Genomic DNA, 72,089 nt, shown 5'->3' with positions numbered 1-72,089 from the left:
TGGCCTGTATGGATAGGGCTAAATTAGCCTGTATGGATAGGGGGCTAAATTGGCCTGTATGGATAGGGGCTAAATTGGCCTGTATGGATAGGGGGCTAAATTGGCCTGTATGGATAGGGGGCTAAATTGGCCTGTATTGATAGGGCTAAATTGGCCTGTATGGTTAGGGCTAAATTGGCCTGTATGGATAGGGCTAAATTAGCCTGTATGGATAGGGGGCTAAATTGGCCTGTATGGATAGGGTGCTAAATTGGCCTGTATGGATAGGGGGCTAAATTGGCCTGTATTGATAGGGCTAAATTGGCCTGTATGGATAGGGCTAAATTGGCCTGTATGGATAGGGGGCTAAATTGGCCTGTATGGATAGGGGGCTAAATTGGCCTGTATGGACTATAATCCTCAACGTCTCATCATTCAAAAAGCACAGAGCTCTTAATTTTCAGCATTTCCCTCACTCAGACAATATTTATCTTTTTTTTGCAAAAGTGGCCAAATTACCGGGAGGGATGGGGGCAGTGTTTAAGACTCACCGTCCCCCCCATCTCCCAACCCTCCCTCCCTCCCTCCAATGAGAAAAGGGGACAGTCTTCCAGCTGATGGCCAGTCTGAGGGGAGGGGGGGGGCAGCGGTGAGACTGCCTCTCATCTGACTCACCGTCCCCCCCATCTCCCAACCCTCCCTCCCTCCCTCCGATGAGAAAAGGGGACCATCTTCCAGCTGATGGCCAGTCTGAGGGGAGGGGGGGGGGGGGGGGGCAGCGGTGAGACTGCCTCTCATCTGACTCACCGTCCCCCCCATCTCCCAACCCTCCCTCCCTCCCTCCGATGAGAAAAGGGGACCATCTTCCAGCTGATGGCCAGTCTGAGGGGAGGGGGGGGGGGGGGGCAGCGGTGAGACTGCCTCTCATCTGACTCACCGTCCCCCCCATCTCCCAACCCTCCCTCCCTCCCTCCCTCCGCTGAGAAAAGGGGACCGTCTTCCAGCTGATGGCGAAACTCAAGTAGCACTGCATTATTTCTGCCTCATGCATCAATTCATGCTGTTACTCCTGTAACCAGAGAAGGTGAAATATTCCTCAATATTAAAAAATAATAGCAAGCTTATTGTAAACCCTGTCCTATTCTCATTAATTTCTACTGCAGTGCTGGTTGTAGTGTCAGTGGAAGTAGGGAGAATGTGCATTTTATGGCTTATTAAAGTGTTGACAGTGCAGAATAACAACTTAAACATGACCTCACTCAGAAAAACAACAGCTCTGTCCTGTATTCGTTGAGTCTCTCTCTAGTCACGGTTTAAAAAGTTTTGGAATCTCACAGTTTCAACTTTGCTGTGTGCTAGAGGCTTCTTATTACAGCCTATGGTTCGAGGAAACTGTGCAGACACGATGATTTGAGCTATCTGATTGACCAGCGTTAGGCCAATAGGTGCACTTGATTTTCTCTCTGGGCAGAATTCTACACTCAGACACATGAAATGGTTAATGTGTCTGTCCCGGCACTAGGGATGCTAAATCAAGTGCATCTACCACTAACAGTACTAAAATGTGATCGACTACTAATGCCTTGGAGATCGACTACTAATACCCTGCAGATCGACTACTAATGCCTTGGAGATTGACTACTAATACCTTGCAGATCGACTACTAATGCCTTGCAGATTGACCACTAATGCCTTGCAGATTGACCACTAATGCCTTGCAGATCGACTACTAATGCCTTGCAGATCGACTACTAATACCTTGCAGATCGACTACTAATACCTTGCAGATCGACTACTAATGCCTTGCAGATCGACCACTAATGCCTTGCAGATCGACTACTAATGCCTTGCAGATCGACTACTAATACCTTGCAGATCGACTACTAATACCTTGCAGATCGACTACTAATGCCTTGCAGATCGACTACTAATGCCTTGCAGATCGACTACTAATGCCTTGCAGATCGACCACTAATGCCTTGCAGATTGACCACTAATGCCTTGCAGATCGACTACTAATACCTTGCAGATCAACTACTAATGCCTTGCAGATCGACTACTAATGCCTTGCAGATTGACCACTAATGCCTTGCAGATCGACCACTAATGCCTTGCAGATCGACTACTAATGCCTTGCAGATCGACTACTAATGCCTTGCAGATCGACTACTAATGCCTTGCAGATCGACTACTAATGCCTTGCAGATCGACTACTAATGCCTTGCAGATTGACCACTAATGCCTTGCAGATCGACTACTAATGCCTTGCAGATCGACTACTAATGCCTTGGAGATTGACCAGTCAAGCGGTTGGTGACCACTGAGGTAGAGCTTCAAGTTCCTTGGTGTCCACAACAACAAACTAACATGGTCCAAACACACCAACACAGTCATGAAGAGGGCACGACAAAGCTGACAACAGAGGGTAGTGTGTACAGCCCAGTACATCACTGTGGCTAAGCTGCCTGCCATCCAGGACCTCTATACCAGGCGGTGTCAGAGGAAGGCCCTAAAAATGGTCAAAGACCTCCAGCCACCCCAGTCATAGACTGTTCTCTCTACTACCGCATGGCAAGCGGTACCGGAGTACCAAGTCTAGGACAAAAAGGCTTCTCAACAGTTTTTACCCCCAAGCCATAAGACTCCTGAACAGGTAATCAAATGGCTACCCGGACTATTTGCATTGTGTTCCCCCCGCCAACCCTCCCCAAACCCTCTTTTATGCTGCTGCTACTCTCTGTTTATTATATATGCATAGTCACTTTAACTAAACATTCATGTACATACTACCTCAATTGCCCCGACCAACCAGTGCTCCCGCACATTGGCTAATCGGGCTATCTGCATTGTGTCCCACCACCCACCACCCACTAACCCCTCTTTTACGCTACTGCTACTCTCTGTTCATCATATATGCATAGTCACTTTAACCAAATCTACATGTACATACTACCTCAATCAGCCTAGCTAACCGGTGTCTGTATGTAGCCTCGCTACTTTTATAGCGTAAAATAGTTTTTTTGTTGCTACCTACCCTCACCACCTGGGGGCGACCCATCAGGAAGTCCAGGATCCAGTTGCAGAGGGAGGTGTTTTGTCCCAGGATACTTAGCTTAGTGATGAGCTTTGAGGGCACTATGGTGTTGAACGCTGAGCTGTAGTCAATGAATAGCATTCTCACATAGGTGTTCCTTTTGTCCAGGTGGGAAAGGGCAGTGTGGAGTGCAATAGAGATTGCATCATCTGTTGATCTGTTGGGGCGGTATGCGAATTGGAGTGGGTCTAGGGTATCCGGGAGGATGCCGTTGATGTGAGCCATGACCAGCCTTTCAAAGCACGTCATGGCTGGCTATTGACGTGAGTGCTACGGGGCAGTAGTCATTTAGGCAGGTTGCCTTTGTCTTGGGCACAGGGACTATGGTGGTCTGCTTGAAACATGTTGGTATTACAGACTCAATCAGGGACATGTTGAAAATGTCAGTGAAGACACCTACCAGTTGGTCAGCACATGCCCGGAGCACACGTCCTGGTAATCTGTCTGTGCTTCCCTTTGTAGTCTGTAATAGTTTGCAAGCCCTGCCACATCCGACGAGCGTCGGAGCCGGTGTAGTACGATTCAATCTTAGCCCTGTGTTGACGCTTTGCCTGTTTGATGGTTCGTCGCAGGGCATAGCAGTATTTCTTGTAAGCTTACGGGTTTGAGTTCCGCAACTTGAAAGCGGCAGCTCTACCCTTTAGCTCTGTATGAATGTTGCCTGTAATCCATGGCTTCTGGTTGGGGTATGTAAGTACAGCCACTGTGGGGATGACATCCTCAATGCACTTATTGATAAAGCCAGTGACTGATGTGGTGTATTCCTCAATGCCATCGGAAGAATCCCGGAACATGCTCCAGTCTGTGCTAGCAAAATAGTCCTGTAGTTTAGCATCTGCTTCATCTGACCACTTTTTTATAGACCGAGTCACTGGTGCTTCCTGCTTTAAGTTTTGCTTGTAAGCGGGAATCAGGAGGACAGAGTTGTGGTCGGAGCGTTTTATGCGTCTCTGTGTGGAGTACAGGTGGTCTAGAATTGTTTCCCCCTGGTTGCACATTTAACATGTTGATAGAAATGAGGATTGTGGATTGTTCTCCATCCACCCTCGATTCAGAATATACTCTTTTCACAGCCATGGCATGCTATATACAGTGCCTTGCGAAAGTATTCGGCCCCCTTTAACTTTGCGACCTTTTGCCACATTTCAGGCTTCAAACATAAAGATATAAAACTGTATTTTTTTGTGAAGAATCAACAACAAGTGGGACACAATCATGAAGTGGAACGACATTTATTGGATATTTCAAACTTTTTTAACAAATCAAAAACTTTAAAATTGGGCGTGCAAAATTATTCAGGCCCTTAAGTTAATACTTTGTAGCGCCACCTTTTGCTGCGATTACAGCTGTAAGTCGCTTGGGGTATGTCTCTATCAGTTTTGCACATCGAGAGACTGACATTTTTTCCCATTCCTCCTTGCAAAACAGCTCGAGCTCAGTGAGGTTGGATGGAGAGCATTTGTGAACAGCAGTTTTCAGTTCTTTCCACAGATTCTCGATTGGATTCAGGTCTGGACTTTGACTTGGCCATTCTAACACCTGGATATGTTTATTTGTGAACCATTCCATTGTAGATTTTGCTTTATGTTTTGGATCATTGTCTTGTTGGAAGACAAATCTCCATCCCAGTCTCAGGTCTTTTGCAGACTCCATCAGGTTTTCTTCCAGAATGGTCCTGTATTTGGCTCCATCCATCTTCCCATCAATTTTAACCATCTTCCCTGTCCCTGCTGAAGAAAAGCAGGCCCAAACCATGATGCTGCCACCACCATGTTTGACAGTGGGGATGGTGTGTTCAGCTGTGTTGCTTTTACGCCAAACATAACGTCTTGCATTGTTGCCAAAAAGTTCAATTTTGGTTTCATCTGACCAGAGCACCTTCTTCCACATGTTTGGTGTGTCTCCCAGGTGGCTTGTGGCAAACTTTAAACAACACTTTTTATGGATATCTTTAAGAAATGGCTTTCTTCTTGCACTCTTCCATAAAGGCCAGATTTGTGCAATATACGACTGATTGTTGTCCTATGGACAGAGTCTCCCACCTCAGCTGTAGATCTCTGCAGTTCATCCAGAGTGATCATGGGCCTCTTGGCTGCATCTCTGATCAGTCTTCTCCTTGTATGAGCTGAAAGTTTAGAGGGACGGCCAGGTCTTGGTAGATTTGCAGTGGTCTGATACTCCTTCCATTTCAATATTATCGCTTGCACAGTGCTCCTTGGGATGTTTAAAGCTTGGGGAAATCTTTTTGTATCCAAATCCAGCTTTAAACTTCTTCACAACAGTATCTCGGACCTGCCTGGTGTGTTCCTTGTTCTTCATGATGCTCTCTGCGCTTTTAACAGACCTCTGAGACTATCACAGTGCAGGTGCATTTATACGGAGACTTGATTACACACAGGTGGATTGTATTTATCATCATTAGTCATTTAGGTCAACATTGGATCATTCAGAGATCCTCACTGAACTTCTGGAGAGAGTTTGCTGCACTGAAAGTAAAGGGGCTGAATAATTTTGCACGCCCAATTTTTAAGTTTTTGATTTGTTAAAAAAGTTTGAAATATCCAATAAATGTTGTTCCACTTCATGATTGTGTCCCACTTGTTGTTGATTCTTCACAAAAAAATACAGTTTTATATCTTTATGTTTGAAGCCTGAAATGTGGCAAAAGGTCGCAAAGTTCAAGGGGGCCGAATACTTTCGCAAGGCACTGTAGCTATATAGAAAACCAAATATCCAGCAAATATGAAATATAAAACTAATTTGACCTTGGTAGATGTTTCCATAAACGTACTGGCAAAAGATGCATATTAACTTTAGAGCAAGCTCAGGGCTCTTAACAAAACTCCCCAGGCCAGAAGATCCTCAGCAGGCAAAACTCCCCAGGACAGAAGATCCTCAGCAGGCAAAACTCCCCAGGACAGAAGATACTGTAGCGACCTGTGTTATGTGTTAGGCTAGTAGGTGGTTGTGTTGTACTTACCAGTGTTCGCCAAACAGTAGCCTGTGTAAAGTTGGTTTAATAAACCCGTCAATTCGTTACCTCAATCCTCTGTCTGGACAATTGTTCCTTTATGATCTAGTCAGGTCCTTACACTACTATCCTCAGCAGGCACTAAAGGTTGGGGTGTGAACATTTAAACGATAAAACGAAGTTGAGATCCTTAACGTCAAGACAAATTCCCTGAATTAAAAATCACAATGCAGTTATCACGAAGCATATTATTTTATGTGTAATAGTCAATAAGCTATAAAGGCCTGAGAAAGTTGTGTAATTCAAATGAAATAGGATAGGTGAACTTTAGGGCGAACTTCAGGCTACTCTGGTGAATTTGAAAGGCACGCAAGACAATACATGACGAGATGCAGATTACCGAAACATATGGGCACAGAAACCTGCCCTTCCTCTCTCTCCTTCCTATTCATGGCACCGATGTCTCCGGAATACAGAGGTACTGTATCTTCGGGCCAGTCTTGCGAGGATGGGGTAGCCTACTCTTAGTTTTTGCCTCATAATATGAAATCACAGTAGCCTTTATCGATTATCCTTTTCAGACATAAATGGAAGTTGGCCCCTTGAAAGCGCCTCGGCTATGGCATTGTTTGTTTGGCTGTCTGTTAGGGTACACTACAGATCTGTAACTACCGACACGAAACCTTCTCTGGAGATGTGAACGGGCATTTAACTTGTCTGTAAAGAAATTAGGTTTCTGAAACGGGACTAACGTCCATCACATTTAACTTGTCTGTAAAGGGTTGTGGTAGATATCACTACATTACTTTAGCTGTGTTCTGTCTGTAAAGCGTTGTGGTAGATATCACTACATTACTGTAGCTGTGTTCTGTCTGTAAAGGGTTGTGGTAGATATCACTACATTACTGTAGCTGTGTTCTGTAAAGGGTTGTGGTAGATATCACTACATTACTGTAGCTGTGTTCTGTAAAGGGTTGTGGTAGATATCACTACATTACTGTAGCTGTGTTCTGTAAAGGGTTGTGGTAGATATCACTACATTACTGTAGCTGTGTTCTGTAAAGGGTTGTGGTGATATCACTACATTACTGTAGCTGTGTTCTGTCTGTAAAGGGTTGTGGTAGATATCACAACATTACTGTAGCTGTGTTCTATCTGTTAAGGGGTGTGGTAGATATCACTACATTACTGTAGCTGTGTTCTGTAAAGGGTTGTGGTAGATATCACTACATTACTGTAGCTGTGTTCTGTCTGTAAAGGGTTGTGGTAGATATCACTACATTACTGTAGTTGTGTTCTGTAAAGGGTTGTGGTAGATATCACTACCTTACTGTAGCTGTGTTCTGTCTGTAAAGGGTTGTGGTAGATATCACTACATTACTGTAGCTGTGTTCTGTCTGTAAAGGGTTGTGGTAGATATCACTACATTACTGTAGCTGTGTTCTGTAAAGGGTTGTGGTAGATATCACTACATTACTGTAGCTGTGTTCTGTAGAGGGTTGTGGTAGATATCACTACATTACTGTAGCTGTGTTCTGTAAAGGGTTGTGGTAGATATCACTACATTACTATAGTTGTGTTCTGTAAAGGGTTGTGGTAGATATCACTATATTACTGTAGCTGTGTTCTGTCTGTAAAGGGTTGTGGTAGATATCACTACATTACTGTAGCTGTGTTCTGTAAAGGATTGTGGTAGATATCACTACATTACTGTAGCTGTGTTCTGTCTGTAAAGGGTTGTGGTAGATATCACTACATTACTGTAGTTGTGTTCTGTAAAGGGTTGTGGTAGATATCACTACATTACTGTAGCTGTGTTCTGTCTGTAAAGGGTTGTGGTAGATATCACTACATTACTGTAGCTGTGTTCTGTCTGTAAAGGGTTGTGGTAGATATCACTACATTACTGTAGCTGTGTTCTGTAAAGGGTTGTGGTAGATATCACTACATTACTGTAGCTGTGTTCTGTCTGTAAAGGGTTGTGGTAGATATCACTACATTACTGTAGCTGTGTTCTGTAAAGGGTTGTGGTAGTTATCACTACATTACTGTAGCTGTGTTCTGTAAAGGGTTGTGGTAGATATCACTACATTACTGTAGTTGTGTTCTGTAAAGGGTTGTGGTAGATATCACTACATTACTGTAGCTGTGTTCTGTCTGTAAAGGGTTGTGGTAGATATCACTACATTACTGTAGCTGTGTTCTGTAAAGGGTTGTGGTAGATATCACTACATTACTGTAGCTGTGTTCTGTAAAGGGTTGTGGTAGATATTACTGTAGCTGTGTTCTGTAAAGGGTTGTGGTAGATATCACTACATTACTGTAGCTGTGTTCTGTAAAGGGTTGTGGTAGATATCACTACATTACTGTAGTTGTGTTCTGTAAAGGGTTGTGGTAGATATCACTACATTACTGTAGTTGTGTTCTGTAAAGGGTTGTGGTAGATATCACTACATTACTGTAGCTGTGTTCTGTCTGTAAAGGGTTGTGGTAGATATCACTACATTACTGTAGCTGTGTTCTGTAAAGGGTTGTGGTAGATATCACTACATTACTGTAGCTGTGTTCTGTAAAGGGTTGTGGTGATATCACTACATTACTGTAGCTGTGTTCTGTCTGTAAAGGGTTGTGGTAGATATCACAACATTACTGTAGCTGTGTTCTATCTGTTAAGGGGTGTGGTAGATATCACTACATTACTGTAGCTGTGTTCTGTAAAGGGTTGTGGTAGATATCACTACATTACTGTAGCTGTGTTCTGTCTGTAAAGGGTTGTGGTAGATATCACTACATTACTGTAGTTGTGTTCTGTAAAGGGTTGTGGTAGATATCACTACCTTACTGTAGCTGTGTTCTGTCTGTAAAGGGTTGTGGTAGATATCACTATATTACTGTAGCTGTGTTCTGTCTGTAAAGGGTTGTGGTAGATATCACTACATTACTGTAGCTGTGTTCTGTAAAGGGTTGTGGTAGATATCACTACATTACTGTAGCTGTGTTCTGTAAAGGGTTGTGGTAGATATCACTACATTACTGTAGCTGTGTTCTGTAAAGGGTTGTGGTAGATATCACTACATTACTGTAGCTGTGTTTTGTAAAGGTTTGTGGTAGATATCACTACATTACTGTAGTTGTGTTCTGTAAAGGGTTGTGGTAGATATCACTATATTACTGTAGCTGTGTTCTATCTGTAAAGGGTTGTGGTAGATATCACTACATTACTGTAGATGTGTTCTGTAAAGGGTTGTGGTAGATATCACTACATTACTGTAGCTGTGTTCTGTAAAGGGTTGTGGTGATATCACTAAATTACTGTAGCTGTGTTCTGTCTGTAAAGGGTTGTGGTAGATATCACAACATTACTGTAACTGTGTTCTATCTGTTAAGGGGTGTGGTAGATATCACTACATTACTGTAGCTGTGTTCTGTAAAGGGTTGTGGTAGATATCACTACATTACTGTAGCTGTGTTCTGTCTGTAAAGGGTTGTGGTAGATATCACTACATTACTGTAGTTGTGTTCTGTAAAGGGTTGTGGTAGATATCACTACCTTACTGTAGCTGTGTTCTGTCTGTAAAGGGTTGTGGTAGATATCACTACATTACTGTAGCTGTGTTCTGTCTGTAAAGGGTTGTGGTAGATATCACTACATTACTGTAGCTGTGTTCTGTAAAGGGTTGTGGTAGATATCACTACATTACTTTAGCTGTGTTCTGTAGAGGGTTGTGGTAGATATCACTACATTACTGTAGCTGTGTTCTGTAAAGGGTTGTGGTAGATATCACTACATTACTATAGTTGTGTTCTGTAAAGGGTTGTGGTAGATATCACTATATTACTGTAGCTGTGTTCTGTCTGTAAAGGGTTGTGGTAGATATCACTACATTACTGTAGCTGTGTTCTGTAAAGGATTGTGGTAGATATCACTACATTACTGTAGCTGTGTTCTGTCTGTAAAGGGTTGTGGTAGATATCACTACATTACTGTAGTTGTGTTCTGTAAAGGGTTGTGGTAGATATCACTACATTACTGTAGCTGTGTTCTGTCTGTAAAGGGTTGTGGTAGATATCACTACATTACTGTAGCTGTGTTCTGTCTGTAAAAGGTTGTGGTAGATATCACTACATTACTGTAGCTGTGTTCTGTAAAGGGTTGTGGTAGATATCACTACATTACTGTAGCTGTGTTCTGTCTGTAAAGGGTTGTGGTAGATATCACTACATTACTGTAGCTGTGTTCTGTAAAGGGTTGTGGTAGTTATCACTACATTACTGTAGCTGTGTTCTGTAAAGGGTTGTGGTAGATATCACTACATTACTGTAGTTGTGTTCTGTAAAGGGTTGTGGTAGATATCACTACATTACTGTAGCTGTGTTCTGTCTGTAAAGGGTTGTGGTAGATATCACTACATTACTGTAGCTGTGTTCTGTAAAGGGTTGTGGTAGATATCACTACATTACTGTAGCTGTGTTCTGTAAAGGGTTGTGGTAGATATCACTACATTACTGTAGCTGTGTTCTGTAAAGGGTTGTGGTAGATATCACTACATTACTGTAGCTGTGTTCTGTAAAGGGTTGTGGTAGATATCACTACATTACTGTAGTTGTGTTCTGTAAAGGGTTGTGGTAGATATCACTATATTACTGTAGCTGTGTTCTGTCTGTAAAGGGTTGTGGTAGATATCACTACATTACTGTAGCTGTGTTCTGTAAAGGGTTGTGGTAGATATCACTACATTACTGTAGCTGTGTTCTGTCTGTAAAGGGTTGTGGTAGATATCACTACATTACTGTAGCTGTGTTCTGTCTGTAAAGGGTTGTGGTAGATATCACTATATTACTGTAGCTGTGTTCTGTAAAGGTTTGTGGTAGATATCACTACATTACTGTAGCTGTGTTCTGTAAAGGGTTGTGGTAGATATCACTACATTACTGTAGTTGTGTTCTGTAAAGGGTTGTGGTAGATATCACTACATTACTGTAGCTGTGTTCTGTAAAGGGTTGTGGTAGATATCACTACATTACTGTAGCTGTGTTCTGTAAAGGGTTGTGGTAGATATCACTACATTACTGTAGCTGTGTTCTGTCTGTAAAGGGTTGTGGTAGATATCACTACATTACTGTAGCTGTGTTCTGTAAAGGGTTGTGGTAGATATCACTACATTACTGTAGTTGTGTTCTGTAAAGGGTTGTGGTAGATATCACTACATTACTGTAGCTGTGTTCTGTAAAGGGTTGTGGTAGATATCACTACATTACTGTAGCTGTGTTCTGTAAAGGGTTGTGGTAGATATCACTATATTACTGTAGCTGTGTTCTGTCTGTAAAGGGTTGTGGTAGATATCACTACATTACTGTAGCTGTGTTCTGTAAAGGGTTGTTGTAGATATCACTACATTACTGTAGCTGTGTTCTGTCTGTAAAGGGTTGTGGTAGATATCACTATATTACTGTAGCTGTGTTCTGTCTGTAAAGGGTTGTGATAGATATCACTATATTACTGTAGCTGTGTTCTGTCTGTAAAGGGTTGTGGTAGATATCACTACATTACTGTAGCTGTGTTCTGTAAAGGGTTGTGGTGATATCACTACATTACTGTAGCTGTGTTCTGTAAAGGGTTGTGGTAGATATCACTACATTACTGTAGCTGTGTTCTGTAAAGGGTTGTGGTAGATATCACTACATTACTGTAGCTGTGTTCTGTCTGTAAAGGGTTGTGGTAGATATCACTACATTACTGTAGCTGTGTTCTGTCTGTAAAGGGTTGTGGTAGATATCACTACATTACTGTAGCTGTGTTCTGTCTGTAAAGGGTTGTGGTAGATATCACTACATTACTGTAGCTGTGTTCTATCTGTTAAGGGGTGTGGTAGATATCACTACATTACTGTAGCTGTGTTCTGTAAAGGGTGGTGGTAGATATCACTACATTACTGTAGATGTGTTCTGTCTGTAAAGGGTTGTGGTAGATATCACTACATTACTGTAGCTGTGTTCTGTAAAGGGTTGTGGTAGATATCACTACATTACTGTAGCTGTGTTCTGTCTGTAAAGGGTTGTGGTAGATATCACTATATTACTGTAGCTGTGTTCTGTCTGTAAAGGGTTGTGGTAGATATCACTATATTACTGTAGCTGTGTTCTGTCTGTAAAGGGTTGTGGTAGATATCACTACATTACTGTAGCTGTGTTCTGTAAAGGGTTGAGGTAGATATCACTACATTACTGTAGCTGTGTTCTGTAAAGGGTTGTGGTGATATCACTACATTACTGTAGCTGTGTTCTGTAAAGGGTTGTGGTAGATATCACTACATTACTGTAGCTGTGTTCTGTCTGTAAAGGGTTGTGGTAGATATCCCTACATTACTGTAGCTGTGTTCTGTGACCTGCTGTGACCATTATTCAGCATTGTACATTAATATGGAATTGTATGTTTGTCTGTTATTGTTTTAACAGAACACTGGATAAAAATGTCAGCTTTGCAATGTAGTCCATTTGTCACATCCCTCGCTAAAGGTAGTCAGAGTCTATGAATGGGGTACATTACTTTATCGCCCTCTTGATCAGGTCTGAGGACCACTGTCTCAATCGGATCTACGGGAGTTGGTGTTTTGATGTACCCCTCTCTGGACTTAGCCTTCGGGTCGATGCGGGACTTCCTCCCCCTGACAGACGCGACCAGTACACCTCCACGGGGGGCAAGAAGACGGATTCCCGGGGTCCTTCTGGTAATAACTTGATACGTTTGTCTAAAACATAGTAATTTCAAACATTTCTATACAATCACATTGTGTCTCTCTACCATGCGTGGGAATACTTCAGAAAATATTTCTTAAATAAAAATCACGTGGAGCTGATTTCCTGGTGATTTTTACAGTATTCTATGGCCAACAATAAAAATTTGGCACAAAAACATTGTTATATTTTGCTCAGAAAACTCGGGGGCCCAAATAAAACCACTCCCGGGCCAAATTCAGCCACCAGTTGGGGAACCCTGACTTACAGATTCATGATATTGGCTAAACTATTTTTTAAACTTATCTAGATTTTGTTTGTCCACACATATAGCGTCCGTCCCTCCCTCCCTCCCTCCCTCCCTCCCTCCCTCCCTCCCTCCCTCCCTCCCTCTCTCCCTCTCTCCCTCCCTCCCTCTCTCCCTCCCTCCCTCCCTCCCTCCCTCCCTCCCTCCCTCCCTCTCTCCCTCTCTCCCTCCCTCTCTCCCTCTCCCTCTCTCTCTCTCTCTCTCTCTCTCTCTCTCTCAATATGTATATTGCAGCAAATGTAAAAACATGCCCTTCCACATCTCCTCTGCTTCATCGTGCTGAGTGTGAGACAGAATACCAATCTCCCTGTGATCTCACTGCAGCACTTTCCTATTGGTCGTTGTGGCGCTGACATTCCTGATGCTTCACACACACAGACACTGGTGGGTGGGGGGGGGGGTCAGGGGGAAGGAGAGGGGGCTGGCTGGCTGTATATAAACGAGGGCTCTGCAGCGTCGCTGAGCTGGTGCAGTGCAAGACACTCGCTCATCCTCACCGATGGTCTGCAGAACAAGGGGGACTTTAAAAAAAAATAAACATCTGAAACAAAAAAAAACATCCTACATTAACAAAAAAAAATCTTGAAAAAAATAACAAAACAACAAAAAATCCATCATGAGCTACGATCCTTATATCTCCTACCGCCGCACTTGGGACAGCTACCGAGGCTCTTCTCGACCTTCCACCACCAAATCCTTCATGTACTCCCCTCTCTACTCCTCCTCTTCCTCCCGAGCCCTGGGCCTGGCGGCTGGGAAGCAGCGTCCACCCGCCTCTTCCTCACTGCCGGATGCGTCTGCACGGATGGACCTGGCCGAGGCCTCCAGCCTCAACACAGAGCTGCTGGGGCTCCGCAGTCAGGAGAAGGAGCAGCTGGTGGGCCTCAACGACCGCTTCGCCACCTACATCGACAAGGTGAGGCGCCTGGAGCAGCAGAACCGGGCCCTTCTGGCAGAGCTGGAGGCTCTCAGGCGGAGACAGAGGGACCCGTCTCGTCTTCAGGGGCTCTACGAGGGTGAAGCCCGGAGCCTCAGGGCTGCAATCGACCAGAAGACAGGAGATAAGATGCGCATGGAGGCAGAGAGGGACTACCTGAGGGACGTGTACGGGCAGCTGAAGGAGCGCTATGAGGAGGAGGCGCAGTGCCGTGTGGATGCGGAGGAGGCCCTGCAGAGGGCCCGGGAAGAAGTGGGGCGGGCCATGCTGTCTAACTGCGATGCAGAGGCCAGCGTTGTCTCCCTGGCCGAGGAGATGGGCTTCCTGAAGAAGGTGTTTGTGGAGGAGCAGGCGGAGCTGCAGGCCCAGGTTGTGGCGGCTAACGTGTGTGTTGACATGGAGGTGAGCAGGCCAGACCTGTCTGCGGCACTCAAGGAGATCCGGGCGCAGTACGAGCGGCTGGCCAATAAGAACATGCAGGCGGCCGAGGACTGGTACCGGGGGAAGTTTGAGTCCGTGGCGGAGATGGCATCGAAGAACAACGAGGCGGTGCGCTCCATCCGGGAGGAGACCATGGAATACCGCCGGCTGCTCCAATCACGCTCCTCTGAGATCGAGGCCCTGCGGAACGTCATCGAGTCGCTGAACAAACAGCTGGAGGAGCTGGAAGAGCACCAGGGGGGAGAGGTCACGAAGTACCAGGTACAGAACCACTCAATCAATCAGAACCAGGGGGAGAGGTCACGAAGTACCAGGTACAGAACCACTCAATCAATCAGAACCAGGGGGAAGAGGTCACGAAGTACCAGGTACAGAACCACTCAATCAATCAGAACCAGGGGGAAGAGGTATAAAACCAGGGGGGAGAGGTATAGAACCAGGGGGGAGCGGTATAGAACCAGGGGGAGAGGTATAGAACCAGGGGGGAGAGGTATAGAACCAGGGGGGAGAGGTATAGAACCAGGGGGGAGAGGTATATATAGCACCGGGCGGAAGAGGTATAGCACCAGGGGGGAGAGGTATAGCACCAGGGGGGAGAGGTACATGGTCTGAGAGGGAGATACGGTACACAGTGACAAAGGTATAGATGTCATAATGTGACCATTTCAAACTGGGGTAAGAACATAGCCAAAAACTCTTGTAGATATAGATGTGATCATGTGAAAGAGCAGTAGCAGGCTGCTAGCAGCACACGGGGTAGCTTACTCTGATGCTGCTGTGACTCTGATTTGGTCCCGACTCTATATGGAGAGTGTTTCACTGCACCAGCTTTCCCCAACCCCCTTCTCTCCTCTCCTACCCCCACCTCTCCTCTCCGACCCCCACCTCTCCTCTCCAATCCCCATCTCTCCTCTCCTACCTCCACCTCACCTCTCCAACCCCCACCTTTCCTCCCCAACCCCCACCTCACCCCACCTATACATTCCACTCCTCCCCACCTGTCCACTCCACTCCTCCCCACCTGCTCCTCTCTCTCCTCCCCTCCCCCACATCTCCTCCTCCCCCCACTTCTCCTCCTCCCCCGACCTATCCACTCCAATCCTCCCCACCTCCTCCCCATCTCCTCCTCTCTCTCCTCAGTAGTAATAGATCAGTCTGTGCAGGGAGTCGTCGTGGTCATTGTGTAGAGGTGATGGTCTCCCAGGTTTGTCAGTATTCATGGACACCTCCATAAGGAGACAAAATGACAGAGGAAGGTCATACCAAAGCTGTCATTCAGCTGAATATGTCCTTCCACTGTTTCTATATTTAGAATAATAAAGATCTGGTCTGAGACCTGGGCTGCATCTCAATACCACCAATTTCCCATATAGTGTACTACACAGGGCTCTGGTCCAGGGTAATGCATTACATAGGGAACAGTTAGGGTGTCATTTGGAACACAGGCCCTTGCTGTTTAATGGACCTGATTTTTGATATTGTGATATTGTTTCAGGTGAGGATAAATGGTCTGTTGTTTCAGGTGAGGATAAATGGTCTGTTGTTTCAGGTGAGGATAAATGGTCTGTTGTTTCAGGTGAGGTTAAATGGTCTGTTGTTTCAGGTGAGGATAAATGGTCTGTTGTTTCAGGTGAGGATAAATGGTCTGTTGTTTCAGGTGAGGATAAATGGTCTGTTTGTTTCAGGTGAGGATAAATGGTCTGTTGTTTCAGGTGAGGATAAATGGTCTGTTTGTTTCAGGATAAATGGTCTGTTGTTTCAGGTGAGGATAAATGGTCTGTTGTTTCAGGTGAGGATAAATGGTCTGTTTGTTTCAGGTGAGGATACATGGTCTGTTGTTTCAGGTGAGGATAAATGGTCTGTTTGTTTCAGGTGAGGATAAATGGTCTGTTGTTTCAGGTGAGGATAAATGGTCTGTTGTTTCAGGTGAGGATAAACGTTCTGGAGTGCGACATCAACGAGGCAAAGCAGGAGATGTCTCGGTACCTCAGAGAGTACCAGGACCTTCTCAATGTTAAAATGGCTCTGGACATTGAGATCGCGGCATACAGGTAACCTTAACCTTGGTCAGCCACTACCAGCCACTATCAGCCACTATCAGCCACTATCAGCCAGTATCAAAATACATCAAGGTTCATTTGTCATACGCACAGTATGCAGCAAGAAATACACAACACAACGAAATGCTTTACTTTCAAACATGTCAATCTGGATCTACAACAACTTGTGTTTGACACGGCCAACACATTGATACGACCAACACAATGATGTGACCAACACAATGATACGACCAACACAATGATACGACCAACACATTGATACGACCAACACATTGATACGGCCAACACAATGATGTGACCAACACAATGATACGACCAACACATTGATACGACCAACACATTGATACGACCAACACAATGATGTGACCAACACATTGATACGGCCAACACATTGATGTGACCAACACATTGATACCACCAACACAATGATGTGACCAACACATTGATACGGCCAACACATTGATACGACCAACACGACGATACGGCCAACACATTGATGTGACCAACACATTGATACGGCCAACACAATGATACGACCAACACATTGATACGACCAACACATTGATACGGCCAACACGACGATACGGCCAACACATTGATGTGACCAACACATTGATACGGCCAACACAATGATACGGCCAACACATTGATACGACCAACACATTGATATGACCAACACATTGATACGACCAACACATTGATACGACCAACACAATGAACGACCAACACATTGATACGACCAACACATTGATACGACCAACACAATGATACGACCAACACATTGATGTGACCAACACATTGATACGACCAACACATTGATACGACCAACACATTGATACGACCAACACATTGATACGACCAACACATTGATACGACCAACATGACGATACGGCCAACACATTGATACGGACAACACATTGATACGACCAACACGACGATACGGCCAACACAATGATGTGACCAACACATTGATACGGCCAACACATTGATACGACCAACACATTGATGCGGCCAACACATTGATACGGCCAACACAATGATACGACCAACACGACGATACGACCAACACATTGATACGACCAACACAATGATACGGCCAACACATTGATACGACCAACACATTGATACGACCAACACATTGATGTGACCAACACATTGATACGACCAACACATTGATACGACCAACACATTGATACGGCCAACACATTGATACGACCAACACATTGATAACACCAACACATTGATACGGCCAACACAATGATACGACCAACACATTGATACGGCCAACACAATGATACGACCAACACATTGATACCACCAACACAATGATACGGCCAACACATTGATACCACCAACACAATGATATGGCCAACACAATGATACGACCAACACATTGATACGGCCAACACATTGATACGACCAACACATTGATACCACCAACACAATGATACGGCCAACACAATGATGTGACCAACACATTGATACGGCCAACACAATGATACGGCCAACACATTGATACGACCAACACATTGATATGACCAACACATTGATACGACCAACACATTGATACGACCAACACAATGAACGACCAACACATTGATACGACCAACACATTGATACGACCAACACAATGATACGACCAACACATTGATGTGACCAACACATTGATACGACCAACACATTGATACGACCAACACATTGATACGACCAACACATTGATACGACCAACACATTGATACGACCAACACGACGATACGGCCAACACATTGATACGGACAACACATTGATACGACCAACACGACGATACGGCCAACACAATGATGTGACCAACACATTGATACGGCCAACACATTGATACGACCAACACATTGATGCGGCCAACACATTGATACGGCCAACACAATGATACGACCAACACGACGATACGACCAACACATTGATACGACCAACACAATGATACGGCCAACACATTGATACGACCAACACATTGATACGACCAACACATTGATACGGCCAACACATTGATACGACCAACACATTGATAACACCAACACATTGATACGGCCAACACATTGATACGACCAACACATTGATAACACCAACACATTGATATGGCCAACACAATGATACGACCAACACATTGATACGGCCAACACAATGATACGACCAACACATTGATACCACCAACACAATGATACGGCCAACACATTGATACCACCAACACAATGATATGGCCAACACAATGATACGACCAACACATTGATACGGCCAACACATTGATACGACCAACACATTGATACCACCAACACAATGATACGGCCAACACAATGATACGACCAACACATTGATATGACCAACACATTGATACGACCAACACATTGATACGACCAACACATTGATACGACCAACACATTGATACGACCAACACATTGATACGACCAACACATTGATACGGCCAACACATTGATACGACCAACACATTGATACGACCAACACATTGATGTGACCAACACATTGATACGACCAACTCATTGATACGACCAACACATTGATACGACCAACACATTGATACCACCAACACATTGATACGACCAACACATTGATACGACCAACACAATGATGTGACCAACACATTGATACGACCAACACATTGATACGACCAACACATTGATACGACCAACACATTGATACGACCAACACATTGATACGACCAACACATTGATACGACCAACACAATGATACGACCAACACATTGATACGACCAACACAATGATACGACCAACACATTGATACGACCAACACATTGATACGACCAACACATTGATACGACCAACACATTGATACGACCAACACAATGATACGACCAACACATTGATACGACCAACACATTGATACGACCAACACATTGATACGACCAACACATTGATACGACCAACACATTGATACGACCAACACATTGATACGACCAACACATTGATACGACCAACACATTGATACGACCAACACAATGATACGACCAACACATTGATACGGCCAACACATTGATACGACCAACACATTGATACGACCAACACATTGATACGACCAACACATTGATACGACCAACACATTGATACGACCAACACATTGATACGACCAACACATTGATACGACCAACACAATGATACGACCAACACATTGATAGGACCAACACATTGATACGACCAACACATTGATACGACCAACACATTGATACGACCAACACATTGATACGACCAACACATTGATACGACCAACACATTGATACGACCAACACATTGATACGACCAACACATTGATACGGCCAACACATTGATACGGCCAACACATTGATACGACCAACACATTGATACGACCAACACATTGATACGACCAACACATTGATACGACCAACACATTGATACGACCAACACATTGATACGACCAACACATTGATACGGCCAACACATTGATACGGCCAACACATTGATACGACCAACACATTGATACGACCAACACATTGATACGACCAACACATTGATACGACCAACACATTGATACGACCAACACATTGATACGACCAACAATTTAATATATATTTTCTTCACAGGAAACTGCTGGAGGGAGAAGAATTCAGGCTGACCTTCTCTGCCCTGAACTAAATCCTCTTCACACTGAACCCCAATAACCCCGAACCCCAATATCTCAATAGCCTATACCCTAACCTAAACCATACTCTTTAGTCTTATAGCCCTACCATTGGTCCTCCTTCCACCCTTACCTATACCCCATACTACCCCACCCTTACCTAAACCCCATACTACCCCACCCTTACCTAAACCCCATACTACCCCACCCTTACCTAAACCCCATACTACCCCACCCTTACCTAAACCCCATACTACCCCACCCTTACCTAAACCCCTTACTATCCCACCCTTACCTAAACCCCATACTACCCCACCCTTACCTAAACCCCATACTACCCCACCCTTACCTAAACCCCATACTACCCCACCCTTACCTAAACCCCATACTACCCCACCCTTACCTAAACCCCATACTACCCCACCCTTACCTAAACCCCATACTACCCCACCCTTAACTAAACCCCATACTACCCCACCCTTACCTAAACCCCATACTACCCCACCCTTACCTAAACCCCATAGTACCCCACCCTTACCTAAACCCCATAGTACCCCACACTTACCTGAACCCCATACTACCCCACCCTTACTACTCCAACCTTACCTAAACCCCATACTACCCCACCCTTACCTAAACCCCTTACTACCCCACCCTTACCTAAACCCCATACTACCCCACCCTTACCTAAACCCCATACTACCCCACCCTTACCTAAACCCCATAGTACCCCACCCTTACCTAAACCCCATACTACCCCACCCTTACCTAAACCCCATAGTACCCCACCCTTACCTAAACCCCATACTACCCCACCCCACCCTTACCTAAACCCCATACTACCCCACCCCACCCTTACCTTCCTCCCCATAACTCATCCCCACTGTACCACCCTAATCTAGTACCACCCTAATCTAGCACCACCCTAATCTAGTACCACCCTAATCTTGAACAAACCCCCCTAAGCGTCCTGAACGTCACCCTTCCGAAGACAGATGTGCCCTTGTTCTACACAAGAGGTCCACGATGAAGAGGTCCCCCTTCTTCTCCACACTGATGTTGTGACATCATACATCAACAAAATGGCCGCCAGGCAGAAGACTGCTGAGATACGCTGCACTGCATTAGCTCATACAGCTCAGCCTGTGAGCAATATCCTCCTGCTAGAGTTCCCCATCTCTGTTAGCCTGGTCCCAGATCAGTTTGTGCTGCCATGTCATCGGCTTATGGTCTCTGTCACACCAGCAGAAACAGATCTGGGCTACATCGCCATGATATCCAAGCATCAGGCTCAGTATTTCATTTGACTATCCCCTCCCCCATTGTGCAAACATTTGACCAATTGTTTGTAAAGGAGGACTTTATTAAAATGTAATTTAGCTTTGGATGCTTGGATTGTATCTGTGTGTTGTTCTCATGCTGATAGAAAGCTGTTGTGGGCGTATTGATTAGGAATATATTGATGTGGAGCTCTGTCAACAGGATATTGATCCTGAACTGATCAGCACCCCTGGTTCTGTAACCGGTGGAACAGTAACCTTTAAAGTTTATTGACCTTACCTTCTCTGTTACTCTTTCATGATATTTCCATCCTCTTATCAAATTTCCACAAGCTTCAGTCAGGCGAAGATAAGACATGTTGTTTATGAAACAAATACTAAGCCAAGCGGTCTCTTGCCGTAGGAATGACAAGCTGTGTGTCAGGAAATGTCATGTAAGACTGCATTATTAAGAGCTTAGTTTCACAGGTTTCTCCCTGTGATCTTAGAGAAATAACTCTGTTATCTTCTGTTAGCCCTTTTCTGTTCTGTAAGACCTTCCGAACCTAGCCTGGGTACCAGTCTGTTTGTGCTAACATTCCGCCCCTTGTCATACCAAACATGTTTGTCATATGACACGGAGTACAAGGGGTGGAATGGTAGCACAAAACACGTCTGGATTTCAGACTGGTCTGAACCTACAAGCTACAAGTAAATAGTTAAACAACTGAAGAACAACTTAGCCTGGTAACAGAAGTTTCCAGCCTGGTATCTCAAGCTCTTTGCTGTGCATATGTACGCCGACTGATCCTAGATCTGAAACTATCCCAAGTCTGCACCTTATACTGTATGCGTGGTATACCTGTAAGGGCCAGCAACTTGCTGAATAAAATTACATAACTGAACTGCAAATGATTGCGTAAAATTGTTTTATATTTTTATACAATGTGATTGAATTATTCTAGCGTGGGGTCAAACAAAAGCATGTCTTGTAGGCTTTGGTGACCTCTTTATTACTAAAGTAGAAGAGCTTCTTCCTGCCTTCCTCTGATATAGTGACCCATCCAGCGTGATGTTATGTGTAGACTATAGATAACAGTACAGGCGACGTTCAGGCGATGTTCTTCACCAGAATAATAATTCTCCCAGTGATCTGGGGTATATATATGTTGTTTGTGGGCATAGACCGTATGTTAATTACAGTGTATATATATATATATATATATACAGAGCACACACCTTACATATAGGTCAGACACTGAGCAGCACTGCAGCATATCCCACAAACCCCTGTTCCTGGCAGGCAGCCGTGTGAAAATGCAATGTGTTGGCGGCTTGGTGCTGCATTGTTGTATCAGCACGATTCTATCCAGCCAGTAGGATGCAGCATATCCTTAACATACTGCACCCACTGGGAGGGAGGGAGGGGGGGGGGGGACACAGAGAGAGTAAAACATACTGCACCCACAGGGGGGGGGGGGGGGGGGGGGGAGAGACACAGAGAGAGAAAATATCTCCAACTCCTAATCAGACACAACCCAGCAGGCACAGGTCGTTGTACGACGGGCAGATTGTGGTTGTTTTTTGAAAGGTTTTTTTTAAGAGTAATTTCTTTAGACATCAATACGACGTCTTCTAGACTTCTAAAGAGAAAATGTAAAAACGTCCATATTCAACAAGGAATGCGACCTGCCTAAGAGACGTCTTTTTTTCTGGCGTTTCTCGTAACTCATATCCAAACAAAAATATGACCTGTTTATTTACGACCTCCCAATATTACAAATGAAACGCTGTGCTCCTACGTCTGACAGCAGCCATGTTCACTGCAACCCATATGTATAGTATTTCACACCACTACACCCAGCTCCTATGACAACGGTGAGATCTTCTGCAAAGAGGAAATAGGCTTTTTAAAATAGCAAACACATCCTAAGGTCACAGTCACAATCACTGTTGAACATGTATTTTGTACCAGCATATAATTAAGCAATAAGGCCTGAGGGGGTGTGGTAAATGGCCAATATACCACGGCTAAGGGCTGTTCTTAGGCACGACGCAACACCGAGTGCTTGGACACAGCCCTTAGCCGTGGTAAATTGGCCATATATCACAAACCCCCCGAGGTTCCTTATTTCTATTATTTTGGTTACCAACAAAATTAGAGCAGTAAAAAATAACTGTTTTGTCATACCCGTCGTCAGCCAATCAGCATTCAGGGCTCGAACCACCCAGTTTATAATTTTGATTAGACAGATATTTATCTTGGAATAACAAAACCCCATCAGTAAGGAAAATAAATCTCTAGGTCAAACAACGTCTTTATTAACTGACATGTATAAAAGCAACAGATACCATTAATAAGAAGGGGCTAGAAGCGTATTATATGGTGAGCTACTGAGTGGCTGGGACAGGCAAGCCCCATACTATTATGGAGGACTTAATTATTCCTGCTGCCACGGATATGGCTGGGACAATGCTGGGGGAAAAAGGCAAAAAAAAAACTATACAGAAAATGCCTTGATCAAACAACACTGTTTCACGACCCATCTGTGACATGGCAGGATATGTTTTGAAACAATTACTGCTTCACATACAAGCCAGTGAATTCTATGCGTTACAGCTGGTCAACAGACGTGGGCTCCTGGTATATGTCTGTTACGTTTTTTTTTTTGGGGGGGGGGTCAATTAAGGAAGACATCCTCTTCTGCAAACCACTGGAAACAAGGACAACAGGAGAGGATATTTTTAAAGTACTGGACAGCTTTGTGACATCAAATTGACTTTGGTGGTCAAGATGTGTTGGTATCTGTACTGATGGTGCAAAAGCCATGACAGGGAGACATAGTGGAGTGGTAATACGTGTGTAAGCAGTTGCTTCCGACGCCACTTGGGTACACTGCAGCATCCACTGAGAGGCTCTTGGGTACACTGCAGCATCCACTGAGAGGCTCTTGGGTACACTGCAGCATCCACCGAGAGGCTCTTGGGTACACTGCAGCATCCACTGAGAGGCTCTTGGGTACACTGCAGCATCCACCGAGGGGCTCTTGGGTACACTGCAGCATCCACCGAGAGGCTCTTGGGTACACTGCAGCATCCACCGAGAGGCTCTTGGGTACACTGCAGCATCCACTGAGAGGCTCTTGGGTACACTGCAGCATCCACCGAGAGGCTCTTGGGTACACTGCAGCATCCACCGAGAGGCTCTTGGGTACACTGCAGCATCCACCGAGAGGCTCTTGGGTACACTGCAGCATCCACCGAGAGGCTCTTGGGTACACTGCAGCATCCACCGAGAGGCTCTTGGGTACACTGCAGCATCCACCGAGAGGCTCTTGGGTACACTGCAGCATCCACCGAGAGGCTCTTGGGTACACTGCAGCATCCACCGAGAGGCTCTTGGGTACACTGCAGCATCCACCGAGAGGCTCTTGGGTACACTGCAGCATCCACCGAGAGGCTCTTGGGTACACTGCAGCATCTACCGAGAGGCTCTTGGGTACACTGCAGCATCCACCTCGAGGCTCTTGGGTACACTGCAGCATCCACCGAGAGGCTCTTGGGTACACTGCAGCATCCACCGAGAGGCTCTTGGGTACACTGCAGCATCCACTGAGAGGCTCTTGGGTACACTGCAGCATCCACCGAGAGGCTCTTGGGTACACTACAGCATCCACCGAGAGGCTCTTGGGTACACTGCAGCATCCACCAAGAGGTTCTTGCTGCCAAGGGAAAGCCTGACAGCTTGAAAGGCGTTTTGGACACTACAGTGAAAATGGTTAACTTTGTTAAAGCAAGGCCCCTAAACTTTTGTCTATTTTCTGCATTATGTAATGATATGGACAGCGACCATGTAACGCTTTTACAACATACAGAAGTGTGCTGGTTATCAATGTGCAAAGTATTGGGGCGGCAGGTAGCCTAGTGGTTAGAGTGTTAGACTAGTAACCGAAAGGTTGCAAGATCAAGTCCCCGAGCTGACAAGGTAAAAATCTGTTGTTCTGCCCCTGAACAAGGCAGTTAACCCACTGTTCCTGGGTCGTCATTGTAAATAATAATTTGTTCTTAACTGACTAGCCTAGGTCAAAAAAAGGTCAAATTGACAGATTTTTTTTTAAATTGAGAGACAAGCTTAAATGTTCTATACTGACCATAATTTTCACTTATCTGACCGCTTGCATGATGACCAGTTTCTCACACGACTGGCCTATCTGGGTGATGTTTTTATCGCCTGAATGATCTGAATCTAGGATTACAGGGACTCTCCACAACTATATTCAATGTGCGGGACAAAATTGAGGCAATGATTAAGAAGTTGGAGCTCTTCTCTGTCTGTATTAACAAGGACAACACACAGGTCTTTCCATCAAAGTATGAGTTTGTGTGCAAATGAACTCCAGCTTACAGACAATGTCAAATGTGATATAGCGAAGCACCTGAGGGAGCTGGGTTCGCAATTATGCAGGTACTTTCCCGAAACGGATGACACAAACAACTGGATTCGTTATCCCTTTCATGCCCTGCCTCCAGTCCACTTACCGATATCTGAACAAGAGAGCCTCATCAAGATTGCAACAAGTGGTTCTGTGAAAATGTAATTTAATCAGAAGCCACTGACAGATTTCCTGATAGGGCTGCGCTCAGAGTATCCTGCCTTGGCAAATCGCGCTGTTAAGACACTGATGCCCTTTGCAACCACGTGCCTATGTGAGAGTGGATTCTCGGCCCTCACTAGCATGAAAACTAAATACAGGCACAGACTGTGTGTGGAAAATGATTAAAGACTGAGACTCTCTCCAACACAACCCAACATTGCAGAGTTACGTGCATCCTTTCAAGCACACCCTTCTCATTGACCTGTGGTGAGTTATTCACCATTTTAGATGAACAAACAAGGTTTTACATGTAAGATGACTAAACACTTTCTTATTGAATACTATTATTGTATTATTCGTGCCCTGGTCCTAGAAGAGCTCTTTGTCACTTCAAACTCATTCTTATGTTTAATAAATGTATAGTGTGTGTGTGTGGCGTGTTTACAATGTCAAAACAAAACAACATTTGAGAGTGGGCTGACCCTGGTGACCCAGGGGGTACGCAGCTGGAGGTTGAATGTTTGAAGGGGTACTGGACTACAACAAGTTTGAGAATCACTGATCTGGAGGACCCTTCATTTTTCTTCCAAGAGCGACCTCGGCCGGAGAGAAGCCTGTGCTCTCATGGTAGGACAGAACTCTACCAGCCACAGATCTCCGTTCTGGTGATTAACCTTGACGTGAGCGGCTAACATCGTCTTTAGGGTCTGGTTAACCCTCACCGTCAAGTTAGTTTGGGGATGGTAGCTGGTAGTAAGTTTCTGAACAAGCCCCAATGGTTGCAGAGCTCCTTCAGCAGCTGACTTGTGAACTGCGGCCCAAATGTATATAAGAGGAACTATGGGGTACCCCATCGAAGGAAGATCTCCTGCCTGAGTATGTTGACTATCTTGGGAGTCTTAGCATCCTGCAGTGGGAAGCGTTCAACCCACTTTGAACCGCAGTCAACAATGACGAGCAGGTAGTGGTCACCCTTTTCGCTTCTTGGGAAGGGTCCCATCAGATCCAGCATCTCATCCGGGTCCCTCACAGCAGTGAACTGGGGGAGTCTGGCTGGTTTCCAGCACATGGGCTTGTACTGCTGGCAGACAGTTTTGTGTATGACCTTGTTTCTGAATGACCTCGTTTCTGACTTTGGGACTGTAGATAACTGGCTCCGTCAAAAGTTTGGACACACCTACTCATTCAAGGGGTTTTTCTTTATTTTTACTATTTTCTACATTGTAGAATAATAGTGAAGACATCAAAACTATGATTACTACATGATTCAATATTATGGAATAATGTAGTACCCACAAAAAGGTGTTAAACAAATCAAATATGTTATATTTCTTCAAAGTAGCCACCCTTTGCCTTGATGACAGCTTTGCACACTAATGGCATTCTCTCAACCAGCTTCACCTGGAATGCTTTTCCAACAGTCTTGAAGGAGTTCTTTAGTAGTGGTTTCTTTGCAGCAATTCGAACATGAAGGCCTGATTCACACAGTCTCCACTGAACAGTTGATGTTGAGATGTGTCTGTTACTTGAACTCTGTGAAGCATTTCTTTGGGCTGCAATCAGAGGTGTAGTGAACTCTAATGAACTAATCCTCTGCAGCAGAGGTAACTCTTGATCTTCCTTTCCTGTGGCGGTCCTCATGAGAGACAGTTTCATCATAGTGCTTGATGGTTTTGGCCACTGAACTTGAAGAAACTTTCAAAGTTCTTGACATTTTCTGGATTGACTGATCTTCATTTATTAAAGTAATGATGGACTGTCATTTCTCTTTGCATATTTGAGCTGTTCTTACCCTAATGTGGACTTAGAACCTATTTGGTAATATACCATCTTCTGTATACCAAAACAACTGATTGGCTCAAACGCATTAAGAAGGAAAGCAATTACACAAATTAACTTAAGGCACACCTGTTAATTGAAATGCATTCCAGGTGACTACCTCATGAAGCTGGTTGAGAGAATGCCAAGAGTGTACAAAGCTGTCATCAAGGTAAAGTGTGGCTACTTTGAAGAAACTAAAATCTAAAATTTTAGTTGGTTGCTACCTGATTTCATATGTGTTATTTCATAGTTTTGATGTCTTCAGTATTATTCTACAACCTAGAAAATAGTAAGAAATAAAGAAAACCTTGGAATGAGTAGATGTTGCCTGGTACTGTATATACTTGATTTTGAATAGGCCCCAAGGTGTCACAAAGGCTGTCCTTCTGCTCTTCTGCAGTAGCCGTTAGATGGTCATGGAACTGAAGACCTTTGCTCCATGCAGCGACTCAAGGATTTCCTGGAGGTTAGGCATGGGATGAGAATCCGGATGTTTTTAATTCAGACCTCGGTAGTCAACAGAGAATCAACCAGCTGTATTGATGATAGGCGATAAGCCTTCTTCCTGATTGGCTGTTCATCTGTGTTAAGGATGGTGTGGGTCACCACCTGTCTACACAGACCTTTGGCCATTGGTGCAGGACATTATGCTTCCTTGGTGGATGTGTCCACAGCAGCCTTGATGTCCCTCAGATGGCCACTGAGGAGCGCTGTGCCTGTCCATCAGATGGTCACTGGGGGGCACTGCAAGATACAGCCATACCACTGACAATGCTTCACAGCTGGGCTCTTCCGATCTGACATTTTCCTGGAGAAAAGGATGGTACTCCTGCCATCCGTCATGTTGCACGCCTGTCTGGAAGTTGAGCCAGACCCAGCAAGGTAAGGAAGGCCAGACCCAGCACGGCAGGGAAGGCCAGGTGTAACTTGTGTATCACTAAGTGGAGAGCAGCTTGGCATGTCCACAGGACGTATGGCTTTGTCCATCTGCTAAGACAAATACTTGCTCAGAACATGGAGTTGGAGATTGTGATTCCTGCAACACAGTGAATGGACACCTTGGGTTTTCCTTGGTTACTCATGTGTTCAGGGCACTGTATTCAGATGGACTGTGGATCAAGTTCCATTGCCTCCATCTGGTGGCCGCTTCTCCTGGTCCTTGCTGGACCTCTGGCTTTAACTGCTCTCTGCCTGAGACGACATTCACCCAGTTCAAGTGGGTGGTCTGGCCTGCCTGAGACGGCATTCACGCAGTTCTAGTGGGTGGTCTGGCCTGCCTGAGACGGCATTCACGCAGTTCTAGTGGGTGGTCTGGCCTGCCTGAGACGCCATTTACCCAGTTCTAGTGGGTGGTCTGGCCTGCTTGACAAGTCAGCTTATATGAGGGTCCCAAGCCGCACCAGCTCATCAACTGTGTGGGCTGCCCTTCTGAGACTGCTGGACTATTTCGGGTTACAATTTCCAAGTATGAGATTGACCATTTCCTTTTTCAGCGGGACCAGGCTTCCAGAACGTACACAGAACTCTGCACTGGCAAGCAAAGTCTTGGATGCTCTCTTTTTGGCCTTGAAGCCTCTTCGCCCTGTCCCCTCAGTCTTCAGAGAGAAATGACCAGAGGAACGCAGTCTTGAATTTGCCCCAGGTATTAACCTGCGACCTTTCAACTCGCCACCAGTCTATGGCTGTGACCTATGGCAGCTCACACACACACACACCAAATAAAATTTGATTTGACACTATAGACACACTAAAGAGACACTATAGACACCTATTTCAGTTGGGAGGAGGTCTTGTCTTCTGTCAATCATACCCACTAATATTAATATTTCATAACAGAACCCCCCACCTTACAATAACACATAACCCCCCACCCAATAACACAGAACCCCCCCCCCCCCCACACAGTAACACAGAACCCCGCCACCTTACAGTAACACAGAACCCCCCACACACAGTAACACAGAACCCCCCCCACACAGTAACACAGAACCCCCCCCCACACAGTAACACAGAACCCCGCCACCTTACAGTAACACAGAACCCCCCCCACACAGTAACACAGAACCCCCCCCACACAGTAACACAGAACCCCCCCCCACACAGTAACACAGAACCCCGCCACCTTACAGTAACACAGAACCTGCGGCATTACAGCTGAGGAAATCTGTGAGCTGATATCTACATATACTATATCTACTCTAACCAGGGAACCGTGTTTAAGAAGAGGAGAGGATTAGTCGTGACTGAGTAATCAGACATGAGAGGTCTGAACTGAAATGTATATTTCTTACATGTCAGTGTGATATTACACCACTAATTAAAACACCACACACAAAATTCATCTGAAAGTATAATCTGAAAGATCATTTTAATGATTCATGGAATGTGCCTGTAACCAAAAGATTTGAAACACAGAAACAGGTCAAGTAATGACCTCATGCCATTCAGATCAAAGCAGGTAAAGTCAGGTCAACAGATAGCAAATTAAAGTGTTCAGAAAACCTATTTTGCAGGCAGCCATGGTAGAACAGGAGACCGAGGTTAAACCGCTAAACATTGCCACCTGGTGGACAATAGCAGTACTGAAATGACAGTGTCAACAGAAAAATGAAAAACAAGACATACCTGGTCTAAATCACTGTGTGTTATGGCTTTCAGCTAGTTTAGTGGTGTTCCCATCGCTCACCCAGTTCTACCTTCGGCGTATTCTCTTGATTATACATTAATACACTTCTTTAAGTCACAAAATAAAGTCTTTACAGTAAAAAGTGGTGCCACTTTGATGTGAAAACGGACACTATAAACACCAAACACAATTTAACAACGCTCCTCTCATACTCTTCAACACGTTGAAGTAATGACAAACAGAAGGAGACCATTCCTGATAACACTACATCAAGGAAACCTGTTGATTCAACCATATTTGTTTCCATCCAATCTTTTCACGAGTGTAAAGTACACGTCTTTTCTAAAAAAACAAAAACAAAACAGTCACAACAGGTCTGATGCTAACAAACATTTTTCGGTAAACTTTCCAAATGTCGACGAAACATGAAACCAGCCAGAATTTATGAAGCAAATATTGATATAATAACCATCATTTCTAAGTTAACTTGGAGTCACAGTTGTGTGGTCCTCCCACTACGACTCAATGGGAACCCGTACAGTTTATGAAAGTAATAACATACGTTATGAACTCCAGGGTGGTGAAAGTCCACGGTGATGAGCTTGATGCTTCTTTCCAATAAATATTGAGGGTCTTAATCTGCTGACATGAAGATCTATGCTTAACTGCTGTTTGACAAATACAATGATTCTCTTTTGTCCATAATAATAACATGTAGGCTATAGGTCTATAGGTGCGCTCCAGCCAGCGGCCCTGTATCTGCACACTGCCAGCTGTTGGCTAGGCTATAGGTCTATAGGTGCGCTCCAGCCAGCGGCCCTGTATCTGCACACTGCCAGCTGTTGGCTAGGCTATAGGTCTATAGGTGCGCTCCAGCCAGCGGCCCTGTATCTGCACACTGCCAGCTGTTGGCTAGGCTATAGGTCTATAGGTGCGCTCCAGCCAGCGGCCCTGTATCTGCACACTGCCAGCTGTTGGCTAGGCTATAGGTCTATAGGTGCGCTCCAGCCAGCGGCCCTGTATCTGCACACTGCCAGCTGTTGGCTAGGCTATAGGTCTATAGGTGCGCTCCAGCCAGCGGCCCTGTATCTGCACACTGCCAGCTGTTGGCTAGGCTATAGGTCTATAGGTGCGCTCCAGCCAGCGGCCCTGTATCTGCACACTGCCAGCTGTTGGCTAGGCTATAGGTCTATAGGTGCGCTCCAGCCAGCGGCCCTGTATCTGCACACTGCCAGCTGTTAGCTAGGCTATAGGTCTATAGGTGCGCTCCAGCCAGCGGCCCTGTATCTGCACACTGCCAGCTGTTGGCTAGGCTATAGGTCTATAGGTGCGCTCCAGCCAGCGGCCCTGTATCTGCACACTGCCAGCTGTTGGCTAGGCTATAGGTCTATAGGTGCGCTCCAGCCAGCGGCCCTGTATCTGCACACTGCCAGCTGTTGGCTAGGCTATAGGTCTATAGGTGCGCTCCAGCCAGCGGCCCTGTATCTGCACACTGCCAGCTGTTAGCTAGGCTATAGGTCTATAGGTGCGCTCCAGCCAGCGGCCCTGTATCTGCACACTGCCAGCTGTTAGCTAGGCTATAGGTCTATAGGTGCGCTCCAGCCAGCGGCCCTGTATCTGCACACTGCCAGCTGTTGGCTAGGCTATAGGTCTATAGGTGCGCTCCAGCCAGCGGCCCTGTATCTGCACACTGCCAGCTGTTGGCTAGAACGTATCAATACCAGAGGGGGTACACGCTTTATAACCAAAACTTTTATGAAAAAAAAAACTCCCGTCAAATCGCAAAAAAGTTTTTTGTGTTCACTATGTAATCACGCACAGCCAGTTATCTACAACTAGTCAATTTGATGGAAACACAGCCCGTTATCTACAACTAGTCAATTTGATGGAAACACAGCCCGTTATCTACAACTAGTCAATTTGATGGAAACACAGCCCGTTATCTACAACTAGTCAATTTGATGGAAACACAGCCCGTTATCTACAACTAGTCAATTTGATGGAAACACAGCCCGTTATCTACAACTAGTCAATTTGATGGAAACACATCTCCGGTAGGAAAATGCGTGTTTTGTTTTTGTCACCAACTGGATGGAAATCTAGCTTGTGGAAAAAAAATAATAAGAAAAACAAACTTCTCCATCTTCCATAATGAATCTACATAACTCCCTGTGTGGCCCTGATGAGGACTTATGTCATGTCGTTTGACAATAACATCCATACAGGCAACAGGCAATCACTATATCAAGCCTTTCTCCAATATAAAGTGAATGAGAACATAGCAGTCCAGGGAACATGTCAGTCCAGGGAACATGTCAGTCCAGGGAACATGTCAGTACAGGGAACATGTCAGTACAGGGAACATGTCAGTACAGGGAACATGTCAGTCCAGTGAACATGTCAGTCCAGGGAACATGTCAGTCCAGGGAACATGTCAGCCCAGGGAACATGTCAGCCCAGGGAACATGTCAGTCCAGGGAACATGTCAGTCCAGGGAACATGTCAGTACAGGGAACATGTCAGTCCAGGGAACATGTCAGTCCAGGGAACATGTCAGCCCAGGGAACATGTCAGTCCAGGGAACATGTCAGTCCAGGGAACATGTCAGTACAGGGAACATGTCAGTCCAGGGAACATGTCAGTCCAGGGAACATGTCAGTCCAGGGAACATGTCAGTACAGGGAACACGTCAGTAGAAGCTGTGATTCTGTCCCAGCGGTCCATTCCAAAAAACAGGATTAGCAAATTAGCTAGCTAACTTTGAAAAACAACAGCGACATATTTAACTACATTTTCTAGTTGATAAAAAAAATAATATATATTTGTTTATTGGTTGAGTCAATTATAGCTTAACGAATTTTAAGTCTACTTATATAACTTTTTAATAAAAATAAAAAAATCATTTTTGAAAGGTAAGCCTGGGAGGGGAAACCTCATTGATCCAGCTTCCAGGACCAGGTTATTGGTGTATGGTTGTCTGCTGTTCACTTGTTGACCTTGTCCCTGTCGATGCCCTTGTGTTGTGGCACGTGTCTGAAGATGCAGGTATTGTGTCGGACACAGCCTGTGGTTCTCCAGAAGTAACACTCCTGACTCTTCTCTCTGTAACACACGGACAAGAGCTTTCAGAATACACAGACTGAAATGTTACCTAGAGACAGCTGCCGATGTAAAAAAGGCTTTATAAATAAACATTGGGTTTTCAGAAACTCAGGCGGGGGGGGGGGGGGGGTCCGTTAGAATAGTAAAACACACAAGGTGCAATTTTGAAATGTCGTTGTGCATCAGCAGTTCCTCTTGTTATGTCAGTCACTGACAATCAGTCAATTAGCCATGTCAGCTAACATGGTTTCAGATTGGTAAATTAGCCTAGCCGGCTATCTAAGCATGGTCGAACTACCGACCGGAGGGCCCTCATTGATTTTGATAGTCACATCACTAAAAACTGCAAACATTTCCTCTAAAGTCAAAATGTATAGAACTGCATGACATTTGGTAAAATGCTGAATCTTCTCTCCACCCCATGGTAAAATGCTGAATCTTCTCTCCACCCCATGGTAAAATGCTGAATCTTCTCTCCACCCCATGGTAAAATGCTGAATCTTCTCTCCACCCCATGGTAAAATGCTGAATCTTCTCTCCACCCCATGGTAAAATGCTGAATCTTCTCTCCACCCCATGGTAAAATGCTGAATCTTCTCTCCACCACATGGTAAAATGCTGAATCTTCTCTACACACCATGGTAAAATGCTGAATCTTCTCTCCACCCCATGGTAAAATGCTGAATCTTCTCTCCACCCCATGGTAAAATGCTGAATCTTCTCTCCACCCCATGGTAAAATGCTGAATCTTCTCTCCACCCCATGGTAAAATGCTGAATCTTCTCTCCACCCCATGGTAAAATGCTGAATCTTCTCTCCACCCCATGGTAAAATGCTGAATCTTCTCTCCACCCCATGGTAAAATGCTGAATCTTCTCTCCACCCCATGGTAAAATGCTGAATCTTCTCTACACCCCATGGTAAAATGCTGAATCTTCTCTCCACCCCATGGTAAAATGCTGAATCTTCTCTCCACCCCATGGTAAAATGCTGAATCTTCTCTCCACCCCATGGTAAAATGCTGAATCTTCTCTCCACCCCATGGTAAAATGCTGAATCTTCTCTCCACCCCATGGTAAAATGCTGAATCTTCTCTCCACCCCATGGTAAAATGTGTAGAAATGAACTCTACAAATAAAATAATAATCTCTCCACTCCAAATGTGGTGGGGTCTGCACAACTGTGGCCCCTCATGATGAGTTCAGACTTTGTATGAGTCTCTCTATGTGAATCAGATTTCGGAGCTCTGACCGCGTCGGATGCCAATCACCCTCCCCCTCCCAGGTTGTCCTGGGGAATGTTGTCAGAAGTTTTCTCAGAAAAGCTCTCACTTGACATTTACGCGCCATGTCTGACCATTATTGCAGAGAGATTACTCTCCGGGGAAGAAGCTGAGGCGTCAGAACTGGGACTGCTGCTAGGCCTCCACAATATAAATACAGTCACGACTTTCCTTCCTGGTTGAGGATCAAACAGAGAACCCCCCCCACCAGAGAGGAAGGAGGGGGGGGTCTTATGACTAACGACCGGTCGTAAACTCTCTCTGGACCTGCGGAACAAAGGAATCTGATGTGTGTGTGTGTAGAGAAGAGAACGCGGCGCCAAAACTCCAACATCCAAAAGTGGATAATGAAACAATATTTCTAACATAAAGAATGTGGGAAATGGTTGGTGGGGATGGAAACAATAATTATGTCATATCATTTAGCATGCTGTGATGTCATAACATCGAAATGTTGTAAAACTTATATGATTAAATATGAAACTACGCTAAAAGAATGTGAATTTAGCCTTCTAGAATGAGATAATTGTTATCATATACAGTTTTACCCTGTCAGTAACCACACCCACGTGAACACAGACATTCTGCCAAAAGGATGGAACGCCCCCTTTTTAAAGAGTGCATAAAAGGACTGCTAACGATATTTACACCAGGACCGTGTGGAGCAGTGGCTACATATTGAAATGGTTTAAAACTACCAGAACAGAAAATGGTAAGACTCAAAACTCTTGAGTGAAGAAGATAGACTACATCGGAACATTCTGTCTGCAGCTGTCTAAGTACTTTAGTCTAGTAAACTCGGCTGAGAACCACCGAGTGCGTACCACTGACGAATCCAGTCTAACGAACTCAAGAGACAAAGAAGCCTACTACAACTGAGGACATTGTGAACTCTAGTGGGCAACCAGAGACTTATGTCGACCTACTCTCCAGAGACGGACAAGTGGTTTCAACAGAGAGATGACAACGGCAAAGAAGTGTAAATATATGTGGCATTTCTTTTCGAATGAGCGGTCGTTCATGTGCAAACTATTAATTTTTCATGAGCATAGCTTCCACATGTATGTACCAGCCCACTTTGTCTCTCCCTCTCTCTTTATCTTACCATTGTGTAACAAGCCATCATATCGGGTTAGTCCACTAGGGACTTTTCATTGCATTATGTTAGTAATCAATTCAACGTGTGTGTTTATGTATTTAAGCCAATTTGTGTATCGCTGAATCATCATTTAGACTAGGGTTCGTGCAGATATCCAATAATTTTGCCACGTTCAGAATGAGACTGATATGAGGTAATATTGATTAATAGATGACTGGTATGATAATGATATATTCTGATATATTCTTGGAGTTCATTCGGGAAACGGTAACTCATTAAACAAACTTTATCCGTGGTGCCCCAAGTTACTAATGAGTTAATTGTTACATGATTCATTTAATCCCGTAATAACTAAACATAGTTAGTTGATGTGATAAAATAGCCGTCATCACATGAATGATAGACACGTCACGACAACAAGAGGCTGGGTGTGTGTTTTCTACTCACGGTGCGTTGGTGAGGGTGAAAGCTAATTGGGACAAGCCCAGTTTCTTCTGCATCACTCTATCGGGGTGACGGACAGCCAGCATCACTCCGTTCAACATCTCACCCTGACAGACAAGACACAGAGACAGACTTTAAACAGCTGGAGACTCAGTGCAGGCTGATAGAACCAAGTTCTATCTCTGAAAATCTAGTGTTGACAGGCTGATATATGACAGAGAACAATATATATATTAGAGGTCGACCGATTAATCAGAATGGCCGATTTCAAGTTTTCATAACAAATCGGAAATCGGCATTTTTGGGCGCCGATTAATTTTTGTTATACCTTTATTTAACTAGGCAAGTCAGTTAAGAACACATTCTTATTTTCAATGACGGCCTAGGAACGGTGGGTTAACTGCCTTGTTCAGGGGCCGAACGACAGATTTTCACCTTGTCGGCTCGGAGGATCCAATCTTGCAACCTTACAGTTAACTAAGCCAACGCAATAATGACCTGCCTCTCATTGCACTCCGAGGAGCCTGCCTGTTACGCGAATGCAGTAGAAGCCAAGGTAAGTTGCTAGCTAGCATTAAACTTATCTTATAAAAAACAATCAATCATAAATCACTAGTTATAACTACACAGGGTTGATGATATTACTCGTTTATCTAGCGTGTCCTGCGTTGCATATAATCGATGCAACGCTGGGGGATGATTTAACAAAAGCGCATTTGCGAAAAAAGCACAATCGTTGGACGACTGTACCTAACCATAAACCTCAATGCCTTTCTTAAAATCAATACACAGAAGTATATCTTTTTAAACCTGCATATTTAGCTAAAAGAAATCCAGGTTAGCAGGCAATATTAACCAGGTGAATGTGTCATTTCTCTTGCGTTCATTACATGCAGAGTCAGTGTATATGCAACAGTTTGGGCTGCCTAACTTGCCAGAATTGTACGTAATTATGACATAACATTGAAGGTTGTACAATGTAAAAGGAATATTTAGACTGATGGATGCCACCCGTTAGATAAAATACGGAACGGTTCCGTATTTCACTGAAAGAATAAACGTCTTGTTTTCGAGATGATAGTTTCCGGATTCAACCATATTAATGACCTAAGGCTCGTATTTCTGTGTGTTATTATGTTATAATTAAGTCTATAATTTGATAGAGCAGTCTGACTGAGCGGTGGTAGGCAGCAGCAGGCTCGTAAGCATTCATTCAAACAGCACTTTTGTGCATTTTGCCAGCAGCTCTTCGCAAGCCCAGCGCTGTTTATGACTTCAAGCCTATCAGCCTAATGGCTGGTGTAACCAATGTGAAATGGCTAGCTAGTTAGCTGGGTGTGCGCTAATAGAGTTTCAAACGTCACTCGCTCTGAGACTTGGAGTAGTTATTCCCCTTGCTCTGCAAGGGCCGCGGCTTTTGTGGAGCGATGGGTAACGCTGCTTCGAGTGTGGCTGTTGTCGATGTGTTCCTGGTTCGAGACCAGGTAGGGGCGAGGAGGTGGACGGAAGCTATACTGTTACACTGGCAATACTATAGTGCCTATAAGAACATCCAATAGTCAAAGGTTTATGAAATACAAATGGTAGAGAGAGAAATAGTCCTATAATTCCTATAACTACAACCTAAAACTTCTTACCTTGGAATATTGAAGTCACATGTTAAAAAGGAACAACCAACTTTCATATGTTCTCATGTTCTGAGCAAGGAACTGAAACGTTAGCTTTTTTACATGGCACATATTGCACTTTTACTTCTCCAAGACTTTGTTTTTGCATTATTTAAACCAAATTGAACATGTTTCATTATTTATTTGAGGCTAAATAGATTTTTATTGATGTATCATATTAAGTTAAAATAAGTGTTCATTCAGTATTGGTGTAATTGTCATTATTACAAATAAATATATATATTTTTTTTAAAGAAACATCGGACGATTAATCAGTATCGGCTTTTTTGATCCTCCAATAATCGGTATCGGCGTTGAAAAATCATATTCGGTCGACCTCTAGTATATATATGACAGACCGATAGTAACAGACACTGGCAGACGTACAGCGGCAACAGACCGTAAAAGGAGTCCAGCCATAGGCAGACAGTAACAGACAGCAACAGACAGTAACCGACAGCAACAGGCAGTAGCAGGCAGCAATAGGCAGCAACAGGCGTACAGCAATAGACAGTAGCAGGCAGCAACAGACAGTAGCAACAGGCAGAAAAAGGCATCTTTGAGCAGTCTCAGATGTCCTGATATTTTCTAACAGGTTTGATTTTATCAGCATAAAATCTGCAAAGATCTTGAAGGTGGAGCTGAGCAGCGACACATTTTGAGAACGATGAACAGCAATAGCCAGAGAAAAATCCAGTATCATCGTTTAGTGGGTGACCCAGTCTCTACCACATCGTTTAGTGGGTGACCAAGTCTCCACCACATCGTTTAGTGGGTGACCCAGTCTCTACCACATCGTTTAGTGGGTGACCCAGTCTCATCGTTTGGTGGGTGACCCAGTCTCATCGTTTGGTGGGTGACCCAGTCTCCACCACATCCTTTAGTGGGTGACCCAGTCTCATCGTTTGGTGGGTGACCCAGTCTCCACCACATCGTTTAGTGGGTGACCCAGTCTCCACCACATCGTTTAGTGGGTGACCCAGTCTCCACCACATCGTTTAGTGGGTGACCCAGTCTCCACCACATCGTTTAGTGGGTGACCCAGTCTCCACCACATCGTTTAGTGGGTGACCCAGTCTCCACCACATCGTTTAGTGGGTGACCCAGTCTCCACCACATCGTTTAGTGGGTGACCCAGTCTCCACCACATCGTTTAGTGGGTGACCCAGTCTCTACTACATTGTTTATTGGGTGACCCAGTCTCCACCACATCGTTTACTGGGTGACCCAGTCTCCACCACATCGTTTAGTGGGTGACCCAGTCTCTACCAAATCGTTTAGTGGGTGACCCAGTCTCCACCACATCGTTTAGTGGGTGACCCAGTCTCATCGTTTAGTGGGTGAACCAGTCTCATCGTTTAGTGGGTGAACCAGTCTCATCGTTTTGTGGGTGACCCAGTCTCCACCACATCGTTTAGTGGGTGACCCAGTCTCCACCACATCGTTTAGTGGGTGACCCAGTCTCTACTACATCGTTTAGTGGGTGACCCAGTCTCCACCACATCATTTAGTGGGTGACCCAGTCTCCACCACATCGTTTAGTGGGTGACCCAGTCTCTACCACATCGTTTAGTGGGTGACCCAGTCTCCACCACATCGTTTAGTGGGTGACCCAGTCTCATCGTTTAGTGGGTGAACCAGTCTCATCGTTTAGTGGGTGAACCAGTCTCATCGTTTTGTGGGTGACCCAGTCTCCACCACATCGTTTAGTGGGTGACCCAGTCTCCACCACATCGTTTAGTGGGTGAACCAGTCTCTACTACATCGTTTAGTGGGTGACCCAGTCTCATCGTTTAGTGGGTGAACCAGTCTCATCGTTTAGTGGGTGACCCAGTCTCATCGTTTAGTGGGTGACCCAGTCTCTACCACATCGTTTAGTGGGTAACCCAGTCTCATCGTTTAGTGGGTGACCCAGTCTCCACCACATCGTTTAGTGGGTGACCCAGTCTCCACCACATCGTTTAGTGGGTGACCCAGTCTCATCGTTTAGTGGGTGACCCAGTCTCCACCACATCGTTTAGTGGGTGACCCAGTCTCCACCACATCGTTTAGTGGGTGACCCAGTCTCCACCACATCGTTTAGTGGGTGACCCAGTCTCCACCACATCGTTTAGTGGGTGACCCAGTCTCCACCACATCGTTTAGTGGGTGAACCAGTCTCTACCACATCGTTTAGTGGGTGACCCAGTCTCCACCACATCGTTTAGTGGGAAACCCAATCTCTACCACATTGTTTAGTGGGTGACCCAGTCTCTACCACATCGTTTATTAGGGTGTGACCCAGTCTCCACCACATCGTTTAGTGGGTGACCCAGTCTCTACCACATCGTTTACTGGGTGACCCAGTCTCCACCACATCGTTTAGTGGGTGACCCAGTCTCCACCACATCGTTTACTGGGTGACCCAGTCTCCACCACATCGTTTACTGGGTGACCCAGTCTCCACCACATCGTTTACTGGGTGACCCAGTCTCCACCACATCGTTTAGTGGGTGACCCAGTCTCCACCACATCGTTTAGTGGGTGACCCAGTATCATCGTTTAGTGGGTGACCCAGTCTCTACCACATCGTTTAGTGGGTGACCAGTCTCTACCACATCGTTTAGTGGGTGACCCAGTCTCTACCACATCGTTTAGTGGGTGACCCTGTTATTACGATTTTAAAAGTGGTGTAGTGTACAGACAGAGAGGAACAGTCAGAGAGGAACAGTCAGAGAGGTACAGGCAGAGAGGTACAGGCAGAGAGGTAGAGGCAGAGAGGTACAGGCAGAGAGGTACAGGCAGAGACTTACATTTAGAGTCCTGATGGCTCTTTCACAGTGGTCCATGTTGGTGTAGTTGATAAATGCACAGTTGGAAGAGCGCAAGATTTTGATACTGTGGATCGTCCCAGCACTGACAGAGAGACAATACAACCCATTAACAGTCTTCTAGTCATCGTACTGTCTTATGTTACAGTATATATATATATATATATATATATAGAATCCAGGGCCAAGACGTGTTGCCTCAGCTGAACAGGGTGGTTATGTGCTGCTAGAGAAGGGGAAGGAGGTGGAAGAAAGAGGAACAGGAGAAGAACAGGAGAGGAGGTGGAGACAGGACAGGACAGGAGGTGGAGACAGGAGAGGACAGGAGGTGGAGACAGGAGAGGAGGAGGAGACAGGAGAGGAGGAGGAGACAGGACAGGTGGTGGAGACAGGACAGGTGGTGGAGACAGGACAGGTGGTGGAGACAGGACAGGTGGTGGAGACAGGACAGGTGGTGGAGACAGGACAGGTGGTGGAGACAGGAGAGGACAGGAGGAGGAGACAGGAGAGGACAGGAGGAGAGGAGGAGGAGACAGGAGAGGGGGTGGAGACAGGAGAGGGGGTGGAGACAGGAGAGGAGGAGGATGTTCCTACCTGCTGAAGAGGCTGTGTAGCATTGGTTGTGTTGTGTTGGGCCCCAAACAGCCAACATATACAGGAAACAGACTGCTGTGGAGAGAGAAACATCTTCAGTGGCAGGAAGTCCAATGAAAAGTAATTCCAACAGTACCCAGCTATCAGACTCAAAGCTACAAATCAACAGTACCCAGCTATCAGACTCAAAGCTACAAATCAACAGTACCCAGCTATCAGACTCAAAGCTACAAATCAACAGTACCCAGCTATCAGACTCAATGCTACAAACCAACAGTACCCAGCTATCAGACTCAATGCTACAAACCAACAGTACCCAGCTATCAGACTCAAAGCTACAAATCAACAGTACCCAGCTATCAGACTCAATTCTACAAAACAACAGTACACATTATATTGACAACAGTGTGCTATAACAGACAGCCCTAGACTCTTACTGTATGATAGCCATGCTAGGGCTCGCCAGCGTAACCATTCAAACAGGGCTCGCCAGCGTAACCATTCAAACAGGGCTCGCCAGCGTAACCATTCAAACAGGGCTCGCCAGAGTAACCATTCAAACAGGGCTCGCCAGCGTAACCATTCAAACAGGGCTCGCCAGAGTAACGATTCAAACAGGGCTCGCCAGCGTAACCATTCAAACAGGGCTCGCCAGCGTAACCATTCAAACAGGGCTCGCCAGCGTAACCATTCAAACAGGGCTCGCCAGCGTAACCATTCAAACAGGGCTCGACAGAGTAACGATTCAAACGGGGCTCGCCAGCGTAACGATTCAAACGGGGCTCGCCAGCGTAACCATTCAAACAGGGCTCGCCAGCGTAACCATTCAAACGGGGCTCGACAGAGTAACGATTCAAACGGGGCTCGCCAGCGTAACGATTCAAACGGGGCTCGCCAGCGTAACCATTCAAACGGGGCTCGCCAGCGTAACCATTCAAACGGGGCTCGCCAGCGTAACCATTCAAACGGGGCTCGCCAGCGTAACCATTCAAACGGGGCTCGCCAGAGTAACCATTCAAACAGGGCTCGCCAGCGTAACCATTCAAACAGGGCTCGACAGAGTAACGATTCAAACGGGGCTCGCCAGCGTAACGATTCAAACGGGGCTCGCCAGCGTAACCATTCAAACAGGGCTCGCCAGCGTAACCATTCAAACAGGGCTCGACAGCGTAACGATTCAAACGGGGCTCGCCAGCGTAACGATTCAAACGGGGCTCGCCAGCGTAACCATTCAAACGGGGCTCGCCAGCGTAACCATTCAAACGGGGCTCGCCAGCGTAACCATTCAAACGGGGCTCGCCAGCGTAACCATTCAAACGGGGCTCGCCAGCGTAACCATTCAAACGGGGCTCGCCAGCGTAACCATTCAAACGGGGCTCGCCAGAGTAACCATTCAAACGGGGCTCGCCAGCGTAACCATTCAAACAGGGCTCGCCAGAGTAACCATTCAAACAGGGCTCGCGAGAGTAACCATTCAAACAGGGCTCGCCAGAGTAACCATTCAAACGGGGCTCGCGAGAGTAACCATTCAAACAGGGCTCGCCAGAGTAACCATTCAAACAGGGCTCGCCAGAGTAACCATTCAAACGGGGCTCGCCAGAGTAACCATTCAAACAGGGCTCACCAGAGTAACCATTCAAACAGGGCTCGCCAGCGTAACCATTCAAACAGGGCTCGCCAGCGTAACCATTCAAACGGGGCTCGCCAGAGTAACCATTCAAACGGGGCTCGCCAGAGTAACCATTCAAACAGGGCTCACCAGAGTAACCATTCAAACAGGGCTCGCCAGAGTAACCATTCAAACAGGGCTCGCCAGAGTAACCATTCAAACAGTGCTGTTCAAGGTCACGTCTCCAGAGCGACACACAGAAGTAACCTGGGCCAACGCCCTGCTCAAGGTCACGTCGACAGATCTCCCACCAACCCTCCCAAGATACCCCCCACATTTCCCCAAGAGTTGCCCCTCTTGGGTCTATTGATTCTGTATCCTCACAACAAAATCTGCAGAGCTTCGATGATTTTATGCCCCAAATATTCAACATTTTGTTGGTGGCAAGAATTCTATATAATAATCTTAGCTGAAAAGCACAAAACTCCCCGAATGACAACTCCACCATTCCAATTTACAATAATTTAATATCAAAATACCATTTTCAAACATCTTTCCCATAAACACAGGTATTTTATCAACCAGCACATTGAGTTAAGCCATAATATTTGTTCTCTCTTTTCAGGGGGATGAAATTCTAATTGTAACCAGCTCTGCAATGCTGGTAATAAAGAGAGATACTTTGAAAAAGGTTTCATTTTCAATTAATCTAAAATGAGACATGGCAATCTGCACAAAGGCAAAAAGGCTATTTTTAAACAATGGACGAGCTTTTCTTAGTAATCTACACGCTTTATTTTGTCTGCTTCAGCGTCCCAGATAAAGCAAAAATATTTTTTGCTCATATGATTAGAAAAACGAATCATCAGCTCCATAAGTAAGTGAGAAAACTGAGATATGACTGAGGAGTTAATCAGAACCATTTTTCCATAAATAGACAGGCATTTACCTCTCCATGGTTGCAGGATCTTCTCTATTTTCAGAAGATGATGTTTACGATGTTCTATTATTTCTAGTAGTTGTCGTGCTATGCATGTCGCTAGTATTTTTGCAACACAACATTGAAGTGTAAGGTGCCTCCAGTTTTTTAGATAGGCCGGGTCTTTATATTTGCCATCTGGGTCTTGTTTTAATATTAGAGAAAATTCAGACCTTCCTGCTGAGTACCTGACAGACTACCATTTCTATAGGAGTAGTTGTAATAATCAAACACTGGAGCTTTTAGTATATCAATATATCAATATAGTATATCAATATACCTCTAGGTATGACCTTCATGTCTTAAAGTAATGGACTGTCATTTCTCTTTGTTTATTTCAGCTGTTCTTACCATAATACAGACTTGGTATTTTACCAAATGGGACTATCTTCTGTATACCACCTCTACCTTGTCACAACACAACTGATTGGCTCAAACGCATTAACCTCTCTAGGGTAGGGGGCAGCATTCGGAATTTTGGATGAAAAGCATGCCCAAAATACACGGCCTGCTACTCGGGCCCAGAAGATATGATATGCATATATTTGATATATATTTGCACATATAGATTTGGATAGAAAACACTCTAAAGTTTCCAAAACTGTTAAAATGGTGTCTGTGAGTATAACAGAACTGATTTAGCAGGCGAAAACCTGAGAAAAATCCATCCAGGAAGTAGTTTTTTTTGGCGGGGGAGGGGGGGGGGGTTGTAGTTTTCTATTCAATGCCATTACAGTATCCATTGACTTAGGACTCCATTTGCAGTTCCTATGCCTTCCACTAGATGTCAACAGTCTTTAGAAATCGTTTCAGGCTTGTATTCTTATAAATGAGGGAGTAAGACCAGTCTGAACGAGTGGACCCTAACATGTCGAAGAGCTTTTTCAGGCGCATGTTAATTTCTTGTTTACCTTTTATATTGACGACGTTATTGTCCGGTTGAAATATTATAGATCATGTAGGCTAAAGAAAACAACCTGAGGATTGAATATAAACATCATTAGACATGTTTCCATGAACTTTACGGATACAATTTGGATTTTTTGTCTGATTGTTTTGACTGAGTTTGAGCCTGTGGATTACTGAAGAAAACGCGCTAACAAAAGGTTTTTGGATATAAAGAGACTTCATCGAACAAAAGGAACATTTATAGGTTAGGTTTTTGGATTAAGTAAATGAATGTCTTCTGATTGCCACCATATGAAGATCATCAAAGGTAAGGGATTAATTTTATCTCTATTTCTGAGGTTTTGTAACACTTCTGCTTTGCTGGTTACTGTTTGTAATAATTTGTCAACTGGGCTATGTTCTGGGCTAGGTATGCTTTCGCCGAAAAGCATTTTATAAATATGACACTGTGGTTGGTTTAACAAGAAGTTCATCTTTAAACCTATGTAAAACATGTTTTGTTTTCTGAATTTGGCGCTCTGCAACCTCACTGGATATTGGCCAGATGGGACGCTAGCTAGCGTCCTACGTACCCTAGAGAGGTTAAGGGAAAAAAATCCACAAATTAACAAGGCATACCTGATAATTGAAATGCATTCCAGGTGACTACCTCGTAAAGCTGGTTGAGAGAATGCCAAGAGTGTGTAAAGTTGCCATCAAGGTAAACGGTGGCTACTTTGAAAAATATATTTTGATTAATTTAACACTTTTTTGGTTACTACATGATTCCATATGTGTTCTTTCATAGTTTTGATGTCTTCACTATTATTCTATAATTTAGGAAATAGTAAAAAAATAAAGAAAAGCCCTTGAATGAGTAGGTGTTCTAGAACCCTTGAATGAGTAGGTGTTCTAGAACCCTTGAATGAGTAGGTGTTCTAGAACCCTTGAATGAGTAGGTGTTCTAAAACTTTTGACTGGTACTGTATCTCACCTTGTGCTCCCTCCCGGTGCAACGTGGTGTACAGGGCCTGGGGTAGTGGATCTGGGTTCAGGGCCTGGGGTAGTGGATCTGGGTTTAGGTCTGGTTTGGAGGAGAGGTTTAGGCCTGGGTCCCACTCCCTCCCACGTCGCACTGTCCTCTGCTGAGGTGGCAGCCGCAGGAAAGTCATTACTACCATATTCATCTACGGGGAGACACACACAGAGAGAGAGACAGAAGTCATAACACCACATATTCAAAACGTCTTTATGAATTGGAGGATATTAACAGTAGCCTGAGTCACAGATCTGTTTGTGCCGTTGTGACAACGCATTGTCACTTGGCATATTGGCAAGACAGCACAAACTGATGTGGGACTCAGGCTACTGTCAAGTCTAGTTGTTTACCTTCAATACCAGACAGGACATTAACCGCCTTCTCAAAGTCTCCATGGACAATCAGCGCATTAGAGCTCTGCTCACGAGTAAATCCCATTTCCTAGGATAAAAAAAACCCATCACACATTCAATCAGCACGTTAGAGAGAGAGAGAGATGTTATAACACTGGTGCGTTGGGCAGACCGCACCACCCTCTGGAGAGGCCTGTGGTTGTGGGCAGTGCAGTCATTCATTAGTCAACTAAGTAGGTACACACACACCTATGCAGGTGGAAAGAGAGAGACCGAGATATTCTATCTTACTTAATGACACCCTATGGTAGGTAATGGAAGAGATGCTGCACTACAGAAAGCATTATAAAATATCCTATAGCCTGAACATGTGGCAGGTAGACTAGTGGTGAAAGTGTGGGGTCAATAACCGAAAGGTTGCTGGATCGAATCTCCGAGATGGCAAGGTAAAAAAATCTCTCGTTCTGCACAAGGCAGTTAACCCACTGTTCCCCTGAACAAGTTAACAGTTAACCCCCTATTTTACTTTTAGGTTGTGTGTATATTGTTGTGAATTATTAGACACTACTACACTGTTGAAGCTAGAAACACATTTCTCTACACTTGCAATAACATCTGCACGTGACAAATAAAATGTGATTTTATTGCAGACAAAAAATTAGCTGCTGGCTTTGGCCCCAAATTCATTGCGTGGATAAAGATTATTTATTTTTCCCCCATGGCTTCGATACGGACTAATTACTTGTCCTCTGACTATTTTCCCTTGCACCGCGGATCCAGACAGGGTTGCCCACTCTCCCCCTTGTTGTTTACTTTGGCAATCGAGCCTCTCGCCATTGCACTACGCTCTAATGATGCCATTCAAGGCATAATCAGGGCGGGCTGGGAGCAGAGAGTCTCGCTATATGCTGACGACGACCTTTTGTTTATCTCCAACCCCGATACCTCATTGCCACGTGCCCTATCTGTTCTTAAAAAGTTTGGATCAATCTCAGGGTACAAGCTGAATCTAGGCAAGAGTGAGCTTTTTCCGGTAAACAAGGCTGCTTTAAAGTGCTCTTTTACAAGTTCTCAGTTTAGGATTGTCCGGGATCAATTCACCGACTTGGGAGTAAAAGTGACAAGGAAATATTCAAATTTGTTTCAGGAAAACTTTGTTGCTCTAGCAGACAGATTGAAACAATCTTTTACTTTTTGGAATTCGCTACCCCTTTCTCTTATCGGAAGGATTAATGTCATTAAAATGAATGTGTTGCCCAAATTTTTATATTTATTTCAATGTTTACCCATTTTTATTCCAAAATCTTTTTTTATTTCACTGGATCAAACATTCATGCATTTTATTTGGGATGGCAAGGTACCACGGATTGGTAGAAAACATTTACAGAAGCCTAGGTCATTGGGGGGTTTAGCTCTACCAAATTTTCAGACATACTACTGGGCTGCAAATTCTGTACTGGCTGCAGACTGATCCTACTGGCCCTAGACCACTCTGGGTCCAGATGGAGTCTGAATCGTGTAAACCTGCAGCACTTTCTTCTGTGCTGTGCTCGTCTCTCCCAGTGTCCCTAGGCAAAAGCTTGTAAAGCAGTCTCTTAAAATTTGGAATCAGTTTCGTTTAGCCTTTAGCCTCCGAGGCTTTTCTCTATCAGGCCCAATCAATCAGAACATTTTATTTCCTCCATCTTTGAATGATGGGGCTTTTGGCATTTGGCACTCACTAGGCCTCTCCTCGCTAACCCAATTATTCTTTGATGATACATTTGCCTCTTTTTCTCAGCTGCAGAAAAAGTTCAATCTCCCCCAATCCCACTTTTTCCGCTATCTCCAGACTAGAAACTTTGTCAGGGCTAAACCACCTGAATTTCCCAATAGGCCTGCGAATACAGCTATAGAGAGCATCTTGGAGCTGAACAAGCTTCCTAGGGGCGCAATTTCAGATGTATATGCAATCATTCATGACTTACAGAACCCTTCTTTGGTGCCTTTAAAGACTCGATGGGAAAAGGATTTGGGGGAGGAACTTGGGGAAGACGCCTGGGAATCTGTGCTGCACAGGGTGCACTCGTCCTCTTTTAGCACTAGACACAGCCTCATTCAATTCAAGGTGGTTCACCGTATCCACTGGTCGGGGGCCAAACTTGGAAGAATATTCTCTGATTTTGATCCTACCTGTGTCAGATGTAAGGTGGAACCAGCCACACTGTTGCATATGTTTTGGGGCTGTCATAAACTGTCAGGTTTCTGGGAATTAATATTTAAATGTTTCTCTGATATATATATGACACTGTTATAGATACGTCTCCCCTTACAGCCCTTTTTGGAGTACTGCCCATGGGTACCCCCCTATCAAGAATCCAGTCGGACACTGTTGCTTATACAACTCTTTTAGCTAGACGGCGAATACTACAGAACTGGAAGATGGCAGCTCCCCCATCTTATAAATATTGGGTGAGGGATGTGTTGTGCTCTCTGAAACTAGAAAAAATTAAATTAAATTCACGTGGGAACCCCAAACTGTTTGATGAGGCTTGGGCTCCATTCCGGTCTTACTTTAAACAGTCCATCCTCTGATGGCATTCCAATTAATACTAAAATAAGTCTGTGACTTAAGGGTTGGAGGAGCTTCTCTCTGTGTTTTTGCTGGGGGGGGATTAAGGTCCATGTGCTTATTGATTGTGATCCGCAGATGCCTTGTTCATCTTGCCCAGGCAGAGACTGAAGTGTGAGCTTGTTTTTCCCAGTTATTTTTACATTTCGTTCACGCCTACATGAATAATAATATTATATATATATATTTTTTAAAGCATTGTAAACTTTTTTTGTTGTCCAGTGGCTGGTCGGTCTGTGGCCATGACTCTCTGTGAGTGGTTGCATTTCTCCACCCTTATCCCTTGACTGCTTACAGGAACAATGGTGAGGTGTTTTCTCTGTCCCTGTACTATAGATTGCCCTTTAACCTCTGTAGCCTTCTGCCCGGTGTGTTTAACTTGTCTAAAGTATCTTTAAAGATATTTTTTTATTTGTATTTTTATTTGTATTTTTTTTCTAGTTGAGTATATTATTGATATTGCTTTGTCTTGTCTGTGTGTGTGTGTGTGTGTGTGTAACAGAGTTTAAAAAAAAATATTATAATAATTAGCTGCTGTAGTGAGACTTACAATACCAGTCAAAAGTTTGGACACTCCTACTCATTCAAGGGTTTCTTTATATTGTAGAATAATAGTGAAGACATCAAAACTATGAAATAACACATATGGAATCATGTAGTAACCAAAAAAAGTGTTAAACAAAATCAAAAATGATATATTTAGATTCTTCAAAATTAGCAACCCTTTGTCTTGAAAGCTTTGCACACTCTTGGCATTCTCTCAACCAGCTTCATGAGGTAGTCACCTGGAATGCATTTCAATTGATAAAAGTTAATTTGTGTAATTTCTTTCCTTCTTAATGCGTTTGAGCCAATCAGTTGTGTTGTGACAAGGTAGGGGGGGTATACAGAAGAAAGCCCTATTTGGTAAAAGACCAAGTCCATATTATGGCAAGAACAGCTCAAATGAGCAAAAAGAAACTATAGTCCATTATTACTTTAAGACATGAAGGTCAGTCAATAAGGAACATTTAGAGAACTTAAGGTTTCTTCAAGTGCAGTTGCAAAAACCATCAAGCGCTATGATGAAACTGGCTCTCATGAGGACCACCACAGGAAAGGAAGACCCAGAGTTACCTCTGCTGCAGAGGATAAGTTCATTAGAGTTAACGGCACCTCAGAATGCAGCCCAAATAAATGCTTCAGAGTTCAAGTAGCAGGCACATCTCAACATCAACTGTTTAGAGGAGACTGCGTGAATCAGGTCTTCACGGTCAAATTGCTGCAAAGAAACCACTACTAAAGGACACCAATAAGAAGAGACTTGTTTGGGCCAAGAAACACAAGCAATGGCCATTAGACTAGTGGAAATCTGTCCTTTGGTCTGAGTCCAAATTTGAAATTTTGGGATCCAAACGCCGTGTCTTTGTGAGACGCAGAGTAGGTGAATGGATGATCTCCACATGTGTGGTTCCCACCGTGAAGCATGGAGGAGGATGGTGCTTTGCTGGTGACACTGTCAGTGATTAATTTAGAATTCAAGGCACACTTAACCAGCATGGCTACCACAGCATTCTGCAGGGATACACCATCTCATCTGGTTTGTGCTTAGTGGGACTATCATTTGTTTTTCAACAGGACAATGACCCAAAACACACTTCCAGACTGTGTAAGGGCTATTTGACCAAGAAGAAGAGTGATGAGTTCTGCATCAGATGACCTGGTCTCCACAATAACAAAACCTCAACCCAATTGAGATGGTTTGGGATGAGTTGAACCGCAAAGTGAAGGAAAAGCAGCCAATAAGTGCTCAACACTTGAGCACTTCAATATTTTTGTAAAAGCCTTCCAGGTGAAGCTGGTTGAGAGAATGGGGCGGCAGGTTAGCCTAGTGGTTAGAGCGTTGGACTAGTAAGGTTGCAAGTTCAAACCCCCGAGCTGACAAGGTACAAATCTGTCATTCTGCCCCTGAACAGGCAGTTAAACCCACTGTTCCTAGGCCGTCATTGAAAATAAGAATTTGCTCTTAACTGACTTGCCTGGTTAAATAAAGGTAAAATAAAATAAATTGTAAAATGCCAAGAGTGTGCAAATCAAGGCTACTTTGAAGAACATAAAATATATTTTGATTTGTTTAATGCTTTTTTTGGTTACTACATGATTCCATATGTGTTATTTCATAGTTGTGACATCTGCACTATTACTATACAAGTAATAACAACAAATAACTTCAACGAGTAGGTGTCCAAACTTTGGACTGGTACTATATGTTATAATGTACGCTGGCCCTCTTCAAATAAACGTAATAATAGTAACGTAGGTGAAAAGACATTTAGATTTTCTTTCAACCTACGTAGAATCAAAATTATTATAATATTACTGCATGTTATGTTAAGAGAGGCGTCCGTACATACCATCAGCTGCATGATCTGAACTTTCATCAACTCCTGAGCAGCATCTGAACACAAACTGTCCTGCATTAATACCTCCTTATAGGTCTGGCATGCCTCAAAGTACCTCTGGACAGAGAGAGGGAGGGGGTGGACAGAGAGAGAGAGAGGGAGGGAGGACAGAGAGAGAGAGGGAGGACAGAGAGAGAGAGAGAGAGGGAGGACACAGAGAGGGAGGACAGAGGGAGGCAGCACATAGTGAGATCGACAAACATTACACAAAAAGATAGGAGATAAAATCCTGAAGTTGAATTGCATAAAGTATTATAATGTTGTGTACCTTGAGTCCAGACAGAGCCTTCCCCTTCCTATATAGTCCTTTAATCCAACCAGGCTCCATGGAGAGGGCCAGATCGGCATCACTCAAGGCCCGATCATACTGCTGCATCTTCTCATAACAAAAGGACCGGTTCCCAAACAGCCTACAACAGGACATCAGGGCTGTGTTCAGAAAACATCAGAGTGGCCTAGCGTCCTGTCTCCCCCCCCCCCCCCCCAACACCGGTTCCCTTCTGCTACACAGAAACCTGTTAATGATATTCACACCACTCAACATAACACATGGAATAACAGTACATCAGATGGCTGATTTGCTGTTTGTAAAGGCTGTGATCTGGCCCCAGGAATATGCATGATGATCTGAAGTCTAGTAGAATGGGGGGGACACCATGAACACACCTGGGGATGTGAGCGCCGGTAGGGCGGGGGGGGGGGGATGTGAGCGCTGGCGGGGGGGGGGGATGTGAGCGCCGGTAGGGGGGGGATGTGAGCGCTGGTCGGGGGGGGTTGTGAGCGCCGGTAGGGGGGGTGTGAGCGCTGGTAGGGGGGATGTGAGCGCTGGTGGGGGGGGTGTGAGCGCTGGTAGGGGGGGATGTGAGCGCTGGTAGGGGGGGATGTGAGCGCTGGTAGGGGGGGGGGTGTGAGCGCTGGTAGGGGGGGGGGGGTGTGAGCGCTGGTAGGGGGGGGTGTGAGCGCTGGTAGGGGGGGGATGTGAGCGCTGGTAGGGGGGGGGATGTGAGCGCTGGTAGGGGGGGATGTGAGCGCTGGTAGGGGGGGATGTGAGTGCTGGTAGGGGGGGATGTGAGCGCTGGTAGGGGGGGATGTGAGCGCTGGTAGGGGGGGATGTGAGTGCTGGTAGGGGGGGGATGTGAGCGCTGGTAGGGGGGGGATGTGAGCGCTGGTAGGGGGGGATGTGAGCGCTGGTAGGGGGGGGGGGGGGGGAGCGCTGGTAGGGGGGGGGGTGAGCGCTGGTAGGGGGGGGGGTGTGAGCGCTGGTTGGGGGGGATGTGACGAGCTGATTCATATCACATGGTAGCTGTAAAGTTGCCATTACTGGACCGGAGCATACAAGAGAAAGACTAGATGCTGTTGCTGAACAAATGTAACATGTAAGCTGTCTTTATAAACACCTTATAGCAGGCAGCAGCAGGTTTTACAACCCGGCGAGAAGAAAGGTGGTAGCATCATGTGAAACGGTATTATAAAATGTATTTATAATTATTATTACATTTTGGTACTGTGATATTATCGTGGTACCGGTGCACTACGATATAGGGAATAGGGTGCCATTTCAGAATAGAGTTGTGTACTAGACAGGGAATATGGTGCCATTCCAGAATAGAGTTGTGTACTAAACAGGGAATAGGGTGCCATTCCAGAATAGAGTTGTGCACTAAACAGGGAATAGGGTGCCATTCCAGAATAGAGTTGTGCACTAAACAGGGAATAGGGTGCCATTCCAGAATATAGTTGTGTACTAGACAGGGAATAGGGTGCCATTCCAGAATAGAGTTGTGCACTAAACAGGGAATAGGGTGCCATTCCAGAATATAGTTGTGTACTAGACAGGGAATAGGGTGCCATTTCAGAATATAGTTGTGTACTAGACAGGGAATAGGGTGCCATTCCAGAATAGAGTTGTGTACTAGACAGGGAATAGGGTGCCATTTCAGAATAAGAGTTGTGTACTAGACAGGGAATAGGGTGCCATTTCAGAATAGAGTTGTGTACTAGACAGAGAATAGGGTGCCATTCCAGAATAGAGTTGTGTACTAGACAGGGAATAGGGTGCCATTTCAGAATAAGAGTTGTGTACTAAACAGGGAATAGGGTGCCATTTCAGAATAGAGTTGTGTACTAGACAGGGAATAGGGTGCCATTTCCGAATATAGTTGTGTACTAGACAGGGAATATGGTGCCATTTCAGAATAAGAGTTGTGCACTAAACAGGGAATAGGGTGCCATTTCAGAATAAGAGTTGTGCACTAGAGAGGGAATAGGGTGCCATTCCAGAATAGAGTTGTGTACTAGAGAGGGAATAGGGTGCCATTTCAGAATATAGTTGTGCACTAGACAGGGAATAGGGTGCCATTCCAGAATAGAGTTGTGTACTAGACAGGGAATAGGGTGCCATTTCAGAATAAGAGTTGTGTACTAAACAGGGAATAGGGTGCCATTTCAGAATAAGAGTTGTGTACTAGAGAGGGAATAGGGTGCCATTCCAGAATAGAGTTGTGTACTAGAGAGGGAATAGGGTGCCATTTCAGAATATAGTTGTGCACTAGACAGGGAATAGGGTGCCATTCCAGAATAGAGTTGTGTACTAGACAGGGAATAGGGTGCCATTTCAGAATAAGAGTTGTGTACTAGAGAGGGAATAGGGTGCCATTTCAGAATAAGAGTTGTGTACTAGACAGGGAATAGGGTGCCATTTCAGAATAAGAGTTGTGTACTAGAGAGGGAATAGGGTGCCATTTCAGAATAAGAGTTGTGTACTAGACAGGGAATAGGGTGCCATTTCAGAATAAGAGTTGTGTACTAGACAGGGAATAGGGTGCCATTTCAGAATATAGTTGTGCACTAGACAGGGAATAGGGTGCCATTATGGATGCAGATCACAGTTATTTACTCATATCATACATAAGCCGAGTGCCAACCAGTGTCATTGACTTTCATACTCACTTATATTCTGTAGGATTGTGTTTAATAGCGTCAGTGAAATACTTGACTGCCATTTCCAGCTGGCCACAGGCTGCGAACTGGTTTCCTATGACTGGGAGAGGAGAGAGACTTAAAAACATGGCATTTGTAGTTTAAATACTGGAAATAAACCAGATTTTTCAGATCAGTAGGAGCTTGGATATGTCCCAAATGACCCTATTCCCTACATAGTGCATTACTTTTGAGCAAAGCTCTATGGGTCCTGGTGCACTGTATAGAGTAGAGCGTGGTATTTGGGACACACATTGGGATTGACATTACTGGTATGAATGGAGTTAGGACTTACGGGCGAGCTCTGTGCTTCTTTTAAGAATATCATCAACATTGGCCTCCACCTTTTTCTATTGGGACGCATAGTGTCATAGTTAGTACGTCACAGTGCAGGAGGTCTACGGCGTGACACTACAGACAGACCGTACTAAACAGAAATAGTACATGCTTATGTTCAACATGATCAAAAAGGTACATTTTTTTTTTCAAAATCACCTCCTTTTTCCTGACAATAACCTCCTGCTGTTCCTTCTCCTGCTTCTGTTCCTTCTCCTGCTGCTGTTCCTTCTCCTGCTGCTGTTCCTTCTCCTGCTGCTGTTCCTTCTCCTGCTGCTGTTCCTTCTCCTGCTGCTGTTCCTTCTCCTGCTGCTGTTCCTTCTCCTGCTGCTGTTCCTTCTCCTGCTTCTGTTCCTTCTCCTGCTTCTGTTCCTTCTCCTGCTTCTGTTTTTTGTCCTGCTTCTGTTCCTTCTCCTGCTTCTGTTCCTTCTCCTGCTTCTGTTCCTTCTCCTGCTTCTGTTCCTTCTCCTGTTCCACCACTGGCTTCTGAGGCTGCTGGATAATAATTTTCTTCTCTGGTTTGGGGTTCTGCTCTAGTTGTCGTTTAGCAATACAAGCAGCCGTAGAGACGAAGCAGCTACTCATATCCAACTCCTGTATAGGGACAGATCCAAGATGGAGGAGCAGTTACACACTAGAAGCAGCTACTCATATCCAACTCCTCTATGGGGACAGATCCAAGATGGAGGAACACTAACAGTTATCCACTAAACTTCACTCACTGGGTAGACAGAAGCTGTTCAAAAAAAAATTCAGTAACTTACAGCGATAAGGGGAATATGAATGGATTTGTATTTATTTGATGGAACTATTAGATGCAATTGTCTAAGTGAAATTAGTTATACAGAATTATGAAGAATTGTATTTTACAAATATACAGAATGTGCAGGTTACTTCCTTCCAGTGACATTCTCTACATGAATCATTAACTAATGTCAATAATGAATATTACAGGGCTGCCGAATGGCGCAGCGGTCTAAGGCACTTCATCTTAGTGCTGGAGGCCTCACTTACAGACCGTGGTCCGATTCCAGGCTGTATTACAACCAACCGTGATTGGGAGTCCCATAGGGCAGCGCACAATTGGCCCAGCGCCGTCCGGGTTTGGCCGGGGTAGGCCATCATTGTAAATAATAATTTTTTCTTAAATAAAAGGTTAAATTACTAGTACACATATGTACAATGACATAGCAGAGAGTTACGACATGCGTTAATGACATAGCGTTAATGACAGAGCGTTAATGACATAGCAGAGCGTTACAACATACGTTAATCACATAAGAGTTACGACATGCGCTAATGACATAGCGTTAATGACATAGCAGAGCGTTAATGACATAGCAGAGCGTTAATGACAGCAGAGCGTTACAACATGCGTTAATGACATAGCAGAGTGTTAATGACATAGCAGAGCATTAATGACATAGCAGAGCGTTAATGACATAGCAGAGCGTTACAACATGCGTTAATGACCTAGCAGAGCGTTACAACATGCGTTAATGACCTAGCAGAGCGTTACAACATGCGTTAATGACATAGCAGAGCGTTAATGACATAGCAGAGAGTTAATGACATAGCAGAGCGTTAATGACCTAGCAGAGCGTTACAACATGCGTTAATGACAAAGCAGAGCGTTAATGACATAGCAGAGCGTTAATGACAGCAGAGCGTTAATGACATAGCAGAGCGTTACAACATGCGTTAATGACATAGCAGAGCATTAATGACATAGCAGAGCGTTACAACATGCGTTAATGACATAGCAGAGCATTACGACATGCGTTAATGACATAGCAGAGCGTTACGACATGCGTTAATGACATAGCAGAGCGTTACGACATGTGTTAATGACATAGCAGAGCGTTAATGACATAGCAGAGCGTTATAACATGTGTTAATGGCATAGCAGAGCGTTATAACATGCATTAATGGAGTTTCACCAGTAATACAGTACACTCCTCTCACAGTGATCACATCCGTGGAGGACAATTGAAACACTGTAAACAGTTGATTAGGGCTTGGAACCTCTTAGCCTAGCAATTTGACTGGTAAATTCAAGAGTACACTCCATAAAGCTGTCAGTCTAACCATTATGCCACAATTGACTTGAATGGGGAGGCCTGTAAGCAGGGTGCACTGTAGAATGAAAATGACACATACGGGAGCTAAAGGAACCAAAACAAACCTCTGGCTCCCTGGCTAAGTCCTCGTCTCCCACGTCCTCCTGGTCCTCATTACTGCTACCACAGTTCTCCTCCAAAGGAGAATCCTGCGCCTCCTGCTGCCTGCTAGAGGCTGCAGTACCACCAGGTCCCGGACCAAGGCGCTCCTCTGTAAACTCCTTCTCCCCCTGCTGCTCTCGCTCAATGTTTAAATCTCCTCCCTGTTTCTCCGAGCGGCTGGGCCTCCCTGGCCCACAATTCTCCTAGGAGGCATAAAAAAGGCAATTATGTTCCGTGTACAAACTCATATCCAAGATACAAGGGAAGCGTCCCAAAAATAACCACATTTACAACATAGGGCACAGCTTTTGGCCAGGGCCCTATAGTGCACTATAAAAGGAATAGGTTGCCATTTGGAATACATGAACGTACCTATAGTCAGGGCATTCAGAAAGTATTCAGACCCATTGACTTGTTCCACATTTTGTTATATTAGTCTTATTCTATATGTATTACATCATTTTATCCCTCAATCTGCACACAATACCCCACAAAACTGTTTTTTAAAATAAATTAAATAAATATCACATTTACATTAGTATGACCTAGGCCCGTCTCCCCGATTGCTCAGTTTGGCTGGGCGACCAGCTCTAGAAATAGTCTGGATGGTTCCAAACTTCTTCCATTTAAGAATAAGGGAGACTACTGTTTTTTTGGGGACCTTCAATGCTGCAGAAATGTTTTGGTACCCTCCCCAGATCTGTGCCTCGACACAATCCTGTCTCAGACCTCTACGAACAATTCCTTCGACCTCATGGCTTGGATTTTGCTCTTGACATGCACTGTCAACTGTGGGCCCTTATATAGACAGGTGTGTGTCTTTCCAAATCATGTCCAATTAATTTAATTTACCACAGGTAGACTCCAATCAAATTGTAGAAACATCAAGGATGATCAATGGAAACAGGATGCACCTGAGCTCAATTTCGAGTCTCTTAATAAAGGGTCTGAATACTTATGCAAATAAGATATGTACGGTTGACGTGGGAAGTTTACATACACCTTAGCCAAATACATTTAAACTGAGTATTTCACAATCCTTGACATTTAATCCTGGTAAATATTCCCTGTCTCAGGTCAGTTAGGATCACCACTTTATTTAAAGAATGTGAAATGTCAGATTAATAGTAGACAGAATTATTTATTTCAGCTTTTATTTATTTCATCACATTCCCAGTGGGTCAGAAGTTTACATACACTCAATTAGTATTTGGTAGCGTTGCCTTTAAAATGTTTAACTTGGGTCAAACATTTCGGGGTAGCCTTCCACAAGCTTCCCACAATAAGTTGGCCCATTTTGGCCCATTCCTCCTGACAGAGCTGGTGTAACTGAGTCCGGTTTGTAGGCCTCCTTGCTCGCACACGCTTTTTCAGTTCTGCCCACAAATTTTCTACAGGATTGAGGTCAGGGCTTTGTGATGGCCATTCCAATACCTTGACTTTGTGGTCCTTAAGCCATTTTGCCACAACTTTGGAAGTATGCTTGGGGTCATTGTCCATTTGGAAGACCCATTTGCGACCAAGCTTTAACCTGATCTCTTGAGATGTTGCTTCAATATATCCACATAAATTCTCTTCCTCATGAAGCCACCATCCCAACCCTGTGCTTCGTGGTTGGGATGGTGTTCTTCGGCTTGCAAGCCCCCCCCTCCCTCCTCCATACATAACGGTGGTCATTATGGCCAAACAGTTCTATTTTTGTTTCATCAGAACAGAGGACATTTCTCCAAAAAGTACCATCTTCGTCCCCATGTGCAGTTGCAAACCATAGTTTTTTTTAATGGGGGTTTTGGAGCAGTGGCTTCTTCCTTGCTGAGCGGCCGTTCAGGTTATGTCGATATAGGACTCGTTTTATTGTGGATATAGATACTTTTGTACCTGTTTCCTCCAGCATCTTCACAAGGTCCGTTGCTGTTGTTCTGGGATTGATATGCACTTTTCGCACCAAAGTACGTTCATCTCTAGGAGACAGAACGCATCTCCTTCTGAGCGGTATGACGGCTGCGTTGTCACATCGTGTTTATACTTGCGTACTATTGTTTGTACATATGAACGTGGTACCTTCAGGCATTTGCTCCCAAGGATGAAACAGACTTGTGGTCTACAAATTTTTTTCTGAAGTCTTGGCTGATTTCATTTGATTTTACCATGATGTCAAGCAAAGAGACACTGAGTTTGAAGGTAGGCTTTGAAATACATCCACAGGTACATCTCCAAATGACTCAAATGTTGTCAATTAGCCTATTAGAAGCTTCTATAGCCATGACATCATTTTCTGGAATTTTCCAAGCTGTTTAAAGGCACAGTCAACTTAGTGTATGAAAACTTCTGACCCACTGGAATTGTGATACAGTGAATTACAAGTTAGGGTAGCGGCAGGGTAGCCTAGTGGTTAGAGCGTTGGACTAGTAACCGGAAGGTTGTGAGTTCAAACCCCTGAGCTGACAAGGTACAAATCTGTCGTTCTGCCCCTGAACAGGCAGTTAACCCACTGTTCCCAGGCCGTCATTGAAAATAAGAATTTGTTCTTAACTGACTTGCCTGGTTAAATAAAGGTAAAATAAAAAATAAAAAAAATAAAAAAAATAATCTGTCTGTAAAAAATGGTTGGAAAAATTACTTGTCTCATGCACCAAGTAGATGTCCTAAACAACTTGCCAAAACTAGTTTGTTAACAATACATTTGTGGAGAAGTTGAAAAAAAGAGTTTTAATGACTTCCACTGTATATATTTTTTTATTTATACATTTGCAAAAACATCTGGAGAGCTGTTTTCACTTGTCATTATGGGGCACTGTGATGTCATTATGGGCCACTGTGATGTCATTATGGGGCACTGTGATGTCATTATGGGGCACTGTGATGTCATTATGGGGCACTGTGATATCATTATGGGGCACTGTGATATCATTATGGGGCACTGTGATGTCATTATGGGGCACTGCGATGTCATTATGGGGCACTGCGATGTCATTATGGGGCACTGCGATGTCATTATGGGGCACTGTGATGTCATTATGGGGTACTGTGATGTCATTATGGGGTACTGTGATGTCATTATGGGGTACTGTGATGTCATTATGGGGCACTGCGATGTCATTATGGGGCACTGCGATGTCATTATGGGGCACTGCGATGTCATTATGGGGCACTGCGATGTCATTATGGGGCACTGCGATGTCATTATGGGGCACTGTGATGTCATTATGGGGCACTGTGATGTCATTATGGGGCACTGTGATGTCATTATGGGGCACTGCGATGTCATTATGGGGCACTGCGATGTCATTATGGGGCACTGCGATGTCATTATGGGGCACTGCGATGTCATTATGGGGCACTGTGATGTCATTATGGGGCACTGCGATGTCATTATGGGGCACTGTGATGTCATTATGGGGCACTGCGATGTCATTATGGGGCACTGCGATGTCATTATGGGGCACTGCGATGTCATTATGGGGCACTGCGATGTCATTATGGGGCACTGCGATGTCATTATGGGGCACTGCGATGTCATTATGGGGCACTGCGATGTCATTATGGGGCACTGCGATGTCATTATGGGGCACTGTGATGTCATTATGGGGCACTATGATGTCATTATGGGGTACTGTATGTAGATTGAGGAGGAAAATGTGTATTTTAATAAATTTTAGAAAAAGGTTGTAATGTAACAATATGTGCATAAAGTCAAGGAGTCCACTAGTGGGGTGCAGTATAGTGAAAGACTCTCCACTAGTGGGGTGCAGTATAGTGAAAGACTCTCCACTAGTGGGGTGCAGTATAGTGAAAGACTCTCCCCTAGTGGGGTGCAGTATAGTGAAAGACTCTCCCCTAGTGGGGTGCAGTATAGTGAAAGACTCTCCACTAGTGGGGTGCAGTATAGTGAAAGACTCTCCACTAGTGGGGTGCAGTATAGTGAAAGACTCTCCACTAGTGGGGTGCAGTATAGTGAAAGACTCTCCACTAGTGGGGTGCAGTATAGTGAAAGACTCTCCACTAGTGGGGTGCAGTATAGTGAAAGACTCTCCACTAGTGGGGTGCAGTATAGTGAAAGACTCTCCACTAGTGGGGTGCAGTATAGTGAAAGACTCTCCACTAGTGGGGTGCAGTATAGTGAAAGACTCTCCACTAGTGGGGTGCAGTATAGTGAAAGACTCTCCACTAGTGGGGTGCAGTATAGTGAAAGACTCTCCACTAGTGGGGTGCAGTATAGTGAAAGACTCTCCACTAGTGGGGTGCAGTATAGTGAAAGACTCTCCACTAGTGGGGTGCAGTATAGTGAAAGTGGAACAGAAACATACTTACAGGCTCCTTTTCTTTTCCTGCACGTCTCCTCTCCTTCTGTCGCTGTGGGAGGTGAGAACAGAGAGAAATACCTGCATGAGAACAACAGGTGGTTCTCTGGAGGGTGAAGACCACTTGCATCCCACGACTGGCGGGACAGACAGACACTACAGGCGGAACAGACAGACACTACAGGCGGGACAGACAGACACTACAGGCGGGACAGACAGACACTACAGGAAGTATTTAATTTTACTTTTAATTTTACTAGGCAAGTCAAAGTACAAATTCTTATTTACAATGACGACCTACCCCGGCCAAACCCGGACGATGCTGGGCCAATTGTGCGCCGCCCTACAGGACTCTCAATCCCGGCCGGTTGTGATACAGCCTGGATTCGAACCAGGGTGTCTGTAGTGACGCCTCTAGCACTGAGATGCAGTGCCTTAGATCGCTGCGCAACTCGGAGTATAATCAACTAGATTTAGGTAAATATAGGAGATATTCTGTAATTCGTTGGAGGTTATCTGGCAAGTTTAGCAACTTTGGTCATTTGACTTTTGTTTGACAGCCGTTACAGAGAAATTGTACAACGCTATACTCTGTGCATTGTTGGGGTTTGTTCCTTGTCAATCATTGGCTCATTGGTGAAATTAGCATTCAGACAATATCTTTAACTTCATTGGGATAAGAGGCAGTATTTTCACGTCAGGATGAAAAGCTTGCCCAAAGTAAACTGCCTGCTACTCAGGCCCAGAAACTAAGATATGCATATTATTAGTAGATTTGGATAGAAAACACTCTGAAGTTTCTAAAACTGTTTGAATGATGTCTGTGAGTATAACAGAGCTTATTTGGCAGGCGAAACCCCAATGACAAACCATTCAGAATGTTTTCTGGCTTGCAGTTCCTATCGCTTCCACTGGATGTCAACAGTCTTTAGAAATTGGTTCAGGTTTTTCCTTTGAGAAATGAAGAAGTAGCACTGATCAGAACGAGGCTTGAAGGAAGTGACCTCTTTGTTAGAGGCGCGTGACCTGAAAAGCACGCTCCACTTTGTTTTCCTCCGGTATTATATGCTGTTTATTCCGGTTTACATTTTATTGATTATTTACATTTAAAAAAAATACCTTAAGTTGTTCAAACATTTCAAACAACTTTCGTGATACGAAGATTACAGGTAACTTTTGAGATATTTTGTAGCCATGTCGCGCGTGTTAGAACCAGTGTTTTTCCTGAATCAAACGCGCCAAATAAATTGATATATATCAACGGAATTGATCAAACAAAAGGACCATTTATGATGTTTATGGGACATATTGGAGTGCCAACAGAGGAAGATCTTCAAAGGTAAGGCATGAATTATATCGTTATTTCTGAGTTTTGTGTCGCGCCTGGCGGGGCGAAGTATGATTGTCCATGTTTGTTTGCTGAGGCTACTCCGATAATAGCATCGTCTGCTTTCGCCGTAAAGCCTTTTTGAAATCTGACCTGTTGGCTGGATTCACAACAAGTGTAGCTTTAATTTGGTGTATTGCATGTGTGATTTTTATAGTCATTTATTTGAATTTGGCGTTCTGCATTTCCACTGGACGTTTGCCAGGACTCTACCATCCCACATATCCTAGAGAAGTTAAGGAAATCAAATCAAAAACCTTTATTAATGCAATTGCAGACAGTGGTTGACAACAGGAACATAGCACACATGTTTCCGAGTGAGTTCTGCAAAATAGTAAAGGGTCCAAGTTGTTTTATAATGCCTGCAGTCATATCTTAGTGTTGTCACTGCCTAAGTCATTACCTTCTACTCATGAGACCAAACCCATGCCTACACAGCTTTTCAAACAATAGTTTCAGTGTTATCTGAAGACTCAGCAGTTAATGTCCACTCCCCAAGTGGATTTACAGTAGAATGTCTAACTAGTCTCTTATCTCTTTCACTCCCCTGCAGAGTTCTGTCTCAGTCACACATCTCTCAGACCGTTTCTTTATAAGAGGCAGAGACTAGAAAACAACTGTGGAACATTATTAAACCTTATAATGCATATACACATATATAGTTAAACTGTAGTATAGAACCCTATACATGTAAGGGGGAGGGGTCTTATAACCCCTCCCCTTCTATTAATACAACATAAGCATCAATCAATTATTATAATACATCAAACATTTGGTTCAGCCCCTATCATGACCCCAAGGTGAACCTGACAGCATCCTGAGCACGCTGTGTCCAAATGTGCAGCCTATTATTACTACATATCAGTTTCATTTGCTGTGAAATCTTTACATAGTGGCACAGCCAAGCCAACAAGGTGACACAGCAACCCCTCTTATTTGGGGAGGACCCTGACATAGTGACTAGATCTGGGGGAGAACCCTGGCATAGTGACCAGATCTGGAGGGAACCCTGGCATAGTGACCAGATCAGGGGAGAACCCTGGCATAGTGACCAGATCAGGGGAGAACCCTGGCATATTGACCAGATCTGGGGAGAACCCTGGCATAAAATGTATACCAGATCTGGGGAGAACCCTGGCATAGTGACCAGATCTGGGGAGAACCCTGGCATAGTGACCAGATCTGGGGAGAACCCTGGCATAGTGACCAGATCTGGAGGGAATCCTGGCATATTGACCAGATCTGGAGGGAATCCTGGCATATTGACCAGATCTGGGGAGAACCCTGGCAGAGTGACCAGATCTGGGGAGAACCCTGGCAGAGTCAGATCTGGGGGAGAACCCTGGCATAAAATTTGATTTGATTTAGACAGACAGAGACAATAGACAGACAGACACTACAGACAGACAGACACTAGACAGACAGACACCAACAACCGTAAGGTTCTCCAGAGGGTAGTGAGGTCTGCACAACGCATCACCAGGGGCAAACTACCTGCCCTCCAGGACACCTACAGCACCCAATATCACAGGAAGTGTGATATGAAGGCCATATCACAGGCAGGCCAAAGATCATCAAGGACAACAACCACCCGAGCCACTGCCTGTTCACCCTGCCATCATCCAGAAGGCGCGGTCAGTACAGGTACATCAAAGAAGGGACCGAGACACTGAAAAACAGCTTCTATCTCAAGGCCATCAGACTGTTAAACAGTCATCACTAACATTGAGTGGCTGCTGCCAACATACTGACTGAACTCCAGCCACTTTAATAATGGAAAAATGTATGTAATAAATGTATCACTAGCCACTTTAAACAATGCCACTTTATATACTGTTTTCATACCCTACATTACTCATCTCATATGTATATACTGTACTCTACACCATCTACTGCATCTTGATGTAATACATGTATCACTAGCCACTTTATATAATGTTTACATACCCTACATTACTCATCTAATATGTATGTACTGTACTCTATACTATCTACTGCATCTTGCCATCTTAATGTAATACATGTATCCCTAGCCACTTTATATAATGTTTACATACCCTACATTACTCATCTCATTTGTCTCTACTGCATCTTGCCTACGCCGTTCGGCCATCGCTCATTTATATGTACAAATTCTCATTTATTCCTTTACACGTGTGTGTATAAGGTAGTTGTTGTGAAATTGTTAGGTTAGATTACTTGTTAAGATATTACTGCACGGTCGGAACTTGAAGCACAAGCATTTAGCTACATTCGCATTAACATCTGCTTACCATGTGTATGTGACAAATAAATGTTGATTTGATTTAGACAGACAGAGACACTAGACACTACACAGACAGACACTAGACACTACAGACAGACACTACAGACAGACACTAGACACTACAAACAGACAGACACTAGACACTACAAACAGACAGACACTAGACACTACAAACAGACACTAGACACTACACAGACACTAGACACTACACAGACACTAGACACTACAGACAGACAGATACTAGACACTACAGACAGACAGATACTAGACACTACACAGACACTACAGACAGACACTAGACACTACAAACAGACAGACACTAGACACTACACAAACACTAGACACTACAGACAGACACACTAGACACTACAGACAGACAGACACTAGACACTACAGACACTACAGACAGACAGACACTACAGACAGACAGACACTACAGACAGACAGACACTACAGACAGACACTAGACACTACAGACAGACACTAGACACTACAAACAGACACTACAGACAGACACTAGACACTACAAACAGACAGACTACAGACAGAGACACTACAGACAGACACTACAGACAGACACTACAGACAGACAGACACTACAGACAGACAGACACTACAGACAGACAGACACTACAGACAGACACTACAGACAGACAGACACTACAGACAGACAGACACTACAGACAGACAGATACTACAGACAGACAGATACTACAGACAGACAGATACTACAGACAGACAGATACTACAGACAGATACTACAGACAGATACTACAGACAGACACTACAGACAGACACTACAGACAGACAGACACTACAGACAGACAGACACTACAGACAGACAGACACTACAGACAGACAGACACTACAGACAGAGACACTACAGACAGACACTACAGACAGACAGACACTACAGACAGACAGACACTACAGACAGACAGATACTACAGACAGACAGATACTACAGACAGACAGACACTACAGACAGACAGACACTACAGACAGATACTACAGACAGATACTACAGACAGACACTACAGACAGACAGACACTAGACACTACAGACAGACACTACAGACAGACAGACACTACAGACAGACAGACACTACAGACACTACAGACAGACAGACACTACAGACAGACAGACACTACAGACAGACACTACAGACACTACAGACAGACACTACAGACAGACAGACACTACAGACAGACAGACAGACACTACAGACAGACAGACACTACAGACACTACAGACAGACACTACAGACAGACAGACAGACACTACAGACAGACAGACAGACACTACAGACAGACACTACAGACAGACAGACAGACACTACAGACAGACACTACAGACAGACAGAAACTATAGACACTACAGACAGACACTACAGACAGACACTACAGACAGACAGAAACTACAGACACTACAGACAGACAGACACTACAGACAGACACTACAGACAGACAGACACTACAGACAGACACTACAGACAGACACTACAGACAGACACTACAGACAGACACTACAGACAGACACTACAGACAGACACTACAGACAGACACTACAGACAGACACTACAGACACTACAGACAGACAGACACTACAGACAGACACTACAGACAGACACTACAGACAGACAGACACTACAGACAGACACTACAGACAGACACTACAGACAGACACTACAGACAGACACTACAGACAGACACTACAGACAGACACTACAGACAGACAGACACTACAGACAGACAGACACTACAGACAGACAGACACTACAGACAGACAGACACTACAGACAGACAGACACTACAGACAGACAGACAGACACTACAGACAGACACTACAGACAGACACTACAGACAGACACTACAGACAGACACTACAGACAGACACTACAGACAGACACTACAGACAGACACTACAGACAGACACTACAGACAGACACTACAGACAGACAGACACTACAGACAGACAGACACTACAGACAGACAGACACTACAGACAGACACTACAGACAGACAGACACTACAGACAGACACTACAGACAGACACTACAGACAGACACTACAGACAGACACTACAGACAGACAGACACTAACCTTCTTTTTAAGTCTTTTCTTTTCTGCTTTTTCTTTTAGTTTGCTCTCTTCTTCTATTAGTTCCCTGCCGTTTTTTTCAGCCTCCTAAAAAGGAAAGTTATTCTCAGTAAAAACATCCTCTATGTTGAATGTAATACAAAATGATGTGATTGACTGAAAAAGTTGTTTGGCATCTTACCTCAGGAGTGAGTTGTCTTATACATGGGTGGGGGGTTAAGGGTAGCTTCGAGCTACTGTGCCCTAAAAAATTGTGTGTAAAACCGCAATAGGCTTTTTTATCTTTGCGTTTTTTGTCATCATAATAGTCGTTGTCATCGTCGTATTCATCGTCAATATAGTCACCCACGAAGGGGTTGACAATATCAAGACCTGGAAATCAAATATGAGGTGAAATGCATGGCAATGGACAACAATAATTCATATCTGTTGATGAACTAAAGCAGTCTTTCCCAATCCTGGCCCTGGGGACCCAAAGGAGCAATCCTGGCCCTGGGGACCCAAAGGAGCAATCCTGGCCCTGGGGACCCAAAGGAGCAATCCTGGTCCTGGGGACCCAAAGGAGCAATCCTGGTCCTGGGGACCCAAAGGAGCTATCCTGGTCCTGGGGACCCAAAGGAGCTATCCTGGTCCTGGGGACCCAAAGGAGTGCACATGTTTGTCCTTAGAAGCACTATACAGGGGATTCAAATAATCAACATCATCAAGCTTTGATTATTTGAGTCAGCTGTGTAGAGCTAGCGGAAAAAAAATAGAATGTGTACTAATTGCGGTCCCCGGGACCAGGACTGGGAAATGCTGAACTAAATCAATAAATAGTATTGTGTAATGACAATTCACATTAGGTCTACATCCTTACAAGGCAGACAAGTCCAGACATGTAGGTCCCCTCACCTGGCCTTTCATTAGGTCAACGTTCCAAATAACACTATTCCCAATGTAGTGCACTACATAGGGGACCAGGGTCCACGTGGCTCTTGTCTAAAGTAGTGCACTACATAGGGGACCAGGGTCCACGTGGCTCTTGTCTAAAGTAGTGTACTACATAGGGGACCAGGGTCCACATGGCTCTTGTCTAAAGTAGTGTACTACATAGGGGACCAGGGTCCATGTGGCTCTTGTCTAAAGTAGTGTACTACATAGGGGACCAGGGTCCACGTGGCTCTTGTCTAAAGTAGTGTACTACATAGGGGACCAGGGTCCATATGGCTCTTGTCTAAAGTAGTGTACTACATAGGGGACCAGGGTCCATGTGGCTCTTGTCTAAAGTAGTGTACTACATAGGGGACCAGGGTCCATATGGCTCGTGTCTAAAGTAGTGTACTACATAGGGGACCAGGGTCCATATGGCTCTTGTCTAAAGTAGTGTACTACATAGGGGACCAGGGTCCATATGGCTCTTGTCTAAAGTAGTGTACTGCATAGGGGACCAGGGTCCATATGGCTCTTGTCTAAAGTAGTGTACTGCATAGGGGACCAGGGTCCATATGGCTCTTGTCTAAAGTAGTGTACTGCATAGGGGACCAGGGTCCACATGGCTCTTGTCTAAAGTAGTGCACTACATAGAGAACAGGGTGTCGTTTTGGACACAGCCTCTGAGTTGACCTGAACATGACCTTGCTATCAGCAACAGCATATGACTTGAATCATTCAAAGATTTCTTAACAAAAATGTACTATCTAAACAGTATTTCTTATCAATCTAGACATTTATAGGGAACAGAGTACCACTCAGAACTGTATGTTCTTACCCAACAGGCCATAGTTAAAGGCGTCCATAAAGGTGTAATTAGTGGTTCGTCCATTTATCAGATCCACCATAGCTTCCTGTCGGTGAGAGAGATTCAAGTTGATTTTGGTCACAGTAGCTGGGAACCATGAGACTATATAGCTAACTATATACTGTAGCTGGGACCCATGAGGCTATATAGCTAACTATATACAGTAGCTGGGAACCACACACACACACAACTCACGTGGGTATGCAAAATGTGTGGATTCTCCTGCATGATGACATGATCTGATGATGTGAAGAGAAAATATGATCAGAGACTTCAGGAAATGTTACCACATGTCTATGTGCGCATCTTCGACAACTAACGTTAAATGGCATAGCTAGCTAATTATGTTCAGAATGACAACAATTTTCTATTAACGTGCGTGGTTGATGTTTACGTGTTACCACCTCGTCCTAGAGCCACCTGCTCCTTCCTACACGCTAGTGCACAAGCTGAAGAAAACTGGAGCTGAAGTTTGTTAACTTAATAAGGTTACCTTAAATTCAGTAGTGCCTAACGTTAGCTAGCTAACGTTGGTGTTATATAGCTAGCTACCTATCCTTGGTTACGCGACGAAACTGACAATTTCAAGCTAGCTCATCATCAATCTTACCTGGTTTCCAATCTCTCTTTCTAAAGTGAGACATTTTATGATTTGATTAATTTGTGGTGGTTGATTAGGCAGAAACAGACTCCTTTTGAAACTCAACGTCTTCCTTGTTCCTCTTTTTCCGCGTTGTCATGACTCATCGACCATTTAACATGACGCCAACACGTTGCTGCGTAGCGAACCGCCCCCTTCCATAGTTACCCCAGCCACAAAGTCATACCCCCCTCCATACGTGTCCGTTCCGCTCCGAGAACCGAAACTAGCCTAGTAGTCACTAGTTACCACAGCCACAAAGTCACCCCCCCCCACACACCTCCTCCATACGTGTTCATTTCCCCTCTGCTCCGAGGAGAACCGAAACTAGCCTAGTAGTCGACTAGTTACCACAAGCACAAAGTCATAGCCCCGCCCTCGCCTATTTATAGATTTTATCTTCTTAAAAATGTGATGCTTAACCTGACCTTGACCACACTGCTAACCTTATGCTTAACCTTACAATAGAAAAAAAGAAAGCCAATCTTAGTTTTCATACATTTTTACAATATAGACAATTTCAATGTTGTGGCAACCAGCCAGAGAGGAAGACATGTAATTGACCTTTTATTTAACTAGGCAAGTCAATTATGAACAAATTCTTATTTAGTATGATCTCTTATTTAGTATAATCTCCACCCGGCACAGCCAGAAGAGGCTATGTATGGCCACCCCACATAGCCTGGTTCCTCTCTAGGTTTCTTCTTAGGTTTTGGCCTTTCTAGGGAGTTTTTCCTAGCCACCGTGCTTCTACACCTGCATTGCTTGCTGTTTGGGGTTTAGGCTGGGTTTCTGTAGAGCACTTTAAGATATCAGCTGATGTACATACATTTGATTTGATTTATGACAGCCTAGGAACAGTAGGTTAACTGCCTTGTTCAGGGATTTGGGGATTTGATCAAGCAACCTTTACAGTTATTGGCCCACCGCTCTAACCACTAGGCTACCCTGCTGCCCCAATTAAAGAGTTGCAAATAAATTGTTTCTAAAACTTTGTTTCCATCCAACTGGCAACCGATTTTCATGCGAATATTCAAAAATCCTCATTTTAAAAAAATGCTAATTTTCCCACCAGACATGTGTATCCATCAAATGAACTTGTGGCAGATAAAAGGCTGTGCGTGATGACATAGTGCATTTGAAAATACTTTTTTGCGAATAAATTCCCATGTAGTGAATAAAAAATACAAGCGATTGACAGAGTCGAAAGCCTTGGCCAGGTCAATGTATACGGCTGCACAGTAATGTCTTTTATCGATGCCGGTTCTGATATCGTTTAGGATCTTGAGCGTGGCTGATGTGCACCCATGACCAGCTCGGAAACCAGATTGCATAGCGGAGAAGGTAAATAGGTTTTCATCGCATTTTAAACTCTACCGATGATTTTCTCACAAAAAAATGTTGCGTTATATAGTGAGTGTACCCACTCTGGTATGTCATGGAAATACTAATCAATAATGAGGAGAGACAAGGCCAATCACCAATCAGGATATTACTTTATTCAGATCTTATAACGGCGATTAATTATTGCAATAATGAAGCTGGTCGACAAACCACCCTTAGATGAATCGTTGAGAGCCCAACGAGCATATTTGAGCCACAGCATTTTACAGCAAAGTACATCCTCCTGAATGTTCATGACAAACAACAGATGTGTGGAATGGGTCAAAGGGTTAGATTTTGGATGAAATAAATGAATAATTCACAGCAGACAGTATCTGCGGTAAAGACTGTTCTCATTGTATGGAAACCAGAGTTTGGCCCCCAAGACGAGGCTCTTATCTCATCCCTGGTACCTCACAGTACAGAAACACCAACTCATTCTATGGCATAAATCAATTTTTGTTAAGTATAGTTGTTAATATTAAACACAACAGGTAAACATGTTCATTTCTCTCTCACAGGTATTGTGAGTGCAAGTGCACAGTGGTGTAAAGTACTTCAGTAAAAATACTTTAAATGACTCTGTTCTTTTACTCCACTATTTCCCTAAAGAAAATTCAGCACTTTTCATTCCATACATTTTCCCTGACACCCAAAAGTAGTCGTTACATTTTGAATGCTTAGCAGGACAGAAAATGGTTCAGTTCTACACTTTTATCAAGTGAACATCCCTGGTCGTCCCTACTGCCTCTGATTCTGATCTTGCGGAATCACTAAACAAAAATGCTTTGTTTTTAAATGATGTCTGAGTGTTGGAGTGTGACCCTGGCTATCCGTAAATAAAAAATAAAAAAGACAATTATGTCGTCTGGTTTGCTTAATATAAGGAATTTTAAATTAGTCATACTTTTACTTTTGATACTTAAGTTTATTTAAAACCAAATACTTTTAGACTTTTACTCAAGTAGTATTTTACTGGGTGACTCACTTTTACTTGTCATTTTCTATTAAGGTATCTTTACTTTTATTAAAGTATGAGAATTGAGTTTCCACAACTGCAAGTGTGCTCTAGCCAACATCTCGATCCGCACACTGTTGGCTAGAGCGCACGTATAGCCGACACGATGAGATTATTACGGTGCTTTCAATACAACTGGAAACTCAGAAAAAAAAAACTAGGTCTAATATGATGTCATCTTCAGGTCGGAAAGTAGGAGCTAGAAAGAGGCCCGAGTTTCCGAGTTGGAATTCCGAGTTGGATAACCGTGCCAAAAAAATCAAATCCAGTCGGATCTCGTTTTTTCCCG

At 44.4% G+C, this 72,089-nt stretch overlaps 2 protein-coding genes across 4 annotated transcripts; one reads left to right on the top strand and one right to left on the bottom strand.

The window, feature by feature from the left end:
• Window positions 1-13,541: 13,541 nt before the first annotated feature.
• neff2 (neuronal intermediate filament family member 2) lies at window positions 13,542-22,340 on the top strand. Of its 3 annotated transcripts, none has more exons than XR_016489113.1 (3): window positions 13,542-14,778; window positions 16,391-16,515; window positions 20,132-22,340. XR_016489113.1 is itself a non-coding variant. In XM_036955418.2 (3 exons), exons 1-3 carry the CDS (start codon window positions 13,703-13,705, stop codon window positions 20,181-20,183), a joined length of 1,200 nt encoding a protein of 399 aa, XP_036811313.1. In that variant the 5' UTR covers window positions 13,542-13,702; the 3' UTR covers window positions 20,184-22,340. The 3 variants fall into 3 exon arrangements, 1 of the variants encoding a protein (XP_036811313.1); XR_016489112.1 differs by having other exon boundaries at window positions 13,542-14,832; XM_036955418.2 differs by having other exon boundaries at window positions 13,542-14,725.
• Window positions 22,341-30,193: 7,853 nt separating this feature from the next.
• LOC110498315 (uncharacterized) lies at window positions 30,194-69,712 on the bottom strand. Its single transcript, XM_090211729.1, has 18 exons — window positions 69,370-69,712; window positions 68,955-68,998; window positions 68,730-68,805; window positions 67,161-67,351; window positions 66,983-67,066; window positions 61,237-61,278; window positions 56,889-57,128; window positions 54,863-55,297; window positions 54,663-54,717; window positions 54,338-54,428; window positions 51,657-51,798; window positions 51,341-51,445; window positions 46,334-46,424; window positions 45,939-46,131; window positions 41,469-41,543; window positions 40,857-40,959; window positions 36,401-36,504; window positions 30,194-33,572 (listed from the first exon to the last, which is right to left on the bottom strand). Exons 1-18 carry the CDS (start codon window positions 69,401-69,403, stop codon window positions 33,455-33,457), a joined length of 2,223 nt encoding a protein of 740 aa, XP_090067855.1. The 5' UTR covers window positions 69,404-69,712; the 3' UTR covers window positions 30,194-33,454.
• Between the last annotated feature and the right edge of the window lie 2,377 nt (window positions 69,713-72,089).

This window comes from Oncorhynchus mykiss, chromosome 19 (genome assembly GCF_057628025.1).
Source record: "Oncorhynchus mykiss isolate SJ-2025 chromosome 19, ASM5762802v1, whole genome shotgun sequence".
NCBI lineage: Eukaryota > Metazoa > Chordata > Actinopteri > Salmoniformes > Salmonidae > Oncorhynchus > Oncorhynchus mykiss.
This window is presented reverse-complemented; position numbering and strand designations above follow the sequence as displayed.

Bases quoted from the DNA above. Each gene is read 5' to 3' on its own strand.
- neff2 (XM_036955418.2), top strand. From the start codon at position 13,703: ATGAGCTACGATCCTTATATCTCCTACCGCCGCACTTGGGACAGCTAC. The intron at 14,726-16,390 runs GTACAGAACCAC...CTGTTGTTTCAG, and splicing joins GAGAGGTCACGAAGTACCAG to GTGAGGATAAACGTTCTGGA. The intron at 16,516-20,131 runs GTAACCTTAACC...TTTTCTTCACAG, and splicing joins ATTGAGATCGCGGCATACAG to GAAACTGCTGGAGGGAGAAG.
- LOC110498315 (XM_090211729.1), bottom strand. From the start codon at position 69,403: ATGTCTCACTTTAGAAAGAGAGATTGGAAACCAG. The intron at 68,999-69,369 runs GTAAGATTGATG...TCACATCATCAG, and splicing joins AAAGAGAGATTGGAAACCAG to ATCATGTCATCATGCAGGAG. The intron at 46,132-46,333 runs GTAAACAACTAG...GTCTCCCCGTAG, and splicing joins TGTCCTGTCTGGTATTGAAG to ATGAATATGGTAGTAATGAC.